Here is a 72,089-nt window from a genome sequence, read left to right on the forward strand (position 1 = left end):
TACCCATGGCATATAAACGGTTTGTACCTCCATTGATGCTTGAAGTAGTGCCCTTTTGATTACCTCTGGACGGCGGTGCGGTGGCAAAATGCTGGACTATATTCCCCCTATTGGACACTCCCTCTGAAAATGGTCCATTTGGCCGCATTTATAACAACCAACCCTTCCCGCTCTGCATTCTCCCAAGTGGAGCCTACCACACTTGCCGCATGGTGGCTTCCCCCTCAAACCTTGACTTACACTGGCCTGGGATTGAGAACCCTGGGGTCCAAAATTCTGGTGGCTCTGACCCTGCCGATCATACCTGTTCTGCGGCATAAGTGCACTAGCGGTAGATGAGGCATAGTTGGAAGGCCTCTTCTAGAAGAAGGACCTGTTGCCCTTGTTTTGCCTCTGTTCACTTTCATAGCCTGCTGATTTTACCTTCTTGCTCAGGTGCTCTTATCTATCTTTTCTTTTCTCCTCCTCTACCTGTTGAGCATACACCATTAATCTGGAAATATCCATATCCGAGATCAACAATGTTGCTTTGCACTCCTTCTTCACATGCCTCCCTAATCCGGAGATGAACTTCCTCATCTTTGACCTTATATCTGGGATCATTTCTGGAGCATACCTGGACAACTGGATGAACTTCAGGCCATACTCCTTAACTGTCATGCCTTCCTGTTTCAAATTTACAAACTCCTCCACCTTTGCTTTCCTCAATTCTCGGGGAAAGAAGTGGTCAAGAAAGGCTCCCTCAAATTCATCCCACCTAGCAGGTTCAACATCCTCACCCCTACCCTGTTCCCATTGGTAATACCAAATGTTCGCCACATACTTGAGTTGATAGGACACCAACTCAACCCCTTTAATTTCAATAGCATACATAACTTTCAGAATTTTCCACATCTCATCAATAAAGTTTTGGGGGTCTTCGTCAACCTTAGAACCCGTGAATGCCGGCGGATTCATCCTCAAAAAGTCTCACATTCTGGCTACAGCAGACGGCTCTTGGGAACTAGAGCTGCGGGTTGGCAAACTCTGGCTACCATTTCGGGCAGCGATCAATTAAGTGAGCATTGCAATTGCCCCCCTAAATTCTGCCTCTAACGTGGGTGAAGGCGGGGTAGCAGGCACTTGAGGCGCCTCCGCATACCTCGCAGGTCAGCCTCTAGCCCTTGCCGGGCGTACCTCAGACTGAGGCATCTCTATATTATCGACATTCCTTTGGATAGCAGTACGTTTAGGAGGCATTATCTGTAATGTACAAACGCAACGAATTATAAAGGAGTTTTATAGAGTTTAACTCTATCGCACGAAGTCAGAGTATGAAATAAGGGAAGCAATTGAATCGTATTGCTTTAGGGACCTCGGCAAACCTGTAATAAATTCCATGTTGATCATTTCCCACTTCCATTCTGGAATTTCTATATTTTGAGCTAAACCACATGGCCTTTGATGCTCAACCTTCACCTGTTGACAATTCGGGCACTTGGACACAAATTCCGCAATATCTCTCTTCATCCCACTCCACCAATAGATTTCCCTCAAGTTATGATACATTTTCGTAGAGCCGGGATGGATAGAGTATTTGGAACTATGCGCTTCAGCCATAATTCTTCCTTGAACACCATCGACATCTGGCACACACAATCGTTTTTGGTATCTCAACACACCATCTCCCCATTTGGTGAAGACCATCACCCCCTGTTTATGGATAAATTCCTTCAATCGAAGGAGGACGGGATCCTGATCTTGTTTCTCCTTTACCTCTGCCATAAGTGAGGATGTAGACCCATCCTGAATTGTAACTCCGCCTTCATTGTTCTCTTCAGGAAGAACTCCCAATCGGGCTAATCTGTATACCTCCTTCGCCAATTATCTCTTTCCTTCCTCCACGTGGGCAGTGCTACCCATAGACAACCTGCTAAGGGCATCAGTAACAACATTAGCTTTACCTAGATGGTAGAGGATGCTCATATCATAGTCTTTGAGTAGCTTAAGCCATCTCCTTTGCCTCAGGTTGAGTTTCTTCTAGCTAAAGACGTACTGCAAGCTCTTGTGATCGGTGAATACATCAATATGCACTCCATACAAGTAGTGGCGCCATATTTTAAGTGCAAACACTACAGCTGCTAGCTCAAGGTCATGATTTGGGTAATTCCTCTCATGAACCTTAAGCTGTCTTGAAGCATAGGCTACAACCTTCCCCCTTTGCATCAACACACAACCCAAACCAATTCTAGATGTATCACAATAGATCACAAAACCCTCTGTACCATCAGTCAAGGTTAGAACAGAAGCAGTGGTTAGCTTGGTCTTCAATTTCTGGAAACTCTCCTCACAAGCATCGGACCATTGGAACTTAGACTTCTTTTGGGTCAGCTTAGTCAATGGTGATTATATGGATGAGAATCCCTCTACAAACCTTCGATAATAGCTGGCCAAACCCAAGAAGCTCCTTATCTCTTTCGGGGATGTGGGTCTGGGCCAATTCTTTACAACTTCAATCTTTTGAGCGTCAACCTGAATACCATCTCCAGATATGATGTGGCCTAAGAAAGCCATTGATGCAAGCCAAAATTCACATTTGGAGAACTTTACATACAATACCTGTTCTCTCATAGTTTGTAAGATGATTCTAAGATGATGGGCGTGCTCCTCTTCGTTCTTGGAGTAGACCAGAATATCATCTATGAATACAATCACAAACATATCAAGATATGGTTTGAATACTTGGTTCATGAGATCCATAAAAGCTACAGGGGCATTAGACAACCCAAAGGACATGACCAAAAATTCAAAGTGGCCGTAACGAGTTTGAAAAGCGGTCTTCGGAATATCACATTCCCTCATCTTCAGCTGATGGTAGCCGTATCTCAAGTCTATCTTTGGGAAGCAAGTGACACCCTGAAGTTGATCTAATAAGTCATCTATTTTGGGGAGAGGGTACTTATTCTTTATAGTGACCTTGTTCAGCTGCCTATAATCAATACACATTCTAAGGGACCCATCTTTCTTTTGAACAAATAAGACTGGAGCTTCCCATGGTGAGACACTCGGCCTAATAAATCCCTTATCTAATAAGTCTTTCAACTGTTCTTTCAACTCCTTCAACTCATCTAGAGCTATCCTATAGGGAGGAATTGAGATAGGCTGGGTATCAGAAAGAACGTCAATCCCAAAGTCGATCTCCCTATCAGGAGGGACTCCAGGCAGATCCTCGAGAAAAACGTTGGGAAACTCATTGATAATCGGAACCGACTCAAGGGATGGAGACTCCACATTGTCGAATTTCACTTGGACAAGGTGATAGATACACCCTTTTGAGATTAGCTTCCTGGCCCTAAGGTAAGAAATAAACTTACCCTTAGGCGTGACAGGGCTCCCTTTCCACTCTATGACTACCTCATTCGGGAATTTGAACTTGACAATCCAAGTCCTACAAGCAATAGAGGCATAACAGACATAAAGCCAGTCCATGCCAAGGATCACATCAAAATCAACCATGTTCAACTCAACTAGGTCGGCCAAGAAATCCCTGTGATAAATTGACACAGTGCAATCTCTATAAACTCTCTCAGCTAAGACAGAATAACCGACAAGAGTAGCTACACTGAAAGGCTCAAGAAGATATTCGGGAATTTTATTGAATTTACTAGCCACGTAAGGAGTCACGAAATATAGTGTGGCATCCAGATCCATCAAGACATAGCAATCAAGAGAAGAGACTCAAATCATACTCGTCACGAGGTTTGGAGAGTTCTCTTGATCTTGGCGACTACCCATGGCATATAAACGGTTTGTACCTCCGCTGAGGCCTGAAGTAGTGCCCCTCTGATTACCTCTAGCCGGCGGTGCGGTGGCAGAATGCTGGACTCTATTTCACCCTGCTGGATACTCCTTTTGAAAATGGTCTATTTGGCCGCATTTATAACAACCAACCCTTTCCGCTCTGCATTCTCCCAAGTGGAGCCTACCACAATTGCCGCATGGTGGCTTCCTCCTCGAACCTTTACTTACACTGGCCTAGGATTGAAAACCCTGGGGTCCAAAATTCTGGTGGCTCTGACCCTGCCGATCATACCTGTTCTGCGGTATAGGTGCACTGGCGGTAGATGAGGCATAGTTGGAAGGCCTCTTTTGGAAGAAGGACCTGTTGCCCTTGTTTTGCCTCTATTCACTTTCATGGCCCGCTGATTTTACCTTCTTGCTCAGGTGCTCTTCTCTGTCTTTTCTTTTCTCCTCCTCTACCTGTTGAGCATACACCATTAGTCTGGAAATATTCATATCCGAGATCAACAATGTTGCTTTGCACTCCTTCTTCATATGCCTCCCTAATCCGGAGACAAACTTCCTCATCTTTGACCTCATATCTAGGATCATTTCTAGAGCATACCTGGACAGCTGGATGAATTTCAGGCCATACTCCTTAACTGTCATGCCTTCCTGTTTCAAATTTATAAACTCCTCCACCTTTGCTTCCCTTAATTCTTGGGGAAAGAAGTGGTCAAGAAAGGCTCCCTCAAATTCATCCCACCTAGAAGGTTCAGCATCCTCACCCCTACCCTGTTCCCATTGGTTATACCAAATGTTCGTCATATCCTTGAGTTGATAGGACACCAACTTAACCCCCTCAATTTCCGTAGCATGCATAACTTTCAGAATTTTCCACATCTCATCAATAAATTTTTGGGGGTCTTCATCAACCTTAGAACCCGTGAATGCCGGCGGATTCATCCCCAAAAAGTCTCGAATTCTGGCTGCAGCATACGGCTCTTGGGAACTAGAGTTGCGGGTTGGCGAACTCTGGCTACTATTTCGGGCAGCCATTAATTTAGTGAGCATTGCAATTGCCTCCCTAAATTCCGCCTCTGACGTGGGTGAAGGCGGGGTAGCAGGAACTTGAGGCGCCTCCGCATACCTCGTAGGTCGGCCTCTAGCCCTTGCCGGGCATACCTTAGACTGAGGCATCTCTACATTACCAACATTCCTTTGGATAGCAGTACGTTTAGGAGGCATTATCTGTAACATACAAATGCATGAATTAGAAAGGAGTTTTATAATTTGGGTAATACATATATAATTTGGGTAAGTTCCCAAATTGCCCCTCCTCAAAAGTTTTGAAAAATAGGCAAAAATGCACCTGGCGCAATAGTGGCGCGTTGCGCCATTACAGTGTCAGGCCGATTATGCCTAAAAACCTACACACCTCATAGTGGAGCGCCGCACCAAGGATCAAACTACTGAGGCACATTCTTGGTGCGGTAGTGGCGCGTCGCGCCCTTACAGCGCCAAGGCCAAAATTTCTGGGTTCTAGAAATTGGCTTGAAAAACCCTGCACACCTTATAGTGGCGCGGCGTGCCAGAGCCCAAACTACTGATCCATGTTTCTGGCGCGATAGTGGCGCATCGCGCTACTACGACGCCAAGCCTAGTTTTCCAGCAATTGCAACCCAAGCCTGAAAATCTCTATTGTGCTAGTTTATCTTAGGATCGCCATATCTTTCGACTCCGAACCCCAAAAATTACATTCTTGGTGGCGTTGGAAAGAAGACTCGATGAACTTTAATTTGATATGTCGTGGGCTACCTAGATTGTCGTCTTTCAAAAGATAGGGTTGTTAGAAGTCAACCCCTTATGCGAACTCCTCCTCAAACTTAGCTACGATTAATCTTTGGATTTAATTTGGTCCTAGGGTCCCTCATGACCCCACATTACCTCTAACGCTGCTAAATTTCTCAACAACTCATCTCACTCATGCGAATGCTCCACAATACTCGAGTTTGGCCCTACCCGAACACAAGAAGGGTCCAAATCTTAGGGAAAAATTTTAAGGGGTGTTACAGTGTGATGCTGAGGTCATTTCTGTAAGAATGTGATATCGAGGTCATTTTCAGCAAGAGTGTGATGTCATTACAAGTGAGAGTATGTTGCTAAGGTCATTTTCGTCGAGAGTTTGATGTCGAGGCTATTTTTGACGAGAATGCACTACTGAGGTCATTGCTGGTGAATGTGACTGATACTCGATTATTCATTGTGTATGAGCATCCTTGCATACTTGTTTGTGGACTATAGACTCTTATATTTGATTCTTATGATACTTGTGCTGACTTAACTATGATTGTGGAACATATTTGAATTGTATATTGTGAAATCTAGGTATGGCTGATTTTCTATGCAGGTTGTAGCTATGGAGGTTTGGTTGGGATAAAATGAGTTTCCGAGTTCTATTAGATTTGCCTAGTTTTTTTAGTTGAATTATTGAATACTGTGTTATTTGATACTCACTTCTTGCTTCTCATTTATGTAGGTTCTGAATTCGGACAGTGATTTTGAGTATTCCTTATCCTCCAAGGCTTTGAGATGACTTTGAGAGGAGCTAATTGACACCCGACGATCTTCCTTGCCTCTTTATATTTATGCTTTATTTAATTTGAGATACAAAGACATTTGAGACTTGTATTTATATTTTATTTCATATTTATTAGTGGCTTGTGCACGTGACAGCTAGATGTTGTGGGTTATACGAGTTTGCTTAAAACTTCTGCATTATTTCCTAAAATTGTTGGGTTTAGGCTGACTTGTCCAGTGGGATAGGCTGAGTGCCATCGAACCCAGTTTTGGATCGTGATAAAATATTATCAAAACCCTAGGTTCATATGTCTCACATGTGTATAAGCCAAGTCTAAGTAGAGTCTAGAGGATCAGTATGAAAATGTCTATATTATTTTCGGAGGCTATGAACATTGTTAGGAAAAATCTTTACTTTTTGATTCTTTATCGTGCCTACTTGATCGGATCTAATTTCTATTTCTTCACTTTTTTCTTTAACTTATAGTGATGACTTGTGCTTGATTTTATGTGCGTGAAGTTGAGATGTCATCGCGTGATTTTGGTTTTAAATATGATTTTGAGGTTAAAGTGATAGGATTATGAAAAGCATGTGTGGTCAAACTTGTAAGGCGAAGCGATTCAAAAAAAAGAAGTAAGGTTGTGGTTCAATAATGTACTTTGAGGATATAGTATAGAAAGAGGGACAATGGTCTGGAGGATCATATGAATGTCTTATATTTTTGGTTAGTGGTTCAACATCGAGAATGGTGCTTGTGTGGCCTACTCGGTGTTTGAAGTGGTTCAATAATTGAGAATGGTATAATTAGGGGAATGACTATGTTGTGACCACTATGAATTTGGAGACTACAGTATGTGAAGTTTGTCATAAAAGAATGAGTTGTGTAGTGTATGATGAGAATGAGGTTGCGCCAATTGAGATCAAAATTTCTACGGTGATTTTATAGAGTGAGTATATATTATGAAAGGTTATTATAAGTCTACTACCGTGGTACCTGGGTTTACTTGGTTATGGTTATGGGTTGTGTTGCTTCTGCTATTGAACTGGCCTACGAAAGGGTGCATATCAGTTTTGGCTGGAGACTGAAATGCTTTGGTAATGTAAGTTACGTAATGGGTAAGAACGTGTAGACTATCTAGGTATGATTGTTCCGGTGGGTATGATGTATTTTAGTGGTGGATCTATCGGGCTTTGATGATATAGTGCTAGTGATACATAGAAATAGAGACGTCGGTTATTGAGCATGATACACAATTACTTAAGGAAACTATCAGAGTTTTTTACCTCCTGGGCTAATGAGGTTGATGTGCAATCACATCTGAGAAACCAACTGGTTGTCACCACATATAATTAAGTTGGGCATTGTTTATAAGGAACATTATAGCGGTGGATCTTGGTATTATATTAGTGTGTTTAAGTATGAAGTGTATTGCAATGATCTACTTGTGGACTGACGACTTCATTATAAACCAAAAATGAGTGGACTAATATTGAAATAATAAGCTTATGGGTAAAGAAAGTTTCAACAAGTATATTTGTGTGAAGGAAAGTGAGTGTACCAGCGGGAAAGTACATATGGAAATTGGTTAATTTAGAAATTAGACTGTATAATGAGTTTGAGCTATCACGTCTACAATTAGTTTAACTTTGAGATAATGGCAAGGTTTGTTGAGCGTGGTAATAAGTGTTTGGGAAGGATTATGATTAGGATGCAACTATGAGGTAATGATTTTCAGTTAAACGGATCCAGTATGGTAATGAAAACTTGCGGGTATCTAAGGTTATGGTTGCTATAACTTTATGAGTAGCATAGCTATATAAAAAGTTGTATGATATTTTGGAAACTGCTTGAGTAGAATTGAAAAGAATTTTAACTTATAACGAGAGATTTAGTGGGATATAGTTTGGCCTTCGAAATGAACGAAAGCAAGAATACTTATTGTGATTGCAAAGTTCAAGGATTTAACTTCAGGGATGTTAGAGTGTTGAGGTTGAAAACACATGAATTCATTCATCTCACTCAGTTTATAATAATAGTATCCATTGTTCATTAGTCGTGTAGAGTATGCTTCAAGAGTGGAGTCCATAGATACTCGATTCTAGTGCTGTGGTAAGTTCTATAGTTGTTTTGAGTTTGATGGCCAGCACGATTTGGGTTCCTAATAAGGGACATAGTAAGATCGATGGATAGGTGTTTGATGATAATCTAAGATATATTTCATAAAATCTTCAATGTATAGGCTAATGTCGATTGATAAAGGGATTAATTTACATGATTTGAATCAAAATTTAGGTTTTGCATTGTAAGTCTACATTCGTGGTAGTTGGTTTTGTCAAGGTATGGATTGGCAAGGTAAGAAATGATTGTGTGTGTCGATTTTTGAGAATTTAGAAGGATCGGTACATGGTATGGGTTATACTTTAGATTGTGAAAGCACTCAACAAAGTCTTTATTTAAGGAGTTTGGTTTAAGGTAAAAGGAAATACGCTGCAGATTCTTGGCCAAGAAATAATAATGATAAATGAGTTTAGGAAAGAAACAAAAGTCTGGTGCATCAAATAGTACAAGCATTTAGGATTAGGTCATGAGTATGAGTTAAGAATTTGAATGTCCTAGCATCAGTGCTCGATGGATACAAGTTAAGAAATGTGAAGAAATAAGATATCACATGTAGATTCTTAGTTCAAAGTTGAAGGTTATATGGATTTTTGCCTTTGAGTTCAGATATGACTATATGATGTGGATTGGTTCAACACAGACTTATAAGGGATGCAACAACGACCTTTCTGAAGGTTTGGTTTTGGTTTTGGTGACAAATAGTAAGGTATCAAAGATTTTGTATTTATTGTGGGGTTAGATTGCTCAAATTATGGTAGGTGACTTATGGATGCACTACAAGATGAGATATAGTTCTACATGGTTATTAAGAATTTTGAGTTAGATTGATCCTATTCTGTTGATGGGACTACATAGACTATTATAATGCATTACATAGACACTAGGGGTAAATAGAGGTTATGTGCTCATTGTATACATAATTATTGGGGTGACAAAGAATTTCTCTAAGTTTTGGCATGAGGTATATGATATCTTGAATGATAGTTGAAACTTGGTAGGTGAAAGATTATGTGGAGTTGATCTTGGGCGTGATTCAATAACTTTATCTGAGTGGAAAAGTACTATGAGATTTGGAATTTGTATTATCAGCATTGGGTGGGATCCGTACCGGTCATGGAATGCTTAAATTGAAGAAAAGAAAGACATCATTTAAATTTTTAGAGACAGTAATGTTGTTCTAAGAAGACCTTAATACTACTGATGGTTTTGAGAGTAAAGTAAATTGCCAGTATGGTTATGATGTTCTATTAGTATTAATAGTGTTGGTTTTAGTGGAGTACTGTGAGAAGTAAGTGGGGGTTGATAAATCGAGTATGTCTATCATTGTAATGGGACCATGCTGGTTGATTGTGGGTAGCAATTAAAGAAATAGAGTCAGACGAATGGTGATATGGGCATTATGGAAGGGCATATTGTGTTATTCGACCTTGGTTCTATACATTCTTATGTGACCAACTACTTTGTTCCAGACATGGTCTGGAGTATGATTCGATGCATATGGTCACGCGTGTTTCCATTTTGTGTTTCCATTTTTGTGGATGAATTCCTATTGGTGGATCGAGTGTACTGATCCTAGGATGACTTCTTGGTAGAGTAGGATGCTTTTGCAGACTTGGTTAGTTCAGATATAGCAAATTTGGTGTTACCTTGGGGTAGTTGAAATGTTCTAGTGGTTTTACAAGTATCACCTTGCTTATAGGAACTTACTGAAGAGCTACGATGGATATTTACAGTTACCGACAATATTGTTATACACCTCATCATAGAGTTTATGTTCCTATCATGTATAATTAAATGTAGGGGCCCTTGGGTCTAGTGCTACCGCACTAAAGGGTTGCTTACAATCCCAGCTATTGATGTACCATTTCTGATAGTGTTGTTAGGGGTTTTGTATGTTTGGGTGTATCGCTCATTAGGAGGTGATTCTATTATTTCCTTCTTTGGGTTAGATAAATCATATTCTCCAGTGATAAGTACCCAATGTCTAAAGATCAAATTCGTATAGCTTAAGCTCATGAAAAGATTTGGTTGTGAGAATGAAATCTTGACAATATATGTGATGGTCTGTGTATTATGAGTGTAATGACTACTTCAGGTTCACTTCTGGTTGTAGTTGATATTGGTTCAGAATTCCCTCGTGGTTATGTGATGAAACATTTTGTTGATGGTTATGCTGTGGTTTAGATGGTTTTGGTTCTATTTTAGTCCATGGGTTAGTCTATAACTTAGAAATTATTCCTGATTTGTAGATTTGCCAAAGTTTGATTCGAAAATTCAGTTCTTGGTAGTGGATTCTGATGTTGTGGTCCTAAGAATGAGTTTCTTTGGAGATGTAATTACTGACATTGAAAATTATACCTCCGACTCTAAATAATGTCGAGTATGTTTTTTTTCTTTTACTTTATGTTCAAGGATGAATATGGTTTTTAGTGGTGGATGATGTAACGACCCTTTTAGCCTTTTTGTGAATTTTATTAATTTTCCTATTTTAACCCTTAGCTTGTCAAAATAATTTATGACTTGTGAGAATGAGTGACATAATTTTCAGATTAATAAAAGTTTATTTATTGTTAATAATAATGAAAAAAGAAGAAGGAAAAATTAAGTTCTTTTTTAAGGAAAAATAATAATAAAGTAAATGGAAAAAAAGTAGGGCAAATGCCCAATTCAAAAAAAAGAAAGAAAAGAAGAGTCAGCAAACGTGAGACAGAAAAAGGTGCATAAATAAGTGTATGCGACTAAGTTTTGTTCCAGAAAAACAACAATCAAGAAAGGAATATAGAGACAAGCAATGATATTTATATTTCAATAATTTGTGCGAATATTACAATCTTTATAAAATTTAATGAAAAAGACGTAATCCTCTGATTCTTCTCCTCAAGATCGTCAACTCAAGAGTTTTGCATTGTTATTGAATCGATGGAGTACTTTTTGGAACTTTACTACAAATGCAGAGCGAAGATTTGATCACAACCGCAGAGGTATGGAAATTTATGGCTCACAACTTAGAGATGAAGACTTCTTTGTATGCAGAAGACCTGCGGACCACTTCTTTAATTGGTTCTTAGCCTGGCAAGGTATAGAACGGACATGACAAAAACGTTGGCTTGTTGTACTATCATTGTCTCATAAGTGATGGTTGTCGGATAAGAAAAACTCCCATAGATCTTGATAGTACTCATATTGGATTGGATTGGATGAGATTGGATTGTATATGATTGGTCTCTCTCTAAATCTTATTTTTGTTTAGACTTGGGACATCCTTGACTGAGCTGTTCACCTTTCTGATTTTTGAGATCTCTGAACTGTTTTGATTCTATCTTGATGTATGTTTCGTTCTGCTATATGACATACTTGTACATTCCATGTAATGATGTCCATTTAGGCCTGCATCATTTTATGATGCAGAGATACGTACTAAAGATCATCAACGGGAGCATCATTGAGGATCTACTCGTATTCAACTAATTGGTGATTCCTCCCTGCTTTCGGACGATACCAAATTTATCTTTCCAGCTTTTGAATTAGTTTTCTTTATTTGATTTGAGGTAGCCATGAACCTGTCATTGGCACCACTTAGACAGTTGATAGTGGCTTCATAGACTAGATTGTTGATGTTGTCGATTAATTTGGTTTTTTGGCTAGTTTCATTCATACTAGTCTTGTTGAATTGATTGATTAGAAAGATTGTTGGCCTTTGGACTTATCGTATGAGTAGTGTTTTAGTGAGTTAAGTTTTCCACTGATAGAATGTGATTGAATGAATTTGTGAACGGGCTAAGGGGTTCACTTGGGGACTAGCAATAGTATGACTCAAAGTTCGAAGGGAAAGACACCTTGTGGCAAGTGTGGTAAGCTCCATTTGGGAGAGTGCAGAAAGGGAAAGAATGGTTGTTATAAATGTGGCCAAGTTGTTCATTTTCAGAGAAAGTATCCGGCATGGGGCTGCAACGCCCAGTATTCTACCACGGCACCACCGGCTAGAGGCAATCAAAGAGGTACCACTTTAGGTACGGGCGGAGGTACAAACTATCTATATGCCATGGGTAGTCGCGAAGAGAAAGAGAACTCCCTAACATTGTGAAGGGTATGATTCGAGTCTTTACTCTTGATTGTTATGTTTTGACGGATACGTGCCACTTTATCCTTTGTATCTCCTTATGTGGCCAGTAGATTTGATAGAATTCCAAAGTATTTTCTTGAGACTTTCAGTGTATCTACTCCTATTGTTGAGTCTATCTTAGTTGAGAGAGTCTATAGAGATTGTAATAAGTCTATATGTCATAAGGATACCATGGTTGACTTAGTTGAGTTGGACATGGTTGATTTTGATGTGATTCTTGGCATGGATTGCTATCTGTTTGTTATGCCTCTGTTGATTGTAGAACTCGAATTGTCAAGTTCAGTTTCCCGAATGAGCCTGTCTTAGAATGGAAGGGTAGTCTTGTTATGCCTAAGGGTAAATTTATCTCCTACATTAGGGCCAAAAAGTTAATCTCTAAAGGGTGTATTTATCACATCGTTAGAGTCAAAGATGATAGTATTGAGTCCCCTACTCTCGAGTCAGTCTCGATTGTAAATGAGTTTCCTGAAGTATTTCTTGAGGATCTGCCCAGAGTCCCTCCTGATAGGGAGATTGACTTTGGAATTGATGTCCTTCCTGATACGCAGCCTATTTCTATTCAGCCATATAGAATGGCTCCTGCTGAGTTGAAAGAATTCAAGAAATAGTTGAAAGATTTTCTAGATAAGGGATTTATTAGGCCGAGTGTCTCACCTTGGGGTGCTTTTGTCCTATTCATGCAAAAGAAAGATGGGTATTTGAGAATGTGCATTGACTATCGTCAACTGAATAAAGTCACCATAAAGAACAAGTATTCTCTTCCCAAGATAGATGATCTATTTGACCAGCTTCAGAGTGCCACTTATTTCTCAAAGATCAACCTCAGATCAGGCTACCACCAGTTGAAAGTGAGAGAATGTGACATCCCAAAGACTGCTTTCCAAACCCGGTATGGTCACTTTGAGTTTCTTGTTATATCCTTTGGTTTGACCAATTCTCCTGCAGTATTTATGGACTTGATGAACAGAGTGTTCAAACAGTATTTGGACATGTTTGTGATTGTAATTATAGATGACATATTAATCTATTCGAGGAGTGAGGAGGAGCATACTAATCATCTCAGGATTGTTCTACAGACTCTCAAAGATAGGGAGCTGTATGCTATGTTTTCAAAGTGTGAATTTTGGCTGACTTCTGTAATATTCCTAGGTCATGTTGTATCCAGCAAGGGTATACGAATTGATTCGCTAAAGATTGAAGCAGTTAAGAACTGGCCAAGGCCCACATCTCCGACTAATATAAGAAATTTATTAGGTTTGGCCGGCTACTTCCATAGATTTATTGAAGGTTTCTCATCCATATCTTCACCATTGACTAAGATAATTCAAAAGAAGACGAAGTTTAAATGGTCAGATGCTTGTGAGAAAAGTTTTCAAGAGTCGAAAATAAGGTTGAGTATTGCTCCATTGCTATCCCTACCCGATGGAATAGATGGTTTTGTTATCTACTGGGATGCATCTAGAGTTGGATTGGGTTGTATGTTGATGCAAAAGGGAAAAGTGATAGCTTATGCTTCTAGACAACTTAAGATTCATGAGAGAAATTACCCATCTCACGACCTTGAGTTGGCAGCCATAGTTCTCGCTCTCAAGATTTGGCATCACTATCTTTATGGCGTGCATGTTGATTTGTTCACTGATCACAAGAGACTTCAATATGTGTTTACTTAGAATGAGCTAAACCTGAGACAGAGGAGATGGATTGAGTTGCTCAAATATTATGATATGAGCATTCTCTACCACCCAGGTAAAACTAATGTTATTGCTCATAATTTTAGCAGGTTATCCATGGGGAGCACTGCCCATGTGGAAGAGAGAAATAAAGAATTGGCTAATGAGATGCATAGGCTTACACGTCTGGGAGTTCAACTTATTGACTCTCGTAAGGGTGGCACTATCATTTGGAATGGGGCCGAATCATTTCTAGTTGTAGAGGTAAAAGAAAAGCAAGATAAACTCTCATTCTTCTCCAACTGAAAGATGATGTTCAAAAGCAGAAGGTTATAGATTTTTCCAAAGGGGGAGATGGAGTGTTGAGATATCAAGGGAGATTATATATTCCAAGCATTGATGGTATTCGAGAGAGGATCATGGCATAGGTCCATGACTCCAGGTACTCCTTCCATCCAGGTTCTACAAAGATGTACCATGACTTGAGAGATGTATTTTGATGGAGTGGAATGAAAAGGAACATAACAGAGTTTGTGTCCAAGTGTCCGAACTACCAACAAGTTAAAGTTGAGCACCAAAGGCCTTGTGGAGTGGCACAAAATATTGAAATTCCAGAATGGAAGTGGGAGATGATAAATATGGCCTTCATAACAGGTTTATCATGGTCCACAGATAACATGAATCTTTTTGGGTGATTATGGATAGGATAACCAAATCAACCCATTTCTTATTGGTTAAGACTACGAACACCGCAAAGGATTATACCAGACTGTATCTTTAAGAGATTGTTAGACTACATGGAGTTCCTTTATCTATCATCTCAGATAAAGGAGGTTAATTCACTACCCAGTTTTGGAAGTCATTCTAGAAAGGTTTGGGTTTAAGAGTGAACTTAGCACTGCTTTCCAACCTCAGACAGATGGCCAGATAGAGCGTACGATTCAGACATTAGCTGATATGTTGAGAGCCTATGTCATCAACTTCAAAGGTAATTGGGATTATCATTTACCTCTTATTGAGTTCGCATTCAATAATATCTTTCATTCGAGTATTCAAGTGGCTCCTTATGAAGCTCTACAGGAAGGAAATGTATATCACCAATTGGTTGGTTCGAAGTTGGTGAAGATGAGTTGGTTGGGCTAGACTTGGTTCACCAAGATATGGAGAAGGTGAAGATCATCTAGGAGAAGTGCAGAACTTCCCAGAATCCCCATAAATCCTACACTGATGTTAGGAGAAGGTATTTAGAGTTCGAAGTGCATGATTGGGTATACTTGAAAGTTTCACCCATGAAGGGTGTGATGAGATTTGGAACGAAAGGAAAGATTAGTCCCCACTACATTGGTCCTTATCAGATTATGAAGAGGATTGGTAATGTAGCCTATGATTTAGAGTTACCACCAGAGTTAGCAGCTATTCACCCAGTGTTTCACATCTCTATGCTTAAGAAGTGTTTGGAAAATCCTTTACTTGTTGTCCCGACTGAGAGCATTGGGGTGAAAGAGAGTTTGAATTATGTAGAGATTCTGATTCCGATTCTTGATTGGCAAGTTCGTAGATTGAGAACCAAAGAGGTAGCATCAATCAAAGTTCTATGGAGAAATCAGTTTGTTGAAAAGTCTACATGGAAAGCTGAGGAGGATATGAAAGCTAGATACCCACATCTATTCGTGCCTCATAATGATGATATTGAGGGTAATGTGTCTTTCTCTAACCTTTGAGTTGATTTTTATTCCGAGTTTGAGTATTTGATAAGTATTCTTGAGTTTAAGTAGTTGATTGTTCAAATGATTGATTGTTGAGTTCTTGATTGCATTCGTGCCATGAGTGAATCCTTAGCTTGGTCTTCATTCGAGGATGAATGATCCCAAGAAGGAGATACTGTAGCACCCCGTGTTATTCTAGACTAGATGGAATGTGAGAACTATGAGGAAAGTTGATAAAAATAATCTGATCAGTAGACCACGAGTTTTCCCTATGACTCATAGAGAGTTCTACAAGTTATAGGGGAAACTCGTAGAGCCTTCCAACACTTAGTAAAATTTTGGGTCTGAGAAGCCTTCCTCCAACTTGACCATACAACTCATAAGGATGTTGACGACTTGTAGAAATGAGTTGTAGAGTCGTTGCCTGATTTCTGGGAAATGCAAGCCTCAGTACTTTAGGTACGATTCAACAGGACAAATCGTAGAAAGGATTACAAGTAATAGAAATGAGTCTTAGAACCCTTTGACACTTAGTCAAAACTCAAATCTTGAAGTTACCTCTCATAGTGATGTTGACGACTCGTCAAAGAGTCTACGAGTCATAAGAAAAGTTCAAAGGCTCAATTCCTCAGAGTTTTAAAAACCTGTAGGACGAGTCAAGTCTACGACTCGTCGAGTGGTTTATGACTCATAGACCTGATTCGTAGACTACAACCTTTTCTAGCCCAGTTCCACGATTAACATTGACGATCCGTAGAAGTTTCTATGAGTCTTAGAAATAACTCATAGACGGCCAATTTTAGGTTTTAACGAAGGGTAAATTGATCTTTTCCCACCCTTTCCAAATCAAAACCCTAATATTTTAGGACTAAATTAAGTCCCTTATCAGTACCCTGAACACCTAGACTCTCATTAACACTTACACTAATTGAGGGCGAGGATTAGAGAAGGGGAGAAAGTCTAGGGTTCAAGTTCTTCAAGTGAGGTCTTCAGATTTTCGATTGTTCTTCGAATCCAGGTATGTAAGGCTGAACGTAAACATGGACTTTTTCCTCCATGTGCTCATGATTGTGATAGATTGATTAAGAATGGATTGAGTCTTCATGATTGTGTTTCTTGAGAAGTTCTTTTCTTAATATTTAGATGTTTTACTGATTGTTGATAAATTCATGCTTTTCTACGAATTTGTTGCTTGAATAAATGATTTGAAGTACTTGTTTTATAAACCCTAATAGTATATTGATGAACATTGAATGTATGAGTTTAAGTATTGAATTTGTGAATCCGTGATTGTGATTGGGATGAAAATATGATGATAGTGTTGATGAACTTGATAGTCCTTTATATTTTATAATTGAATCCAAGTGAATGGTCTCAACTAAATATTTTCGTAAATTATTTTCTAAACTTCTCTTAAATAATTGATTGAGAATGATTGGGAAATTAATTGGCCGAAAGGGTTGATTTGATAGAACTGATGAACTGAATGAGTCCATTTGAGACATTGATTTGGTTGAATTGGATTGATTGTCTTATGATATTTGAGTCTTGGGAGGAGTATCAAGAACCGAATTGGTAGAGAGTAAGTAATAACTCGAACCCAATAAATACGTTGCCATATATAGGAGAGGATTGAACTGTTAAGTCAGATGTTTCCTAAATTATTGTCCTAACATGATAGGACTTGATTGGTTTTGGATCCATGATTGGTTGATTCATTCTTACCTTAGAAAGGTATTGAACGGATGTGTCAAAAACGTCATCTTGTTGTACTATCACTGGCTCATAAATAATGATTGTTGGATAAGAGAAACTCTCATATAAGTCTTGATAGTACTCTGATTAGATTGGATTGGATTGTATATGATTGGTCTCTGTTTAAATCTTATTCTTATTTAGACTTAGGACATCCTTGACTGAGTTGTTCACCTTCCTGATTTGAGATCTCTGAACTGTTTTGATTCTACCTTGATGCATATTTCATTTTGCTATATTACATATTCGTACATTCCATGTACTGCCATCTATTTGGGCTTGCATTATTTTATAATACAGAAACAGGTACTAGAGATTATCAACAGACACATCATTGAGGATCTATTTGTATTCAGCTTATTGGTGATTCCTCCCTGCTTCCGGAGGATACCACAGTTATCTTTCTAACTTTTGAGTTAGTTTTATTTATTTTATTTGAGGTAGTCATGAACCTATCATTGACACCACTTAGACAATTGATAGAGGCTTCATAGACTGGATTGTTGATGTTGTCGATTGGTTTGGTTTTTTGGCTAGTTTCATTCATATTAGTCTTGTTGAATTGATTGATTAGAAAAATTATTGGCATTTGGCTTTATCGTATGAATAGTGTTTTAGTTAAGTCTTCCGCTGATAGAATGTGAATGAATGAATGTGTAAACAGGCCAATGAGTTCGCTTGGGGACTAGCAATAGTCTCTGAGTGTCGGTCAAGCCTAGGATACCCTCCCGGGGCGTCACAAACTTGTAGGAACAAAAGTTCCGAACTTTTGTTATCAATATATACCCATGCTCTTCGGTAGTTGATATTCAATTTGCGGCATCGTCAAGCTCAATCGAATCCATCTCCATCAAGTAATGTCATTTTTTAAAATTTTCGTAATATATCTTTTTTCAACTCAGAACACCTGCAGTAGAAAATTCATATCTTGTTGTATAAATATTGAAATCATGATCCATTTTATTTTTCGGAAATTAGACTCATAGATCTACAAGATATGAAAATCAAAGCCAAATTCCTTATCAGTTGATGAAAATTAATTTTTGAAATTTGCTATCAGATCTGTCTTATTTTTGTTCACAACTCTATGCAGTCTCACCAAAATGTTCGTATCTTAGTGTAGGAGCATCCGAATGATGAGCGACTTGATTCTATAGAAAATAGACTTCAACATCTACAACATATCCAAATATCAAGGTAAAAGTCCTCATGAATTGACCGAAATCAAATTTTGAAGTTGGTCTTCAGATCTGGCAAATTTTTTCCCAAATATGTGGAGTCTCACCAAATTATTCGTATCTTCGTGTAAGAGCATCCGAATGATGCGATAATTGATTATATAGAAACGAAACTTCAATGTCTACAATATATCCAAATATAAAAGCCAAATCCTTATCAAATGATCAAAATTATTTTTTTTAAGTTAGCGATACAATCGACTTTGGTGTGACTTTGGACAACATTCATGAGTTCACTTCTCTACATCTTCGCTGAAGAGCCGCATATTGATTTTTGTATTGATTTAGATTCGGTTCATCATCTATATGGAGAGAAAAAACAAAAGTTTAAGCCAATAGGACCATATTCATCATGACAAGCGCGAGAGCATATGACACACTTTTCACCATACCAATTTGAAGCTTCATGCTTTTGGCACCGTGGGACACATCATCTTTTTTTCTTACAGATTTACGATAGACCGCAAACAGTCTCAATAGAAGACCAAAACAATATGAGGGGTAATCCTTAATTGGTGATAAACCATTTGGTGCATCTAAATTTGTAGTTGTGGCTTTGACGACGAATCACATAGTGTATTTTTTAAAGAAATTGTGGCTTTGGTGGTGACGAACCACACTTGGTTCATCTTTCTTTGCAGTTGCGGATTTGATCACGAACCACACATGATGTACCTTCTTTTTCAGTTTTGGCTTTGAGGACAAACCACACTTGGTGCATTTTTCTTTGTAATTGTGTCTTTGTTGGCGACGAACCACACTTGATGCATCTTCTTTTGGAGTTGAGACTTTAGCAATGAACCACACTTAGTGATCTTCTTCTGTAATTGCGGCTTTGATGACAAATCACACTTAATGCATTTCTTTTGAGCAATTGTGGCTTTGGTGGTGATGAACCACACTTGGTGCATCTTCTTTTGCAGTTGCGGCTTTGATCATGAACCACACATGATGTATCCACTTTTGTAGTTTCACCTTTGAGGACGAACCACACTTGGTGCATTTTTCTTTATAATTGTGGCTTTTTTGGTGACGAAAAACACTTGATGAATCTTCTTTTGGAGTTGCAGTTTAGTAATGAACCACACTTAGTGATCTTTTTATGTAATTGCGGCTTTGATGAGAACCGCACTTACTGCCTCATTCTCTACAATTGTGGCTTTGGTGGCGATGAACCACACTTAGTGCATTTTTTTAGAGTTGCGACTTTAGTGATAAACCATATTTAATGAACTTCTTTTATAGTTGCGGCTTTGGTGAGAACTACACTTAGTGAATCTTTCTTTAAGTTGCAGCTTTGTTGACGAACCACACTTTTGTCTCTTCCTTTGGAGTTTTGGCTTTGGCGAGAAAGATATTTTGGTGTAGTCTGTCCTAATTTCGGAGAGCAACTACTTATCAGATCAACTTCACAAATCAAGCTTCAAAATATGCCCCCAATACTAAAAATAGATGCTCGCTTATGGCTGCATCGATCCATTGAAATATTTGAAGTGACGATGTTTAATGAAGAGGTGATGCAAACTTCATGAAGGCATCTAAGATGAGTTGGCAAGCCACTTCTTGGCGTCTAATTTTTTTTACTTAGACTTTTTGTGTAGGATGATATGTCAAATTTTTTATCCCTTCCTTGTAATTTTGAAGTAATAAAATATATTCGCTTTACATTTCGATGCAAAATGTGTGAGTTTTTTTTTGGAAAAATTACTTAATTGAATGTGTTTTAAAAAATATTTACCATTTTTAAATATACTTTTATTTGATTACCATTTTTAACAATCAATAAAAATATTTTAATTAAATAAGACATTATATACATTTTTTATTTGAGGAAAAGAAAAGGGCGTTATCTCTCTCTCTAAGGGTTATTCTTCAGTTTCTGCGTCTCTCTCTCTTATTCCTTCATCTCTTTTTCTTTCTTCCCTTATTCCTTCATATTTTTGTTTATTTCAGACAGAACTCATAGGTTTTAGGTGCACAATTATAATGAAAGGTTGGAAATCTCCTAGAAGAAGTCCACGAATTCGAATGGTTGATTCAACCGACAGTGGTGAAGTGAATGTCGGTCCAACTTTTAGTTTGAGAATTTCTGCAAATTAATCTCCAAAAGAAGCTGGTGGTGAGGTTAATCAAAATTTCCAAGCATTGCATGTGAAGAAAAAGGGCGGTAGAAGTAAGAAAAAAACTAGTGAATTGAGTTCTAAATCTAAATCGAAAAGAAATCGAGTTGATGTTGCATCGGCATCTAAGAAATTTGTTGACGGTGTTGATAATTTTGAGGATTTACCTCCTCAATTTCAGTCAAAGAAAATGAGACCTACAGTTGATCAGGAGAAAAATCCAAAAATTCAAAATCGATTGTGCAAAAATACGGTTCTACCGGAGAGTTTATATCTGGTATGTCATTCTACCAACACATTATTTAACTGATAGCATTTTCAATCTGTTTATGTGTATTTTCTTAGTTTGTTGTTGTTTTGAACTTGTGTGCTAGATGTTGAAGAAAAATTTGTGTATTTAATACTTTTATTATAGTCTAAATTTATTTGCTCAAGTTTATTATATCAGTGATTGTTGGGAATTTTGCCATGAATTGTTAGATCTTTTGTGTTGCAATTTGTTTATTTTTTTAAATAAATAAATATAAATAAATTAAACTTTGAACTAAAATGTATTACACATACATTAAAGTTTAATTAGAAGAGAATAAGAGATGAATGAAATCTGTAGTTAATTGAATTTTTTTTTGTTATCTGTACACCACAAAAATGAATTAAACTTTGAATGAAAATGTGTATTACACACACTAAAGTTGAATTAGAAGAGAATTAGAGACGAATGAAACCTATAGTTAATGAAAAAAAATCAGTGATTTGTACACCACAAAAATGAATTAAACTTTGAACTAAAATGTGTATTACACACATATTAAAGTTGAATTAGAAGAGAATTAGAGACGGTGATCTTTAATTCTACTATGCAACCTATGCTAGCATCTTCCTACTTATTGGAACAATCAATAATCTAATTCATCATCCTCCTATAAATCTAATGTTTTTAGAACTAGCCACATGTAGACCAGCAAAAACTGTAGGCAAAAATGAATCCAAAGCAGATTTCTTTACCATATGATTCTTCAAGCTTATTCTCCCTCACAACTATTAGTTTTTCAATGAGAATAATTTAATCTAAGCTAAGACTGCTTTCAAGAGTCTTCCATTATTAAAAGAGGAGTGAAAAGGAAATAGTAATATCCCTTTTTTTGCAAAAAGCAAAGCAATCATTAAAGCTTAGTATGTTTGTGATGATGTGTTTTCCTTGAAACTTGAGGAGTACAAATTGGCAGTAGTTCATTTTTAAATTAAATATTTGATTTGCTTTTATTTTACATCGGAGCCATGTCTATTTCTTTTCCTTTTTCCTTGATTGCTGAAGAAATCTTTAGATGTATAACTATTGCATGACTAGCTCCTTTTATATATCTACACTCTATAGTATCTCTATATGGTCACTTTAAATCAAGTGTAGTTTGATAAAATTATGATTTATTATCGAGTGCAGTTTCTCTGTTTTGAAATAACTTCTTACGTTAGATTCATAATCCCTTAATCTTTTGTATTTATCTTATCTTATTGTTGAGCTTAAGACCAAAGGTAGATTTGATATCAATAAATAGATCTTCTAAGATCATTGCTTTGTATTATCAATTATTGTCATGTAAAAGACATTCCAATATAAAAATAGTCATGGGTAGAATTTGCAATCTTCTGTTTTCTCTTGCAGTTTTCATTATGCTTCATCACCATACCTCTTCGCTAGCTAATATTAGCACTGATAAAGCTACTCTTCTTTCCTTGAAATCTCACATATCTTTTAAGTCCTATTTGAGGGTTCATGTTAAGATATAATTATCTATAGTGATAGATTGATATTATTTATATGTAGGATCATAAATTTTGGAGACATTCAGATATTTTGTATTCTTCAAGTAGGTGGTCGTCCTATACTAATCATGACGTGATTGAGAAAATAAAACTTTCTTTATTTGAAAAATAGCTCGAGTTGTTTAGGAATACTTGTTCTGGTTACTTTCTTGACCTTTAGAAAGTGACCACACAACTCCAACTTATTTATTGCCTTATGAACAGGGGGTTAAAACACATACCAGATGATGTGTTTGTTGTTGAATTAAATGAGAAGAGGTTGTTTTTTGGGCTTAGGGAATTTGGGTTAATTACAGGCTTAAATTGTGTTAGTGATAGTTGCTCTGTTAATGTTCCAGATTCTCCTTGTCGGATGTTGAGCAATTATTTTCTTGAATAAATCACTGTTCAAAAGAATCATCTACGCGAGTTGTTTTTATCAAAAAAAATTCATAGATCATGATTCCGCCGTTTCACTAGCTGTTTTGTTCTTTATTAATGATTTTTTGTTCTAATATGAGAACAATGAATACCAAATTAGTAATAGAAATTTCTACCTTGTGGAAAGTGGACAATTCAATTCTTACCCGTGGGGTTTAGATGTCTACAAGAAGTTGCTTGATAATGTGAGGCACAAGCTTAATTCAACCAATCAGTACTATAGATTAGGTGGATTGCCTCTTTCCCTTCAAATTTGGATTTTTGAGTGTTGTTATAGAGTCGATGAGGATTTAGCTCTTCCAATTTCTGATTCTATTCCAAGAATTTTGAGGTGGAAAATAGTTGCTGAAAGTCTTGGGCAAAAGCATATTGAAAATGACATCTCCATGCCTACGAAATATAAGGTATTTATACAAAGTTAATACAATTTATGACACATATATATATTAGTTAAACTCAAGTTAATACATCTATTTGTTTATGTATTTTAATTTTAGTTTGAGAATATAGTGGCAAGTGAAGATGAGGTATCTAAATTGAGGCTTCCTGAACCTCGTGATTACCATTCTGAAATCTTGAAATTGGAGCCAAAAGGATCAAAGCATAGTCTAGATATGTTGACCAAGGAGGTTATAGAGTTGAGAAAAGAATTTGTAAAGGTATAAGCTAACTTGGTTTTAGGCTTTATCTTTTTCAAAACGGTTATTCTAATATTTGTGTTATATTTGATTATATACTAGGCGAATAAAAATCACAAAGCTCTTGAAGAGAAGATAGACTTACAATCTATTCAAATGAAAGAATTTGTGATGAATTTCATCAAACAATTATTGAAGGATATTTCTTTGTTGTTTGTTAAGAGAGACATTGTCACGACCCAAGCCTAGGGCCTAGACGTGACATGACGAATGAGGAACCCGAAAGTACCTCAATCAAGACTCTTAGCATTCTTTTAGCCTTTCATAGGTAATGATAATAAATAAACAAGCAGAAATCATAATAGTAAATCTTCAACTTACATATGTCCAACAATACCTCTAACTATTAGATTTAACGGGGCTAAGACAAGTCCCTAGCTCACCCTCAATCATAATAGAAGAAATGTCATAGTAAAATATCTTAACATATCATAAACTAGAAAGATAAAGGAGTATTGTTCCCGGAACATGGGAACTCACCAAAAGTAGTCTCCAATGGAATATCAACTAGCCACATAGAGGAGAACGAGGAGGAGCACCGATCCCTACATGGTGATATCATGTAGGCAAAAGAGTATGCGTTAGTACTTTGAATGTACTAAGTATGTAAGGATGCATGAACATTGAAGAAACATTAAAACATTTATGTAATATGGAACATAATTTAATGTATGCATAATAAATCATATAGATATCCTTTAAAACATTCATTTTGTGGGAAATTAACCATAACCGACATTTAAGACCATGCGAGCTATTACATGGAATCCAACATAACCCCCTACGTTGGCCGGGGAGACTACTTGCCAGGTAGAACTCTGTCAACTTCGTTCATTTCTTTAACTTTAACTTTAAGGGCTATTTATGGATCCATTAGCCTAAGCCTACAAGGGCTCCTATGTTGGCACATAGTTAATGATACAAGGGGTTGCTACTAGGATTCCCTTACCGAATCTCACCTCAATGCCCCATTCGGTGCTAAGTCAATCCCACGGAATAGTTTAATACTTCAAAATATTCATAGCATATAACTTGAGAATTCAAATATCATATTCGGTAGAATAGCTCATTAAAACATTTGGTAATTCAAATATGCAAGAATTGTCCTTATTGCATAAAGAACCCATTATTCATATCATTTCATCATTCTTTCATTTCATAAAATCCCTTTTGATCATAGATATTGTTTTCATAAACATTCATTTGGAGTCAAGACTTTCAAGTCAAACTTCTTTGAAGATATAGTAAAACTAGGTGGGTTCAAATCATTTAAACTTGCAAACATGTATGTAAATAATATGCATAAATACTTTGAAATCCATTAATTAAAAATCATGCTTTAAACAACCCACCATGAATTTCAAGAACCTTTAAATAGATAAATAGAGGAATTACTTGTAAACCATCAATTCATACATATGAAATTATGTTGCATCAAAATAGAGTAATAATCATTAGTTTAACCATGATTCATACTATTAAGTAAAATTAAGAATTACCATAAGAAAATATTACTTGAAATCAAGAGACTTAATTCAAAGAATTTTTGGACTACATGGGTGGAAGAACCCATTGATAAATACCCACATAACTTAGAGTAGAGCTTAAAGAAAATAAACATAATTTATCATATAATAAAAATAATTTAGACATGAGAGTGGAAGAAATACTCTCATTGAAGCCTTACATACCTGGAAACCGAAGCTTTAGTTGGTACCGGAAGACTTAATGAACACTCTTGAGTCCTAGCTTCTCTCCTTGCCGGAACGTTTTGTGTACTACCCGGAATATATGAATCACCGGAATAGTATTTCTTCACTACTAAGAACTAAAACTATATTTGAGAATGTGTAAAGAAGTGTATAGAGAGAAGATTTGCTTGAGAAAGCTTGATGAATAAAATGAGGAAATAAGATGGGTATTTATAGGTGGGAAAGAGGGACCTAATAATAAATAAAATAATTATATAAAAAAAATCTGAAAATTTAGTGGAATATATTGATGTCATGGATGATGTTAAATGGAGGACAATTTATGTCATGAGTGATGTCAAATGTATCTAGATCTTTCTATGGTAGGTGAAATGAGTTATTTTTGACAGAATACTCTTTTTGGGAGCTATGTTTGAATAAGATAAATTCCTTATTAGGATTTGGTGTCTTCATAAGAATTGTAGATATGGAAGTCTAGTTTCATATCGTTCAAGAATCAACCAATTTGGATACACCTACAGTGATATATGATTTTTCTTCTATAAACACTCATTTCCGTCACACCATCCTACCTTACAAAAAATAATTTATTTGACCTATCTAACCTCTAAATATTAAAATATGGTCTTCATAAAAGTTGTAGGTAATGATCTTGTGGTTACTCAGAAATTTGAATCACTCAATTTGGATATTCCTATGAAACGTTATGCCCAAAATACAGAGGTTATATCATGTTTAGGCAAAAATTGAAACATCATATACAACGTTTTTAGGGGATGTTACAGACATCAACAGTTCTTTTACTCAAAAAGTAAGGAAATCATTTAACAAAAAGGCTGGCGAGACATTTTTGGGTGGATTAGACTTCAATGGAAGTTCTTTTATGTTTTTAATACTTCTATAATATCTTGTTTTGCTTGCTGGCAGGGAGTTAACTAGTAATTTATTTACTGTTTAGAGTTTTTACGTATCTAAGTTGTAGTTTAAGTTTGATTTTTTTATTCACACGTTTTTCTTGTAATATATTTTAATTACACACAACATTTTCTCCTTGTGTTGATGCATCAATACATGTGTCAAGAGGGCATGATACTCAAGCTATAGAATCAACTCAGCATGAAAACTCTCAAGTATTTAAAGCTTCCGTTAAATTTTCTACTGTTGGAAATTCTAAAAGCAAAATTGGTAATGAAGGGTTTAATACAAATATAATACACATTTCATATACTTTCATTCAACTTTGTTTAAATTGTTCATGTTATGTACAAATGAAGATGTTGCAGAAATTACTATCAAACAAGTTTTATTTGAGGTTATTGTTGATATAAATGGTATTAGTTTTATTTTGAAAGTTCAAATAAACTTCTTTGATCTCTAATTACTCTACCTGCTCCTCCCTTAATGCATTACTAAAAGATTTATTTTGTATATAGGAGAAGGGGTTGTTGATGTTAATTTAGTTGAGGCACAACCTAATAGTAGTGCAGCTAACAAAGGTGAACTAGATTGTGGTGCGTCTACTAATGCCAATGCGGCAAAGGGTTGTCAAAAAAATCCTCAAACGCTTGATGACTTCATGTTGTGTGCTGAAGATCTTTCCCAGATCCGTAAGGCAGAAGCATCATATCTAAGAAAGTCACAGTTGAGGAAAACAAAAAGAAAAAGGCAGCCACTATTGAGGAAAACAAAAAGAAAAAGAAAGTCACTATTGATGAAGAAAAAAAGCGACACCAAAGAAGCGTGCAAGAATTTTTTTTCTGGAAAGTCAATTAAATCTCCTTATATACAGCATTTTGAATATGGAGGGACCTTATGTGTAATACATCAAATATTTGAGATAAAACATCCCTTTTCACTTGTAATCGGAGTAGATAATAAATCTGATTTGATAGATTCATTGACTTTGTGGCTTTATACGGGTACAAAAAAGAGGTAATTTATTTATGTTTCTTGTTTTATATGTCAAAAAATTTCTTTAGTTTAAATGAGTTAACTAACTGAAAATTTTATTTTTTTATGCTTTAAAGGGGAAAGAAACCGTACCCAGATGTTGTTAATGTCTTCAAGCCACCATTTGAATTAGATGTTTGCAATGTACAAGAAAAAGAATGGTTTTTCAAATTGGCACATTCTGGTCAAGCATGGAATGATGAGGTTAGTTATGTAAACTCTAGTTGAACACTCTCATTTTTCTGAATCAACTTCTTCTCTCATTTTTCTGGACAAGCTTTAATGAGCTCACTGAATTGACACTTGCTACAGATTTGACGTATTATCTGACACTTGACATCATTTTTAATCTTTTGCAGCATCTTGACGTCATTTTATATTATATTAGAAAGAAGGGGAAGTATGAAACCAACAACAATGTTCGATTTACAACTACTGATTGTCTATTCAAGACAAATATTGCTCAATCTTATTTTCAACTTTATGAAGCTCATGAAAATAAGAAGAAATTTGGGATCAAAGCTTCGGATGCTATTGGTGAGTATATATGTGTTGACACCCAATTTTGACCCTCCACAACGCAAATTAGCTATCGAGTTTCTTTGAATTTCAAACATTTTTGAAATAATTAGCTTTTATAAAAAATAAAGATATTTTCATGTTATTCTTAACTATTTTTATTTTTTATAAATTTTAGTATAATATACATTTTTATGCTTCTAATGAGCCGAGGGTCTTTCGGAAACAGCCGTCCTACATTGGTAGGAGTCAGGTCTGCGTACACTTTACCCTCCCCAGACCCTACGATGTGGGATTGCACTGGGTTGTTGTTGTTGTTGTAGTATAATATACATATTTTTATAAACTATATCTTTGATTACTATTTATGTAGTTATTCGATAATCATCTCAAAATAATTTTATTTTTTAACTAAATACAATGTTAGTTAGGTTAGTTTAATTATAATTTGCATTTTTGAAAATTTTATTTTTTTCTAAAAAAAATCCTCAATCTCCTACATCGAAAATTGCAAGAAAATTTGAAGTTTTTGGAGCCTATATAAAGGCTCATATTCTTATTAAGAAAAAAAAAAGAAGTGAGAGGTTTTTTAGCCACCCCAAAGTTAAAAATTTTCTTAATTTGACTATGATTTTAGACTCTTGTCCCCAGCCTAAAAGTTGTGAAAATTTCTAGCTTTCAATCTATATTTTTCTTAGTCGAAATTTAGGCTAAGAACTGTGTTCTTATAACTTCGAACCCACGAAGGTTTGAGTCTAAATTTTTAATTTTTTCTTTTTTTTTTGTAGATTGGAGTTCCATCAAGTTCTTGGGTGGTGGTGAAATTGTCTTCCGCTCATCGTCTTCAGTTTTGTTGCCCGAAAAAAGATAAGATCTTTTCTCAGCTTTATTTTATTTAATTATTTCATGTTTTATATTTAGTTAGTTCGTAGTCTCATTTTTTTTAGTTAGCATGTATTAAGAATAATTAGATTAATGATAGAATTTTTTTTATAGTTAGCATGTGTTAGAGTTAATTAGCTATCATGTGTTAGGATTATTTCATAAAAGATCTTAGTTTTGTTCATTATTTTTCGAAATAGTTTCCTTTGACAATATAGATTTTCATGTTTTTAATTTCTTCTTTTAACATGATTTAGATAACAAAAATATGTTTAAAGTCATTATTCAATTAGAACTTTCATGGCCTAATTGATTTAATTCTTTCTTTAAAATTTGAGCTAGTATAACGTATATATATTAAATATGTATTCTTTAGTTACTTGAATATATTTCTTCTTTCCTTTCATTTGTCCATATATATGCATGTTGTTAGTCACTTCTAGGATGCTCATCAATTTGATAACTCAAAATATCATGATATATTACTTGGTTTAGCTTAAAATAAGTAAGTACTGATGTAATTTTATTTTGGTGCATGTGATATCAATTCGAGTCCATCTTTGGACTTCATCATTGCATATAGTTGAGTTTTGAGTCTTTCATCATTTTATTTGAATTGTTGGAAAGTTGATAAATGGAAAAAAGGTAATATTTATGATTTATATATTGATATTGGGCTGTATACACAGGAATACAGGTGGAAAACAGTATCGTATACACTGATATACAATATCTATATAGTCTGATATGCAAAAAAATAATGTTGTATACACTGATATATAGTATATATATATAGTCTAATATATAGTGATATACAACAGATACAAAGAACAAACAGGTGATATACTGTGTGTATACACTTCAATATACACTATATGCAGTGTATATATATTCTGATATACAATGTGTATACAGCTGCGATATACAGTGGAATTGTGCTTAAGGCCCAAAATGCAGATGGCCCAACAGCTTAATCCAGACGTACAGAAACTAAGTGTCGGACAATATTTTCATGTGTTATTTATTTTTTATTTATATTAATTCAGGTTGTAATAATTTATTTACTTATATTATTTATGCTTGCTTGGATATTAATTTTAATTTATTTTAACTTAATTAGATTCCCCTAAAGAAAAACCAATTAATGTTAATTACTCTTTAGATGATTTTCTACCTTTACTTAGGCATTTGGTAAACTTTACTTTTTTTTATATACATGTATATTATTTTTAATGTTTAAGTTTGATCATTTTTTCCAAAAAATAATTTTAAAGTCTTCGTTTCCTTTTAAATTAATATTTTTAAAAAGTTAGACAAATAATTTTCAAATCATTGGATAACCGTGCGTTAACGGCCACTTTGAATGCTTAACACCTTCTCAAAGTGGAAATAAGAACCTCGTAATTTTTTCTCTGAATTTTTAAGATTTAAATCTGTTAGGGTCTTTTAAATTAAGTTTTCTTAATTTCTTTAAAAAATTAAGTGGCGACTTCTCTTTTTCTAAAATTGATTTTTTCTCTATAAAGTTGAAATTAATTTTAAATCGTCTTTTTCAGAAATAACAATATGCAGACGCCGTTTGTTGGCAAGCACCCCATGGGACAAAGTTGATTATGTTCTCTTTCCAGTAAACATTAAAGAGGGTTATCATTGGATTTTTGTTGTGTTTGATATTATTGAAAGGTCTTTGAAGGTGTATGATTCCTTTCCGGCCAAAGGAGGGAGAATTTTCTGACTCAAAACGCTGCTGGTATGATTGCATCGGTTTTACCATACTACTTGAGTGTGGTCAAGTTCTATGATAAGCGTCCTGACTTGAAGGAGTCACCTAAATACAATGGAAAAAATGAGTTTGAGCTCATTGAATCTAAGTTCATAACTGAAGGGATTCTTAGACAACAAGAAGATTCATTGTAAGTTTAATTGTTTATCAAGTAAATACTATCTTTTGTATTAGTCTTATTAAACTCAATAGTATTTTTATAATAATTTTATATTTTAACTTTTGTAGGGATTGTGGAGTTTTTGTGGCTGCATTTGCGGAGTTAGTGAACAATGTCCAGGATATTTCAAATCAACAACTAAGTGCAGACAGTCTCCGAAAGAGGTTTGGGGCTCTACTATGGGAATATGCAGTGAAGAAGCAAAAGAGTAACCTTCAAAATAAAGACGAAAGACCACATAAATAAATAAATGTAGTTATATTAGTTAAAATGTCTATGAAAACTATGTTGTCTAAAAACAGTTTATAGCTGATGTATTAGTTAGGTTTTGAAGATTGTTTTGTGCTATCTTTTTTAAGATGATTTTTGTTCATGTAAAATACACTTTTAATATAGTTTTTTGTTCACGTAAAATATATCTTCTTCTTTTTTATAATGCAATACATAGCTACGTTAATGTTAAAGTGTTATCAAACTGAAACCTGCATTATGAATTAAACTTGAATGAAAAAATAAATTAAACTTGAATGAAAAATAAATTACATACATATTAAAGTTGAATTAGAATAGAATTAGACACGAATGAAAAGTGTAGCTAATGAAAAAAATCTTCAGTGATCTATAGAAACACAAAAATGAATTGCATACACACTAAAGTTGAATTAGAAGAGAATTAGACACGAATGAAAAATGTAGCTATTGAAAAAGTCTCCAGTAATCCATAGAACACAAAAATAAATTAGACTTGAACTAAAAATGAATTACATACACACTAAGGTTGAATTAGAAGAGAATTAGACACGAATGAAAATTGTAGCTAATGAAAAAGCCTTCAGTAGTGTTATCAAACTGAAACTTGCATTATGAATTAAACTTGAATGAAAAATGAATTAAATTTGAATGAAAAATGAATTACATACATATTAAAGTTGAATTAGAATAGAATTAGACACGAATGAAAAGTGTAGCTAATGAAAAAGCCTTCAGTGATCTATAGAAACACAAAAAATAATTACATACACACTAAAATTGAATTAGAAGAAAATTAGACACGAATAAAAAATGTAGCTATTGAAAAAGCCTCCAGTAATCCATAGAACACAAAAATGAATTAGACTTGAACTAAAAATGAATTACATACACACTAAAGTTGAATTAGAAGAGAATTAAATACTAATGAAAATTGTAGCTAATGAAAAAGCCTTCAATGATCTATAGACCACAAAAAATGAATTAAACTTGAACTAAAAAATGAATTCTTGTAGCAAACTAATAACCTAAAACAAACAGAGTTTATTCTTTATTTCAAAGGTCATTCTTTATTCTTAATCCAAAGGCCTAACATTCTTGCAAGTCTTCCCGTTGTAACCTTTTTGTCCACAATTGCTGCATGTTATTTTTGATTTTTTGAATCCATCTTCTCTCAATTGCGTGTGTCTTTTATATTTTGGCCTCCTAGGAGGTATCTTTCCAAGTGGTGGAAGTACAACCTCTTCAAGAACGTGTATTGGTATATTGCAGGTGCTTTCATCTAGGAGGGGATTCAGGTGAAACTGGTATGTCAATAATAAATTCCCTCTTATGTAGTAATCAGAGCAATATTTTTCATAACCAGTATGTTTTGTTGTTAAAACAACCAAAGCATGAGGACATGGCAACTCATCTATTTGAAATCTCCCACGTGTACATGTATGTTGTTGAAGACATACTGTAAATTGTGTAATGCCATCAAGTACTGCATACACATATTCTTTTATCTTCCTAACCTATGAAAAATAAGAAGAAATATAAGCAAGAGAGATGTTACATGTGAATCAGAAGAAAAACTATTAGCAAAAAGAAATTTACAGATACCATACTCTCAATTTCTCCGATGCATTTTTGTTACGTTGTAGAATTTTTTTATACTTTTTCCCAAGGTAAAATCCTGAAAATATTGTCTTTGACCTGTTATTGTTATTCCATTTTTAAACAAGTTGTCTCATGAATTCTAGGAGGTGCAAGACTGTAAGAACTTTGGCATGTCTTGTTCTTGAATTGACTGATTCTGCAATGTTTGATGTCATCATCCAAGTCCTATTTACCTGATCATGAACACATGACCATTTGTTGTATCAAATGTTCAGCAAGTAGTCTTTAATCCTCTTGTCTATCTTCTCAACAATTGCCATATGTTGATTAAACTCTACCGTGGTGTATGTTTTTGCCATAGAGTAGAACAACTCCATGACCTTTTGCTGATTTTTCTGAAGTTTTTCATTATGTTTTGCAACAAGTGCCATATATACGTGAAATGAGGTATTTTATCATAGACAATTGAAGTTGCCTTAATAATTCTTGCATGCCTATCCAAAATGATACATATCTCTGATCTTTGACCAAATACCTCTCTGAATTGTTCAAAAAATCACATCCAAGATGCATCATTCTCTGAATCAACAATGTCATAAGCAAGCGGCAGTATACTCCTTGCATCAGGTATAATGTTTAATACATTCTTAATACATTTTTGTTTCATGTGCAATACACTTTTAATACATTGGAAAGACTTTTAATACAAATTAGAATTTCATTTATAGAAGCATTAGTATTGTATTCGAAAATTCTCACCTACTGCATCTAAGGTATTAGCTGTTAGCATTGTCCCTTTGTATGCTCCTTTTAGAAAAGTTCCATCAACAACTACAATTGGTCTACAATACTCCCATCCTTTTATCGATGTAAGCAGAGCTACAAATGCATATAGGAAATGGTCATCCACTTATTTGTGCAATCTTATATAAGAACCAGGGTAAGTTGCCTCTAGTATGTAAAAGTAGCCTGGAAACTTTGCATATGATTGAGCTAGATCACCTCGGACTAATTCAAGAGCTTTTTCTTGAGCTCTCCAAGCTTGCATATATGTGAGTCGCACACCATATTCCTATAACATGTCATTTTGTATATCTCTTAGTGTGTAGTTGGCATCTGGATCAATACATTTGGCAATAATAATACTCCCAACAACTGTCTTTGTTGCTTGTCTTTCCGATAATGAATTATGTAGCAACAAACACGTGTGTTCGCTTTCAAAATCTCTAATAGCGAACATTTGAGATTTATTCATGCTTGAAGAGCGTAAATTCCAACTACAATTTTCTCCAAGGCATTGTATTGAATAGCTGTTGAAAAAAAATTATTAATAGATAATTAATAGTATAAACTAACTTGAATTTGAGTCTTACGATGTTGAGCTTGATCTCAATGTCTTGAATTCAAAGTGTTTAAGAATAGAATGTCTTTTTAGTGCACTGGTAAGGACATATTTAGTTTTGTAAACTTGATCTTTCTCAAAAAAAGATTAATTGGGGTTAATAATGATGTCTGGTTGTATTTCTTCTTGTTCATCAACTTCCTCACATGATCTAAATCCAATTAACTCTAGCACATCACCGATACCACTAAATGCATTAGAAAAGTATGAATTGTGTGTAGTCCTCATGTCTTCTGAAGTGTCTGAACATAATAGTGGAATTAAGGTGGAATCACTCTCCAAGTTGTCTGATTCAGTTGTTGTGACACATAAAGGGTATTTGACATATCTCTATATTCCTTTTTGGTTTCAATATACACTTTTACTCCCATATCGTTATGAATTTGAATTGGAGGAGACCTTTCATCAATCTTATATCTAATTTCAAATTTACTTGTTGATGTATCTATTGAGAATTGAGCAGCAATCACAGAAACAAGGCTAGAAAATGTTGAATCGGTATTTATCAACACACCATCTGCCAAGTAATTAATATACTAGTTGCTAGAATCTCATCGGCCATTGAAGTAAAGTAGCACAGCCAGATTAGCCATGTTTTTCTCCTGTATATTTTTTTGTTGAATTAGAAGAGAATTAGACACGAATGAAATATGTACCTAATAAAATCATCCTTCAGTGATCTGTAGGCCATAAAATAGTTAAACTTGAACAATAAATGGATTACACATACATTAAACTTGAATTAGAAGAGAATTAGATACGAATAAAATCTGTACTAATGAAACCAGCCTTCAGTGATCTGTAGGCTACATAAATGAATTAAACTTGAACAACAAAGGTATTACACACACATTAAACTTGAATTAGAAGATAATTAGACACAAATGAAACATGTATCTAATGAAACCAGCCTTCAGTGATCTGTAGGCCACAAAAATAAATTAAAGTTGAACAACAAAGGAATTACACACACATTAAACTTAAATTAGAAGAGAATTAGAGACGAATGAAACTTGTAGCTAATGAAACCAGCCTTCTCTGTAGGCCACAAAAATGAATTAAATTTGAACAACAAAGATATTACACACACATTAAACTTGAATTAGAAGAGTATTAGACATGAATGAAATATGTAGCTGACAAAACCAACCTTCAGTGATCTGTAGACCACAAAAATGAATTAAACTTGAACAACAAACGTATTACATACACATTAAACTTGAATTAGAAGAGAATTAGACAAGAATGAAATTTGTATCTAATGAAACCAATCTTTAGTGATCTCTAGGCCATAAAAAATGAATTAAACTTGAACAAAAACTGTATTACACACACATTAAACAATATTATTTGTAATTAATTCTGTCATTGACTCCCTCTTGTCTTGATTATCTTCCATGGTGAATGCTCCATTCATCCTTAAGCAAATCTAGAGACACTATAACCATATAAAACTTAAATCGTCAAAGGCAAAATATCAACATAGACAAACTATTGTCAAAACCCAAAATAAACCTTTGTATAGCAAACACATTTCTTCTATTAGGAGTTTTGGATGTGTATGTGGATCTGACAAAAGATTTAGCACAAACAAGTGCAATAACCAAAATTAATTGAAGAAACGACTTACCAAAAGAACAAACATTAGAGAATAAAAGCAACAACACCAAATGAAATCGGAACATTAGAAAATGTGAAGTAGCAACTCACAGAGAAACAAACAGGGAAAGAAAAAGAAGACGTTTGTGAGTATTTGAATAATGTTTCCTTAGTTTAAAAGTTTATCTATACCAAAGTAACAAAGAATGAGCGCTATGCTTGGTGGTCCAAACCATGTTTAACTTTCATATTGAATCACAACTGAATACAAATCGTGTATCGCCAATAATTTAGGTATGCAATCTAATTCAAACCTTCAAATAATTAAACATTCAACCATTCAAACCTTTAAGTAATCACAGATCTCTACTCAGAAATCACAATATTCTTCAACTGATTCAAATCTGTATTCACCTAAATTTTGCCATTCTTCTGCAATAACCACCGAATACACATCACTTAATTCCAAAATTGGAGTATTAATGTTGTAAAAAGTTGTGGTTGAGAACCTATGAAGGTAAGTATTGCCCTAATTTTGGAGAAAATTATGGGCGAGAAGATTGGTGTAGCAAATTTGGAGAGAAACAGGGGAAGAGAAAATAGGGAGTGAGAGTTTTAGAAGAGTAAGGACCGTACTTAATTTAACTCAAATAATTTGCTATATATGGTTAAAATAATTATGTTTCTCTATGTGGTAAATAATTTTTGAATATTGTACATTTAGGTGATTTTCCCATTTTTTTCCAATTTTTCCTGGCCATCTATTTCAAGGTTTTCAACCTAGTGAATTTTTTTTTGGATCATATGAATTTAAACTCATGCAGCTCAAGAGTAACAACTTTAATATTTAACTCATTTTCATGGAGCTTTTGTGACTTGAGACTTGGCTCGATTTGAGGAGCATCGTGACTTGAAGACACACCTTGAATTTGATGAGCTTCATGACATGCATTTTAGGCTCGTGCATTGAGGAACATTTTGACTTGAAAGAGATGAACATTTTTATAAAGACAATATTTTAAATTATTTAGAATTGTGAATTTAATTGAATTTCTTATTTGATATAGGTAAGAAATCATAATATGTAACACTTCTAAATTAATTAGAATTTTGCCTTATATAAAAATAATTACAACTCTATTTAAGTAAATATTTTGGATCAATCTTTTTAAGATACATATAAGTTTCTTCTATTTCTACATTTTCTTTTTATTTTGGCTTTGATTAGTTTTGATTCAAGTAATCTTCTAGCATTCATTACCATCATTCTTTAGGTCTTTCTTTATTTCTTTTAGTTAATAGTTTAAAAATTATATATGAACTATACAAATCAACAATTGATATAGGTAAGAAATGATAATATGTAACACTTCTAAATCAATTAGCTTTTTATTATTTTTATATATTGATATAGCATACACAAAATGTTGTGCACGTTGTTCTTCAAAGAAAAGTAGCATTCAGAACATTCAAATCCTAAATTCATCTCTGTCAGTGTATACCAGACGATGAGTAGTTTAATGTCAAATATTTACGAGGCATGATACACACAATTTGAATTCCCCTAACATTCCTTGCTTTGCAAGTATAGAGAAGCTGCTTCTTTTCTTCTTTAGGTGAGAAAAGAACATGTATATGTGTGTCACATTTTAGAGTCTAGTGATCAATCTTAAAGTTCTCCTAGTTATGGTACTTTCGTACCTCATTTAATTTCTTGCATGTACATATGTACTTGATGAAACAGTTATTTGTGTCAATATAATTAATAGAAGAGTTCATTTTGTCCTAATTACATTAATGGTTTGTTTGGAAAGCCAACTGGTAATTGAAATTATCGTAATTACTAGCATTATAATTTCTAGCTTAATAATTACACAATCTAATAATTATCATGACATATTTGTTTGTCACAATGTAATTACAGTGTAATTACAAGTGTATTGCAGTATTTTAAAAGGTGGGGGTGCGAGGCGAGTCATTTTATGCAGCACGAGACGAGGTGTAAGCTCTGAGACACTGAGCGTAAGTCTCATGGATCTACGAAGCTTACATCTCATTTATATTCAATTTTATAATTTTATTACTAAAAAATAAATAAGAAAAAGTAAAACATTCAATGATTTTACAAATAAATTTTAATAAATAATCAATAGTATAGTAAAAGTATTATAATTATTTTTTATAAAGGTATTTATGTCCTCCGTTCGCCGGATCCAAGTCTTCAGCTCCGATCTGAAGCAGACAGCAGCTGTTGTAATCAATTTTTTTTTTACAATGGCTCTTTCTTTTCTTCTTCTCCGGCGGCTTTTGCTTTGTTCTATTTTATCTTTGATATTTGTAGGAATAGGAGTATTTGTTTCCTCTGAAGTTTATAGCTTGCTGGGTTTTGGGTTGTTTTGAATGCACCTCATCTGTTCGATAAATTGTCTAAGAGGGAAAGGATCTTGTTGGTAAGCCGATGTGAACTGTAATCCCGACGTGAATAGTACTTCTGAAGTGAATAGTGTTTTTCGGAGGCAATCAGGTTCATTTCAACTGGAGTTGGTACCTCCGATTTCCAATTTCCATATCTTCCCATATCTATTCTTTGTTCTTACACTTGCAATTACATTTTGCTGACTTTAGACCTTAGAATAATTTAGTAGTTCTTATATGTTTTCGTGGCTTTGGGTAGTGATGGTAGACTAGGGTCATGTTCTCGCTCAGGGATGGGGACAGGGACGAGGGTAAGGAGGGGTAAATGGGTGAAAGGAGCGTCTAGACTGAGAGTAGGTTCTTGGAACATTGGGACGTTAACGGGAAAATCCATAGAGCTAATTAAGATTCTTAAGAAGAGGAAGATTAATATAGCCTGTGTTCAAGAGACCAAATGGGTAGGTTCTAAAGCTAAGGAGGTAGACGGGTATGAGCTTTGATTCTATGGTAGATCAAAGTATAGAAATGGGGTAGGCATTTTAGTAGATAGCGATTTAAAGTATCAGGTGGTGGAGGTTAGGAGAGTCACTGATAGGATGATGTCGATTAAGGTGGTCATTGAAGGGATCATGTTGAACATTATTAGTGCTTATGCGCCACAAGAAGGCTTAAATGAGGAGGTTAAGAGGCGCTTTTGGGAGGATTTAGATGAATTAGTGGGAGGCATACCACCTACTGAGAAGTTTTTCATAAGAGGGGATTTCAATGGGCACATCCGGTCTATTTCGGGAGGGTATGATGATATTCATGGAGGATTTGGCTTCGGGGACAAAAATGGAGGTAGAGTCTCACTTTTGGATTTTGCAAGAGCTTTTGGGTTGGTGATAGCCAATTCGAGTTTTCCAAAGAAGGAGGACCATTTGGTAACCTTCCGTAGTTCGGTGGCTAAGACCCAGATAGATTTTCTACTCCTTAGGAAGGATGACAAAGGTCTGTGCAAAGACTGTAAGGTCATTCCAATCGACAACCTAACAACCCAACATAAGCTCTTGGTGATGGATTTAGGGATCAAGATGATGAGGAAGAAGAGGGTCGGTGTCACGCCCCGGGAGGGTACCCTAGACGTGATCAGCACTCGAAAACCATTTTTGACCTTCAAGTGAACCACCTGATTCAATCACACTATCATTCAATCACATTCACTCAAAGGAGGGTTCAATCATAAGGCCAAACATTTTCAACTCACTAAAACAAGTATAATAGGACTCCCCAAGGTAACAGTCTAACCTCCCCACACTCTAGTCTATGAAGCCTTTATCAAAGTCTAGGAGGTGCCAATGACAAGCCCATGGCTACCAACAATCAAAATAAGGAGACAAAACAAAACTATACAGGGAGCTCAAGATCCTCCGGAAACTAGGAGGACTCACCAAGTAGCTGGAAGTGTGTGGATAATCAACGGTGCACTGGTTGATGATCTCTGGTACCTATCTCTGCATCATGAAATGATCTAGGCCAAATGGCGTCAGTACGTGGAATGTACGAGTATGTAAAATGGCCGGATGAGACAAACATCAAGAAAACATCAATATCCACTCAGGATCTCAACTCATATATATACATAACAAGTCACTCAAGTGTCCTAAGTCTAACAAGAAATGGTTTAGACGGGACCAATCACAAGCCACTCGACTCAACTGACTCGGAGTACTATCAAGACCTAAATGGGAGTTTCTCTTATCCGACAACCATCACCTATGAGCCAGTGATAGTACAACAATCAGACGTTGTTTCCACGTCCGTCCATACCTTGCCAGGGCATGAATACCTCCCTAATCATGGATACCATCGATTAGTCAAGTCCTATCATTTCAGGACAATAAAATAGGAAACATCCGACTTTAATGGTTCGATCCCACGAGAAGCATCCGATTTTAACGGTTCCATCCCTACCTACATTGGCGGCGTAGTTTCTGGGGTTCGAGTATGGATTATACTCTTACCCGCTTCGGTGCTCGATACTCCTCCCATGACTCCATGCTCATAAGACTCCCTCCGGTCATCTCAAACAAGCCCTCACGGCTAGTTTCATGTGGGACATTGCCAACTCATCAACTCTGTTCTCATTTCAACTCAATTAAGTCATAATGGCAAGCCCCATTCAGGACCTCTTCCACTCGTCAATTCTATCCTCCAATCAACTCAATCAAGACTCATTTAGATAAGCATTTATAACCTCTTCTTAGGACTCAGCACAACTCTAAGGCTTTAACCCAACAATTTAAGTAGAATAGCATATTCAAGAAAATTGACTTATGCAACATAATCACATGGTTAAAGAGATCAACAAAACATAATAACAAGTCATCTCCATAAACTCATACTAACATAAAGGTTTTAGGAACTTCTTAGCTCAACAACATCAACACCAATAAAGTCAAATTAATAGGAGACAAAACTCATTCAAACATAAACCATACCAAGAAACTCCATTCTCATGGACCTCTAACCTCAAAGCAAGAGTAGGGCACATGGGTGGACTCAACCCATGTTTGGGATACCCTTACATACCTTAGTGAAGACTTGGAGAAAACCTTGATGTTGGGTCTTCAATAGAAACTCGAATCTTGAGGCTCTTGGGACAAATCTTTGTTAGAAATGGAGAAGAAGAACAAGAGAGAGAAAGAGAGACTCCTAGGGCTTTTAGAGAGATAGAAGGGGGCTGAAAATATATTCCCAAATTGGTCAAGGATGATACATATATAATTTGGGACAATTACCAAATTGCTCCTTCTTAAAAGTTCTGAAAAATAGGTTAAAACACTCCTGGCGCGATAGTGGCACGTCGCACCATTGCAGTGTCAGGCCGATTATGCCTAAAAACCTGCACAACTTTTAGTGGTGCGCCGCGCCAAGGACAAAACTAGTGAGGCACATTCTTGGCGCGATAGTGGCGTGTCGCGCCCTTACAGTGCCAAGGCCATATTTTCTGGGTTCTGGAAATTTGGCTTGGAAAATCCTACACATCTCGTAGTAGCGCACCGCGCCAGGGACCAAAATACTGAGGCATGTTCCTGGCGCGATAGTGGCGCATCGCGCCACTGTGGCGCCAAGCCCAGTTTTCCAGTAATTGCAACCCAGGCCTGAAATCCCTGTCGTGCTAGTTCGCCTTAGGACCGTCATATCTTTCGACTTCGAACCCCAAAAATTACATTCTTGGTGGCGTTGGAAAAAAGACTCGATGACCTTTAATTTAATAGGTTGTGGGCCACCCAGATTGTCGTCTTTCAAAAGATAGGGTCGTTAGAAGTCGACCTCTTTAAACGAACTCATCCTAAAACTTAGCCACGACGAACCTTTTGGACTTAGCTTGGTCCTAGGGGTCCTTCATGACCCCACATCACCTCTAACGCTGCTCAATTTCTCAAAGACTCATCTTAACTCATGCAAATGCTCTACCATACTCGAGTTTGACCCTACCCGAATACAAGAAGGGTCTGAATCTTAGGGAAAACTTTTGAGGGGTGTTACAGTTGGGAATGACCGACCTAGAATCAGATGGGGGAGTTTGACCACAGCTAGTGTCATGGAGATGGGAGAGAAATTGAAGGATATGGGGGCTTGGGATAGTAGTGAGATGTGGCCAGTATGTGGGTTAGGACGGCTAGTTGTATTAGGGCTGTAGCAAGGGAAGTGTTGGGAGTCTCGACAGATAGTCATTGTCGGCATCGAGGGGACTGGTGGTGGAAAAGAGAAGTACAAGGGAAGGTGGAAGCAAAGAAGATGGCATATACGAAGTTGATAAAAAGCAAGGATGAGGTGGAAAAGTGGACGAATGGGGAACTTTATAAGATAGCGAGGAAGGAGGTAAACTCGGCAGTTTCGATGGCAAAAATGGTAGCTTTCGAATGCCTTTACGCTAAACAAGAAGAGAAAGGTGGGGATAGGAAATTATTCAGGCTAGCTAGGGCGCGGGAGAGAAGAGCACGCAATGTGGATCAAGTGAAGTATATTAAGGACGAGCATGGAAAAGTTGTAATATCCCCTAAAAACGTTGTATACGATGTTTCAATTTTTGCCTAAACATGATACAGTATCTGTATTTTGGTCATAACTTTTCATAGAAATATCCAAATGGAGTGATTCAAATTTCTGAGTAACCACAGGATCATTACCTACAACTTTTATGAAGACCATATTTTAAGATTCGGAGGTTAAGTAGGTCAAATAAATTAATCTTTGTAGGGTAGGATGCTGTTACGGAAATGAGTGTTTATAGAAGAAAAATCATATCTCACTGTAGGTTTATCCAAATTGGTTGATTCTTGAACGATATGAAACTAGACTTCCATATCTATAATTCTTATGAAGACACCAAATCCTAATAAGGAATTTATCTTATTCAAACACAGCTCCCAAAAAGAGTATTCTGTCAAAGATAACTCATTTCACCTACCATAGAAAGATCTAGATACATTTGACATCACTCATGACATAAATTGTCCTCCATTTAACATCATCCATGACATCAATATATTCCACTAAATTTTCAGATTTTTATTTATAATTATTTTATTTATTGTTAGGTCACCTTTCCCACCTATAAATACCCACCTTATTTCCTCATTTTATTCATCAAGCTTTCTCAAGCAAATCTTCTCTCTATACACATTCTCAAATATAGTTTTAGTTCTTAGTAGTGAAGAAATACTATTCCGGTGATTCATATATTCCGGGTAGTACACAAAACGTTCCGACAAGAAGAGAAGCTAGGACTCAAGAGTGTTCATTAAGTCTTCCGGTACCAACTAAAGCTTCGGTTTCCAGGTATGTAAGGTTTCAATGAGAGTATTCCTTCCACTCTCATGTCTAAATTATTTTGATTATATGATAAATTATGTTTATTTTCTTTAAGCTTTACTCTAAGTTATGTGGGTGTTTATCCATGGGTTCTTCCACCCATGTAGTCCAAAAACTCTTTCAATTAAATATCTTGATTTCAAGTAATATTTTCTTATGCTAATTCTTAATTTTACTTAATAGTATGAATCATGGTTAAACTAATGATTATTGCTCTATTTTGATGCAACATAATTTCATATGTATGAATTGATGGTTTACAAGTAATTCTTTTATTTATCTATTTAAAAGTTCTTGAAATTCATGGTGGGTTGTTTAAAAGCATGATTTTTAATTAATGGATTTCAAAGTATTTAAGTATATTTATTTACATACATATTTGCAAGTTGAAGTGATTTGAACCCACCTAATTTTACTATGTTTTTAATAAAGTTTGACTTGAAAGCTTTGACTCCAAATAAATATTTATGAAAGCAATATCTTTGATCAAAAGGGAGTCTTATGAAATGAAAGAATGATGAAATGATATGAATGATGGATTCTTTATGCAATAAGGACAATTCTTGCATAATTGAATTACCAAATATTTTAATGAGCTATTCTACCGAATATGATGTTTGAATTCTCAAGTTATATGCTATGAATATTTTAAAGTATTAAACTATTCCGTGGGATTGACTTAGCACCGAATGAGGCATTGAGGTGGGATTCGGTAAGGGAATCCTAGTAGCAACCCCTTGTCTCATTAACTATGTGCCAACATAGGAGCCCTTGTAGGCTTAGGCTAATGGATCCATAAATAGCCCTTAAAGTTAAAGTTAAAGAAGTGAATGAAGTTGACGGAGTTCTACCTGGCAAGTAGTCTCCCCGGCCAACGTAGGGGGTTATGTTGGATTCCATGTAATAGCTCGCATGGTCTTAAATGTCGGTTATGGTTATTTTCCCACAAAATGAATGTTTTAAAGGATATCCATATGATTTATTATGCATGTATTACATTATGTTCCATATTACATAAATGTTATAATATTTTCTCAATGTTCATGCATCCTTACATACTTAGTACATTCAAAGTACTAACGCATACTCTTTTGCCTACATGATATCACCATGTAGGGATCGGTGCTCCTCCTCGTTCTCCTCCACGTGGCTAGTTGATATTCCATTGAAGACTACTTTTGGTGAGTTCCTATGTTCCGGGAACAATACTCCTTTGTCTTTCTAGCTTATGATATGTTAAGATATTTTATTATGGCATTTCTTCTATTATGATTGAGGGTGAGCTAGGAACTTGTCTTAGCCCCATTAAATCTAATAGTTAGAGGTATTGTTAGACATATGTAAGTTGAAGATTTATTATTATGATTTCCGCTTGTCTATTTATCATCATTACCTATGAAAGGCTAAAAGAATGCTAAGAGGCTTGTTTGAGGTACTTTCGGGTTCCTCATTTGCCATGTCACGTCTAGGCCCTAGGCTTGGGTCGTGACAAACTTGGTATCAGAGCCCGAGGTTTTGAATGATCCTTGGAGTCCAACATACCGCGTTGAATAGGGTCTTGTTCATGGTTGTGAAGCGCGCCACAATTATGAATAAGAGACTATGAGGCATTTAGGAAAATTTTCACTTCTTTCAAATTCATGTCGTGCCTTAGAGTGTCCTAAGCTTTCCTTTAACTAACGACCCATTTTGTGTTCTCTAGATAATGACTCGTGGAAGACCACCTCAAAGAGCAAGGGTTGACGATGAGGACCAAACTCCTCCGATTCCTAATGCCCAACATCATGAGGATGGGGTAACCCATGCCGAGTTTCGCAGTGTTATTACTTTGTTAGCTCAAGTCGTAGCTAACCAAGGGAATCTAGGTGTTCCTCCTCCCCAAATGCAAAATCCAGCCTCTAGGATTTGGGATTTCCAAAGGATGAATCCGCCCGAGTTCAATGGTTCTAAACTAGATGATGACCCTATGGAGTTCATTAATGAGGTGTACCGGATTGTGACTATCATGAGTGTGCCACCAAATGAGAAGACCGAGATAGTGGCGTATCAACTCAAAGGTGTGGCTCGAGTATGGTACGAACAATGGATTGTTGAGAGGGATGAAGAAATAGGGTCGATAGGATGGGAAGAGTTCAAAGGTGCCTTCCTAGACCGCTTCTTCCCATTGGAGCTAAGGGAGGCCAAAATCCAAGAGTTCATCAACCTCCGTCAAGGAAGTATGAGTGTGAGGGAGTATGCTCTCAAATTCACTAAGTTGTCAAAGTATGCTCCCTTCATGGTCTCTGACCCAAAAGCTAGAATGAGCAAGTTTATTTCCGGTGTCTCAAGCTTGGTATCCAAGGAGTGAAAAACGGCCATGTTGATCAAGGAGATGGATATCTCTCGGTTAATGACATACGCAGAACAAATTGAAGAAGAGAAGCTTAGAGAGAGATCAAGGGGGTTCAAAAAGGCTAGAGTGGATGGTGGAGGGTTTAACCCTCAAAGGTCCGATTATGGTAACAATGGCAAAGGCCAAGGTGGGCAACGATTTATGGGGCAAGGTTCCACCAATACTCCTCCTCCAAGGTTCAACAAGGACAAGAGTGGTAAACCAATGATTCCAAGAGAGAATGTTGCTACTCAAACTTTCCCTGCTTGCAAGAAGTGTGGAAGGACTCACAAAGGGGAATGCTTAGCTGGATCCAATGCATGCTTTAAGTGTGGAAAGCTGGGCCACCATGCTAAGGATTGTAGAGATGGTGGTGGTAGGACTCAAGGCCAAATTGCTCATGGTCAACAAGTCCAAGGAGGTGTCCAACGCACCAACCGCTTTTACGCCTTGCATGGGAGACAAGAGGTTGAGGATGCACCCAATGTCATTACCGGTATGTTAAAGGTCTTTTCTTTTGATGTGTATGCACTATTAGATCCGGGTGCAAATTTATCTTTTGTTACTCCATTCCTTGCTAATAGATTTGATGTTTTACCTGAAATGTTATTAGAGCCTTATTTGGTGTCTACCCCTGTTGGTGAGTCAGTTATTGCTAGAAAGGTCTATAGGGGTTGCCTTGTGTCTATCTTGCATAAAGTTATTCCTTGTGATCTCATTGAGCTTGATATGGTAGATTTCGATGTCATTCTTGGGATGGATTGGTTACATGCATCTTATGCTTCCATAGATTGTAGGAATCGTCGAGTCAAGTTCCAATTTCCAAATGAGCCTGTTATTGAATGGCAGGGTCGTGATTCGGTGGTTAAGGGTCAGTTTATTTCTTATCTTAAGGCTCGCAAAATGATTTCTAAGGGATGTATTTACCATATTGTGAGGGTTAGGGATGTCAACTCCAAAAGTCCTTCTCTTGAGTCAGTTCCTATAGTCAATGAATTCCCCGATGTCTTTCCTGATGACCTTCCCGGTATCCCTCCCGAAAGAGAAGTTGATTTTGGTATTGATATCCTCCCCGATACCCAACCTATCTCTATTCCTCCTTACCGCATGGCCCCAACAGAATTGAAAGAGCTGAAGGAACAATTAAAGGACTTGTTAGAGAAGGGGTTCATAAGACCAAGTATTTCGCCATGGGGTGCTCCCGTTCTATTTGTAAGAAAGAAGGATGGGTCACTTCGAATGTGCATAGACTATCGGCAATTAAATAAGATGACCATTAAGAACAAGTACCCACTCCCTAGAATAGATGACTTGTTTGATCAATTACAAGGGGCAAGTTACTTCTCCAAGATCGACCTTCGGTCCGGCTACCACCAACTACGGGTAAGGGAGTGTGACATTCCCAAAATAGCCTTCCGAACAAGGTATGGTCACTATGAGTTTGTGGTGATGAGTTTTGGGTTGACGAATGCATCGGCGGTGTTTATGGACTTGATGAATAGGGTGTTCAAACCTTACCTTGATACCTTTGTAGTAGTCTTCATTGATGATATTTTAATTTACTCTCGGGGTGAGGAAGAACATAAAAATCACTTGAGAGTTGTGCTTCAAACATTGAGGGATAAACAATTATTTGCAAAATTTAGTAAGTGTGAATTTTGGTTAAAGGAGGTAGCATTTCTTGGTCGCGTAGTGTCCGGTGATGGAATCAAGGTTGATCCTAAGAAAATAGAGGCAGTCAAAAATTGGCCTAGACCATTATCTCCTTCAGACATTAGGAGCTTCTTAGGTCTAGCCGGGTACTATAGACGGTTCGTCAAAGGCTTTTCTTCCATCTCATTTCCTATGACAAAATTGACCCAAAAGAAATCCAAATTCATATGGACAGATGAGTGTGAGAAGAGTTTCCAGACCTTAAAAGATCGACTTACCTCTGCTCCTATTTTGACTCTCCCAGAAGGATTAGAAGGGTTTGTAGTTTATTGTGATGCTTCAAAGATTGGTTTAGGTTGTGTCTTAATGCAAAAAGGCAAGGTAATAGCCTATGCTTCTAGGCAATTAAAGGTGCATGAGCGCAACTACCCTACCCATGACCTTGAATTGGTGGCTGTTGTTTTTGCTCTGAAGATTTGGAGGCATTACCTCTATGGGGTGCATGTGGATGTCTATACTGATCATAAGAGTCTTCAATATGTGTTTACCCAAAAGGACCTTAATCTAAGGCAAAGGAGGTGGCTAGAACTCCTTAAGGACTATGACATGAGTGTGCACTATCATCCGGGTAAAGCCAATGTGGTTGCTGATGCACTTAGTAGAATATCTATGGGGAGTGTGGCCCATGTGGATGAAAGGAAGAGGGAGTTGGTGAAAGATGTTCACCGATTGGCTAGATTAGGGGTGAAGTTGGGTAGTACTAATGATGGGGGTATGGTTGTTCAAAATAGTTCTGAATCCTCTTTCGTGGTGGATGTTAAATCAAAGCAAGATCTTGACCCAAAGTTTATCGAGTTAAAGAAGTTGGTAAAGGAAAAGAAGATAGAAGTCTTTTCCCAAGGGGGAGATGGGGTTCTATACTACCAAGGTCGGATATGTGTTCCAGATGTTGATGGCCTAAGGAGTTTGATCTTGATGGAGGCTCATAATTCTAGATACTCCATTCATCCCGGTTCAACAAAAATGTACCGAGACTTAAAGGAGTTGTATTGGTGGGGTGGCATGAAGAAGGACATAGCAAGGTTTGTGTCCGAATGTACAAATTGTCAACAAGTGAAGGCCGAACATCAAAGACCGGGTGGCCTAGCCCAAGACATTGAAATCCCAACTTGGAAATGGGAAAATGTGAATATGGATTTTGTAGTGGGTTTGCCTCATACCCGGAAATGTCATGACTCGATTTGGGTAATTATTGATAGAATGACTAAGTCAGCTCACTTCTTACCGGTTAAAACTTCCTATAGTGCCGAAGACTATGCCAAGTTGTATATTCGGGAGTTGGTGAGGTTGCATGGTGTGCCATTATCCATTATTTCGGATCGTGGTACCCAATTCACTTCTCACTTCTGGAGATCATTTCAAAAAGGCCTCGGTACTAAGGTAAAGTTGAGCACAGCATTCCATCCTCAAACGGATGAGCAAGCTAAAAGGACGATTCAAACACTAGAGGATATGTTAAGGGCTTGTGTGTTGGAGTTTAAAGGGAATTGGGATGATTATCTACCTCTCATCGAGTTTGCCTATAATAATAGTTACCACTCAAGTATTGAGATGGCACCGTTTGAGGCTTTGTATGGGAGACGATGTAGATCACCAGTAGGTTGGTACGAAGTAGGTGAGATGACCTTGTTGGGCCCCGATTTGGTACTTGATGCTTTAGAAAAGGTGAAGATCATTAGAGAAAGGTTGAAGACGGCTCAAAGTCGTCAAAAGTCCTATTATGACACTAGAAGAAGGGATCTTGAGTTTAATGTGGATGATTGGGTGTCTCTGAAGGTTTCACCCATGAAAGGTGTGGTTCGATTTGGTAAGAAAGAGAAATTGAGCCCTAGATATGTAGGGCCTTATAGAATCGTGAGACGTGTTGGTAAGGTTGCATATGAGTTGAAATTACCATTGGAAATGGCCATGGTTCATCCGGTGTTTCACGTGTCTATGTTGAAAAAACATGTGGGTGATTCTAGTTTTATTGTACCTATGGCAATAGTGAATATTGAAGAAAACTTGACCTATGAAGAAGTTCCTGTAGAAATTTTGGACCGACAAGTTAAGAGATTGAGGAACAAAGAAATTGCATCTGTTAAAGTCCTTTGGAGGAATCAACAAATAGAAAGTGCAACATGGGAAGCAGAAGCGGATATGATTAAGAGATACCCTCATCTTTTCCCCTCTACCCAAACCTAAGGTTTTAAGTTGTCCTTGCTCAATTACTTGAAATCCTTACATCTCAACTTTTCTTGTCATATGCTTGCAAAATTATGAAATATTTTTTAAACAAATATTTTAAATTATACTGTTGCATTAATGATAGGTTGTTTGTTAATACTCTACTCTACTCAAGCTAAGTCTTTTCTCATTCGAGGACGAATGTTCCCAAGGGGGAGATAATGTAATATCCCCTAAAAACGTTGTATACGATGTTTCAATTTTTGCCTAAACATGATACAGTATCTGTATTTTGGTCATAACCTTTCATCGAAATATCCAAATTGAGTGATTCAAATTTCTGAGTAACCACAGTATCATTACCTACAACTTTTATGAAGACCATATTTTAAGATTCGGAGGTTAAGTAGGTCAAATAAATTAATCTTTGTAGGGTAGGATGCTGTTACGGAAATGAGTGTTTATAGAAGAAAAATCATATCTCACTGTAGGTTTATCCAAATTGGTTGATTCTTGAACGATATGAAACTAGACTTCCATATCTACAATTCTTATGAAGACACCAAATCCTAATAAGGAATTTATCTTATTCAAACACAGCTCCCAAAAAGAGTATTCTGTCAAAGATAACTCATTTCACCTACCATAGAAAGATCTAGATACATTTGACATCACTCATGACATAAATTGTCCTCCATTTAACATCATCCATGACATCAATATATTCCACTAAATTTTCAGATTTTTATTTATAATTATTTTATTTATTGTTAGGTCACCTTTCCCACCTATAAATACCCACCTTATTTCCTCATTTTATTCATCAAGCTTTCTCAAGCAAATCTTCTCTCTATACACATTCTCAAATATAGTTTTAGTTCTTAGTAGTGAAGAAATACTATTCCGGTGATTCATATATTCCGGGTAGTACACAAAACGTTCCGGCAAGAAGAGAAGCTAGGACTCAAGAGTGTTCATTAAGTCTTCCGGTACCAACTAAAGCTTCGGTTTCCAGGTATGTAAGGTTTCAATGAGAGTATTCCTTCCACTCTCATGTCTAAATTATTTTGATTATATGATAAATTATGTTTATTTTCTTTAAGCTTTACTCTAAGTTATGTGGGTGTTTATCCATGGGTTCTTCCACCCATGTAGTCCAAAAACTCTTTCAATTAAATATCTTGATTTCAAGTAATATTTTCTTATGCTAATTCTTAATTTTACTTAATAGTATGAATCATGGTTAAACTAATGATTATTGCTCTATTTTGATGCAACATAATTTCATATGTATGAATTGATGGTTTACAAGTAATTCTTTTATTTATCTATTTAAAGGTTCTTGAAATTCATGGTGGGGTGTTTAAAAGCATGATTTTTAATTAATGGATTTCAAAGTATTTAAGTATATTTATTTACATACATATTTGCAAGTTGAAGTGATTTGAACCCACCTAATTTTACTATGTTTTTAATAAAGTTTGACTTGAAAGCTTTGACTCCAAATAAATGTTTATGAAAGCAATATCTTTGATCAAAAGGGAGTCTTATGAAATGAAAGAATGATGAAATGATATGAATGATGGATTCTTTATGCAATAAGGACAATTCTTGCATAATTGAATTACCAAATGTTTTAATGAGCTATTCTACCGAATATGATGTTTGAATTCTCAAGTTATATGCTATGAATATTTTAAAGTATTAAACTATTCCGTGGGATTGACTTAGCACCGAATGAGGCATTGAGGTGGGATTCGGTAAGGGAATCCTAGTAGCAACCCCTTGTCTCATTAACTATGTGCCAACATAGGAGCCCTTGTAGGCTTAGGCTAATGGATCCATAAATAGCCCTTAAAGTTAAAGTTAAAGAAGTGAATGAAGTTGACAGAGTTCTACCTGGCAAGTAGTCTCCCCGGCCAACGTAGGGGGTTATGTTGGATTCCATGTAATAGCTCGCATGGTCTTAAATGTCGGTTATGGTTATTTTCCCACAAAATGAATGTTTCAAAGGATATCCATATGATTTATTATGCATGTATTACATTATGTTCCATATTACATAAATGTTATAATATTTTCTCAATGTTCATGCATCCTTACATACTTAGTACATTCATAGTACTAACGCATACTCTTTTGCCTACATGATATCACCATGTAGGGATCGGTGCTCCTCCTCGTTCTCCTCCACGTGGCTAGTTGATATTCCATTGAAGACTACTTTTGGTGAGTTCCCATGTTCCGGGAACAATACTCCTTTGTCTTTCTAGCTTATGATATGTTAAGATATTTTATTATGGCATTTCTTCTATTATGATTGAGGGTGAGCTAGGAACTTGTCTTAGCCCCATTAAATCTAATAGTTAGAGGTATTGTTGGACATATGTAAGTTGAAGATTTATTATTATGATTTCCGCTTGTCTATTTATCATCATTACCTATGAAAGGCTAAAAGAATGCTAAGAGGCTTGTTTGAGGTACTTTCGGGTTCCTCATTCGCCATGTCACGTCTAGGCCCTAGGGTTGGGTCGTGACAAAAGTATTGGTAGATGAGACCCTCATTAAATAGAGATGGTATTCCTACTTCCATAAACTCTTGAATGAAGAAGGGGACAGAGAGATTGTGTTGGGAGATTTGGAACATACAGGGAGGCGTCCTGATTTTGGGTGTTGCAGGAGTATTACGGTTGATGAGGTTAAGGGTGTTGTTCATAGGATGTGCTGGGGAGGAGCGATCGGGCATGACGAGGTTCCTGTGGAATTTTGGAAGAGCGCGAGCTCGGTAGATTTGGAGTGGCTGACTAGGCTATTTAATATCATCCTTAAGATGGCAACGATGCCCGAAAAATGGAGGTCGAGCATAATGTTCCCCCTATACAAGGACAAGGGAGATATTCAGAGCTGCGACAATTATAGAGGTATCAAGCTTCTAAGCCATACTATGAAAGTGTGGGAAAGAGTGGTGGAGATAAGGGTGAGGAAAGGAATGTCTATTTCAGAGAAACAATTCGTATTTATGCCAGGACGCTCAACTACAGAAGCCATCCATCTTATGAGAAGACTGGTGGAGTAGTATAGGGAGAGGAAGAGGGACTTGCATATGGTATTCATTGACCTAGAAAAGGCCTACGATAAAGTTCCACGAAAGACACTGTAGAGATGTCTAGAGGCTAAAGATGTACCAGTGGCGTACATTAGGGTGATCTAGGACATGTATGAGGGTGCCAAAACCAGGGTAAGGACAGTAGGAGGGGACTCAGAGAATCTCAGTTATGATGGGGTTGCATCAAATATCAGCTCTTAGTCCATTTTTATTTGCCTTGATGATAGATGGATTGACGCGACAAATTCAAGGTGAGGTGCCATGGTGTATGCTTTTTGCGGATGACATAGTCCTGATTGATGAGACTCGTAGTGGAGTTAATGCTAAGCTGAAGGATTAGAGACATACCTTGGAGTCTAAAGGGTTTAAGCTGAGTAGGACCAAGACAGAGTACTTATAGTGCAAGTTTAGTGAGACACCTCAGGAGGTTGGCACGGAAGTTACGCTTGGAGACCAGGCCATCCAAAAGAAAAGTAGTTTCAAGTACCTTGGGTCTATCATGCAAGACAGTAGGGAGATTGACGAGGATGTCACACACCGTATTGGGGCAGGGTGGATGAAATAGAGGCTCGCTTCCGGTCTTCTATATGACAAGAGGGTGCCACCACAACTTAAGGGCAAGTTCTACAAAATTGTGGTTAGATCGGCTATGTTATATGGGGCGGAGTGTTGGCCAGGTAAGGTCTCCCACGTTCAAAAGATAAAAGTTTCTGAGATGAGAATGTTGAGATGGATGTGTGGGAATACCAGAAGCGACAGAATTAGGAACGAGGCTATTTGGGACAAGGTAGGAGTGGCATCGGTGGAAGACATGATGTGGGAAATGCGACTGAGATGGTTGGGGCATGTGAAGAGGAGAGACCCAGATGCCCCAGTGCGGAGGTGTGAGAGGTTGGCCGTGGATGGTTTCAGAAGAGGTAGGGGTAGGCCAAAGAAATATTGGGGAGAGGTGATTAGACAAGACATGGTGCAGCTGCAGCTGACCGAGGACATGACCTTAGATAGGAGGGTGTGGAGGACCCACATTAGGGTAGAAGACTAATACATAGTCATGGTATTCTATCATATTAGAAGACGCTTTAGCACACTATAATTTCTTGTTCTTTGATGTCTGCTATTATCTATTACTTTCCGTACTTTGATTACTCTATTTTATTTGTAGCGCCCCTGTTATTTTGCCTTATTATATCGCTTTGAACTTATTAACCTCTTAACTTCTTAGCCTTATCTAACGTCTTTTTATGCTTTATTGAGCCGAGGGTCTCCCAGAAACAGCCGTCCTCCCTTGGTAGGAGTAAGGTCTGCGTACAATTTACCCTCCCGAGACTCCACTTTGTGGGATTTCACTAGGTTGTTGTTGTTGTTGTTGTTGTTGTTGTTGTTGTTGTTGTTGTATTAATAACCAATAATATAGAAAAACATAGTATAATTACTACTCTAATTTGAGAAAGGTAACAACTAACAATACAAAAAATGATAATAGCCAAAATAATCTTTAAAATGAAATCATAATTCATCTTCACATTTACTAATATTTGTATTGATTATTGTTTATATATTTTTAAAAAAGAAGACGAATGATAAAAGTGTAAGAGTAATGACAAAAAATGAATAAAGTTGTCTAAAGAACATAGTGTTATGAAAGATCTATCCTATCAATTTCAGACATGATTATCCAAAATATTTATAGCAATGTCATTTTTTATGGGAGTTCATTTATAAACTTTAGAAAAAATCACTGCAACCTGAAAGACATGATAGCATAAAATATAAATATCATTATACCAATATTAAAAATATATAATTTAAAGAAAAAACTGATCTAAACAAAATTAACGCCCTGTGTGTACGTCATTACGCCCAGGACTTACGTTTTTACGCTCGGGATTTATGATCCCAAATTCTAGGACTTACGTTCTATGAATCTACACCTTTAATTTGCGTCCTAGAACTCCAAAGAACATATACATGGAGCTATGCCCCGCCCCGAGACTCACCTCGAAAACGTTTTTGAAAATACGGGTGTACTGTTTGGTTGCACAAGTATAATCATAAGATTATATTCAATTTTAAAAAATAAAAATTAATTATCGAAAATTAAAAATTTACATTAGACAAATTAGGGCCTTTTATAAATGATATTAAATTTAATATTTAAGATAATATTATTTTTTGAAAATATATTAATAAATAAACAAATGTTCTAAATTAATGTTAAAAAAATTATTAATTTATATTTTTCAAATTAGTATATTTTATTTAAATTAATCATAAAAATTAAAAGGACAAAATTTCTATGAACATGATGAAATGTATATTTGACAAAAAGATTAATATCATATGTATAATGTCAAAAAAGTATTAAAATATTTGACAAAAACATAATATGTCGAGTCTAGCTAAAAAAATAGCTTGCAATGTGAAATATCGAGGAGTATTAAATTAAATTAATCATAAAAACTGAAAGTACAAAATTTTTATGAACATCATTAAATGCATGTTTCACAAAAAGATTAATATTATAAATATAATGTCATAAAATTATTAAAACATTTGACAAAAAAGATAATCTATCAAGTCTAGCTAAAAAAAACTAACTTGCAATGTGAAATAGCGAGTCAATACTCCTAAAACAAATGAAATTGAAGATAACATAAATTCTAAATTCAATACAAAAATTTAACATAATACTGTTATGTCAAATTTCATAATAATGTACATAAATATGATTTAAAAGAAAAGAAAAATGTGAGTCTATAACATTATTTAATAATGAATTCTACTTTAACTTAAATATTAAAATACTAACAAAATCATGCTAATGATAAAAATAATCATAAAAAATAGATAATACGAAAAATTGCATGGAATCGCAAGAAGTAAAGGTCGAGAATGACAAGAAAATTAAATATAAATAATATAAAGTAAAAATTATATTTTTAGAAAACATTAGAGTAATAATAAAAAAAGAATTTAAAATAGTAAAAATAAAAAAAAGTAATTAGCTTGTAATCACACCATGTAATTACTAGCAATTCAAGCCTCCCTTATGAATTAAATAGTGGAATTACCCCTGACCATTATACCTAATTATTTGCTGACTAAGTAATTACATAGCCAATCAAACAATGTAATTACGCTCAATTACATCAAATCCAATTACCATGTGATTTTCCAACGGGCCCTAAAGATTAGATAAAGTTATGAGAATTAGCATTATGGGGATAAAGGAATGTAGCTTTTGTTGATTATCAGGTTAACGTTAATAATGAAGAGCTAATTAAATCTTCCACGTGATTCACGGAGCTATAGTTGGGAAGAACCTTCATTTTCTCAATAAGGAAAGAGGAATGCGATGAGAATAGATTGAAAAAAAAAACAGTTCTCACTTGTATAAGTTATCTTAGGATATATTATTTTACTAATAAATCTCACTCGCCTCCCTCGCCTCTCTTTCATCTCGCTTGCCACTCTCACGTGTATTCAGTATCTTAGTATCTTAGATATAGGTGAATTACACCATATATATATATATATATATCTAAGAGATATCAAAAACACACCTGAACTATTTCTCTTTTTTGAGTTTCATAACTAAACTATTGGAGTGTGAGTTTCATACCTAAACTATCACTTATTAGTTTGAGAAACACATCTCTCTCTCTTTTATTCTATTCTCATCATGATGTGTGTACTACACTCTCTCTTTCATTTAAAAATTTTTATCACATTGTACTCCACATGGACAAAATATTCCATCTTAACAAACATTAAAATAAAATTAGTTAAAATTAAGACAAAAATATTACTATCTCCCGCCAAAAAAAATTATAAAAAATATATAAATATTTTTCTCACCTCAGTCCACCACTTTTGTAACGACCTATTTTCGTCGTTAGGGATAGACTAATGGAGAAGGATTTCAGGCCAGAAAATTTTGGATAGTAACTTTAGAAAATTTGAGCCTAGGCCAGACTTGAACGAATTCTGAGTCAGGTGAAGTCTAGAGTTATTATGTGAACGATGGAGGTCAAATTTATAATTTCATTGGACAGACTGGTAGCCAAGACGATACGGAGCTTTTACGACTTTGCGGAATCGCATTCGGGCGAGTAAAAACTCTTGGAATCGAATTTGGCGTGAAAGGTATAAATTTAAGGCGTCTTTGGAAGGGGTGCGTTGAGAAATGAGGGCTTGGAGCACAAACTCCGAGCTCACTATTTTGGCATATCCCGTCAGAGCAGGATTATTCTCGCTAGAGCGGGACAATCGTGACTTAAATCGTGAAAAAGACCAGAAACGGTCTTTTCTGTAACAATCAGTTTCTAAAACCCCAAGAGGTGACCTAGGGCGATTTCCATTGATTTTCCACGGATTTCCACGCTTAAGGTAAGATTTTTACTCCGTAGATTCATACTTTGATTCTTAGAAACTAGAAGTATGGGTGATAATCATTGGGGAGAGTTTGAACTGAAAATCTATGGTGGGAAATAGCCCTAGGTTAAGGTTAGGATGATGAGTTTGGCCTAGAGAATGAAATTGTGTTATATTTCTTGATAGTTAGGCAATTGTATTAATTCTTGATATGTATTTAATGTTTCTAGACCAAGAATGAGAAGAACGAATCCGAAAAGGGAAAGCTCTTGCATTGAAAGGTTGTGAAAGCTTGAATTTGAGGTAGGTGATGATCTAGTTTTCCGTATGTGTTTCATATACTTGTTAAATTGCTTCATGATATGCATGTGTGTATATGAATAGAGAAACATGCTAGATTATGTGTGAAATGATTACTTGCTGGTCTGTTATTGTGATGAACCTGTTCTTGGTGGTATAAATGTAAGGGGGGCAACTGAGATATAACACAACTAATTAAATTAAAAATATGTTCCTTTTAGCATCTTAAATTTTTAGATGAGATAGTCATACACTCCAATAGCTTAGAATTGAGAAGTTTTTATATGTATATCATTTCTAGTGCTTTCAGGATTATTATTTATGTGTGAACGAAGTATATTGATCAAGTAGAGTAACTAGTCATGGATGTTCGATCTTCCCACTTCCTTTCAACTTGAAATTTGGACCATGTAGCACAGTACCTGCCCCAAACTGTTATAGTTGCGCTAGATAAATGCTTGGTTCATTATTTCTTCCTCCTTTTCATTTTTTATGAAAATGTTTATCCAGCCACGGGGTTTTAAAATGCCATGATAATACCTTAGCTACAAGACAGTGATATTAAGGATAGAATTAAAAATTATATTTTTAAAAGGAAACAAAGTCACATCAAGGGTGAAAATCAATAAAATTGAATGTTGATGACAAAGAGCATCAACTAGAGTTGAATAAAAATGTTCCAACAACAAAATGTTTGAAAGGAAAGTGGTTTAACAATTGAAGAGAATAAATTTTTTTCTTGTGCCATATTTGTTAGCACCTTTTTAAACAAGTACAATAATATTTTTGGCAGCTCTTCTCATCATGAAACCTTTTCATGCGTACGTCATCGATCCGATGTTTGTCAACATCAGCATTGGCCAGGCGAGCGACACATTAGCTAGCGCTGCCTACTAGTAGCCGAAACTTTTGATTCTCTACTAAGATTGTAGAACTCTGATACCAATTCGATATAAGTAAAATATTTTTCTTCATTTCATCTAAATTTCAAGTTTTAGAAATCTTTTTTTTAATTCTTGAACTTTGTGCTAAAACAAATACCATCATATAAATTGAGACGGATGGAGTATTGAAGTTTGGCTGAAGTCTGTAACTGCTTACATTCATTTAATGAAATTACTTGTGGCTACAATAGAAGATGTGAAGGAACTGCCACGAAACAAAATTATCATCAACAGCTTAGGGAGTGACGATGATGTGTTGCAAGTGTACAAATCTTTAAATACTTATGAGGCAGATGATAGCTCTTCTTACCTGAGAGTCAAGAGAGGTTTAGAAGATTATTATAACAGTCCAATCCAGATGTGGATAACTAGTGGTCAGGCCCTGCGCATAGTGGGAGCTTTGGTACGTCGGGCTGCCCTTTTTAGACTATAATTGCTTTGGTATTTCTCTTTTGTCACAACCCGATTCCGGGTGTGATGACACTTGTCCTTTCCCACTGGATAAGTCAGCCTAAAACCCAATATTTTGATAAATAAAGCGGAAACAGTCTAAATAAGTAATTAATAAACAAAAGAGGAAGTCTTTCAACTTAAATACCCCTAAAGATTGGTTTTCACATGTACAAGCCACTAGAATAACGAAACTAAAATAAAAGTACAAGTCTCAATATGTCTTCAACTCTCAAGCAGAGTAAAGCATAAAAATACAGAAGCTCGACAGTTCGCTGGATATCAATGGTTACCTCTCTCAAACTTCTAGAAGCCTTGAATGATCAGAAAGAGACGCTGATCAAATTCCAGACTCAGAACCTACACAAGTGTAGAAGCAAGGGTGAGTACCAAACAACGTGGTACCCAGCAAGCTAACCAGAAAAACTAAGTAAATCTAATAGAATAAACGAACTCCTTTTTTCAACCCAATCGAACCTTCAGATTGCAAGCTGCACAGAAATCAGCCTAACTTAACGGTTCATACTATACAGTTCAATAAGGTTCAGATCACAACTCAATATCACAAGATATATCGTACAACTACTCACAAGTCACAAATAGGCATAAAATTGTCAACACAGATATGCAGAATATGTAAAGCACACTCAATGATTATGCATGTGTGCAATTGCCGGCAAAGACCTCGGCATGGTAAACTCTGACCAAAAATGACCTCGGTCTCATAATCTCTGACCGGAAATGACCTTGATCTCATAATCTCTGACCGCAAATGACCTCGGTCCCACAACCTTATCAAAAATGACCTCGACAATGTAATCCCGCCCGAAAATGACCTCGTCAATATAATCCCATCGAAAATGACCTCGGCCTATCAATCTCTCACTGGAAATGACCTTGGCCATATCACAACTCTGACGGGAAATGACCTCGGTCTCATAATCATATACCTTTCATCACAGTGTTTCGGAGCCAATGCAAACAACATGCTCACACAAGTAATGAGGAATAATCAATTCAGACAAATTGCAATCACAATTAGACTATCAAGTATTTCATCCAATACACATAGATATCTAGATTACAACATATAATATTTAATACTCAACAATATCACACATCATCTTTTATTAACCTCGTCGATTCATTTTGGATTAGTTCATATCAAAATTAAACCCATAAAGTCATCTCCATTACGTCCCAACACATATACAACAGGATATTCGGGAATTTTAAGAGATTCATAGAGTTTTAAGAGTCTACTTGCCTTAGCCAATACGCGATCGGTCACTCCAATTGAGTTTTTCCCTTTCGAATGCACTCCAATTCACCACAATCTATACAAATTTAAGTTCCTAATCAAAATACGAAATCAACGATATCCATATCATGTTCTTGAAAACCCCAATTTCTCGAATTCAAAACCTCAATTTCAATGCTAAAAATCTTAAATAATCAATGGATAATCAAGATTGGAGGTTAGAATCACTTACCCCAAAGTTTGCCCATGAAATCTCCTCTGAAAATCGCCTCCCCAAGCTCCAAAATCACCAAATATGGTGAAAATAGGCAAAACTCCAATTTTACACTGTTCAGGGCAAATTTACTCTCCGTGAATACAAATCACTAACTCCGCGAATGCGGAGACTAACCAGACATCCCTCCGCGAACATGGCATAAGCTTTGCGAACGCAGAGAAGGGAAAACTGTCCTTCCGCGAATGCGGCCAAGCCTCCGCTTACGCGGAGAAGGAACTTTGTCCCTTCCACGAACGCGGGCAAGTCTCCGCGAGCGCGGAGAAGGACTCTCAGCCACCAGATAACAACAATGTTCCTTAAGTCTCCAAGTCTCCGAATGACCCTCAGGATTCGTTCGGAATCCCGTATAGACAAACCATATATGCAATCCTACTAAAATAGATGTTCCGGACTCAATGGAACCATCAAAATTCGATTTCGAGGCTTCCTTGACTCGAAAATTAAAAAGTCACAACTAAACTAATATTATGACTCAAATGACCAAAACGCCCTCGGAGCTTCTGAAAGATACACTGGAACTCTCCCTAGGCCTAAAATCACCCTCCAAATCCAACGGAGTTGTCGGAATTCAATTCCGAGCATTCGATCCTCAAATGTTGACCAAAGTCAACCCTATGGTAAAAAACTCAACTATTTCCAACTCAACATTTCAAATCCACAATATGACCCCAAATCTGGTTCCGTTAACTCTCCTAGACCAATTTCAATGTTTCGAAAATAATAGAATCGACAGAATTCTGTTCCGAGACTCGAAACTCCGAATGACCTCAAATATCACTTTTGAATAATTCTAAACCTCTAAAACTCAAAGTTTACCAAAAATTTCAACTTTTCAAGAAAACTACGAAACCGACATCAGATATCAATCAAATATGACTTGAGGAAACTACCGAGAGAGATAAAATGATCTTTTTACGAAAAGTTTTCAAAAATAACCTTCAGGGTCATTACATCGTTTCCTCCTCTGCTTAAATATTGTCCAAACCTACTATGCAGTACATCCTCCACATAATGGTGATGATGCTAATCAATCTTCACCACCAGGATTTTGATTTTACTTTTATTAATTACCGACCTTTTCTCTATTATTAATTTGTCTTTGTTCATTGAATTAATCATACCTCCCTTTCATATACTCATCTATGTATTGTGTGTGTGTTAAATTGTACGGATGCTTGTAAACAATACATTATTTATAGTACTACGTGACATTTGTTTCATTTTAGTTTTGATTATACAGAGTTTAAGAATAATAAGGAAGACTGAATATTACTTTCTCAATTCAATTTATGTGACATCTTTCGAATTTCAATATTCAAAAAATTCTATTTTTAATCGAATTTTTTCATATACTATCTTTTAAATATTTTTAATTGTCAATTATTATGACGACTTATGGTACTTTTTACATAATTTTCAAATATATAAATTTTATTTCAAAAAATATAAAAATTCTATGTCCTAATTCATGATCAAAATTCAGTTATTTAACGCTCGAAATTCAAATTATGCCACATAAATTAAAACAAAAGAAAGTATAATTTTAAATTAAAGATGAATGTAACTATTATAGTCTTACAAAAGGTACAAAGACATATAAATTGAAAGAGTAATAAATACTAATTTGTTCTGAGTTCGCTCTCTATATAAAGGAGAAACATGGGGCTGCTGATGTGGCATGCTTCTAAAGTCAGGATTCATATTTATCTTTTATATCATTTTTTTGACATTTTCCTCTATTTACCACTTATTTTATAATTAAAGGAATAATAATACTCTACCACATTTATTGAATTTCGTTAAATTATGTAATGACCATTAAATATTTTACCATAAATATGGTTGAATATTAATGTTATTCTTATTCTTTTCTAAAACCTTCAATTCCTTCTTTTACGTTGATTTTTTTCCTCCCCTTATTCTCCCCCATTAATGTCATTCATATCTTTTCTTTAAATTGCTCCCTTTCTTTCCCATTTTACTTATTTTATCCAATCCAAGTAAGTTAAAATCTTAATTTTTTTTTACTTATTTGATTATATTCATTGTATATTTTTATTGAGTTTTAGGTATCTCATATCATCAAGACTCATGAATTTTTTATCTGACAAAGTGAAATTAGGATGAAATTTCAAGTTTGGATTGGCAAAAATGATTTCATTTCTGAGTAAGTTGGTTTTTCATCTGTCTCAAAAAGATTGGTTTTAACTGAGGCACTACAATAATTCAACAGATCCAAGGTAATTGTACAGCTTCAGATCCTGATTGATATTTTTTTTTGTTGTTGGTTTAACTTTGCACATATTGTTTCTTTTGCAGGGCACATAAAAAGTGAAGCCCATAATCGATCATGATAAGACACTTTATCACTGAAACACTATTTCTTTATTAATTTCTTTAGAAAACTTTCATCAACAAGCCAGGTCTGTAGATTTGTGATTAAATAATTTTTTTGTTTTTATTAGTGTTGTATTACTGTAAATATTTCAATGGGAGCCTTAGAAGATGTAATGTGGTTTATGAAAATTCATATAGATTTCTTTTATGAGGATTGTATTGCTACAAAAATATATAATTTTAGGGATAAAAGATGTGATGTATCATTTTTTTATCCAAAAAATATAATTATCTTCTCTCTCCCCCTTTTTTGTTAGTCTTTTTCCTATTTTCCATATTTATATCATATTTAAAAGTATTTATTGATCCCAGGTTATTATATATTGCAAGAAATATAATTATAATATTTTTTGGACATTTCTCAATTTTTTTATTTATGTGCTATATTAAAAACATTAAAAGTATCATTCATTTTAATCTTTTAATTATATTAAATATGCAATGATAAGAAGATAAAAAAAATTATTTTTAAATTTTTATTTTAATGTAAAAGTTAATGGTCTTTATTTTCATTATTTCAGCAATGACTTTTTATTATCATAGCTCCTTAACAATTAATAGTCATATTCATGATATTATTTGGTATTCAATATTGTAGTCCTATAAGTAGATATACTGTAAGACTTTGTAGAAATTATCACATTAGTCTTTTAATTTTTTTATGTTTTCGGTACATACTTATTTTATTCATGTTTTAGTTTGACTTGAATTATAAAATAAAGGATATTGACAAGAGCTCGAAAAATTATGCATTGATTTTGTATTTTGTCTTCTAGTTTTAATGACTAAGGTTGTAGAATGATGTTGCAAGGATATTAAATAGTGATCGGCTTGTGGGTATAGATGTTGACAAAAGCTCAAAAAATTATGCATTGATTTCTTATGTTTTTCTTTCTGATTTTTATTGATTAATGTTATAGAACGATGCTGCATTATTTATTTAATTTTTGTATGTTGTCTCTAAATTTTCTCTTTATTTATAATTTTATATGAATTTTTTTTATTGTCGTAAGTTTATAATTTATTTTGGTTAAAAATAGTAACTGATGACTTTGTTGGGAGTCATCTAACTACTAACCAAATATTTTCCTCTATCGATCAATTATATATACCTCTTCTATCTATTTTATATTTAATAAAATTATCGACATCTTATCGTCTTTTATAACCGCACGAAGTGCGGACAAATTTACTAGTTTAATATATTTCTTGGTTTAATGTTAGCATCAAAACATTTGATTCAAAATTTATTACTTAAATACCTTAACATAGATTCTGGAATTCTAAAATAATGTTCCATTGATCTATTTTACATTATACTTTTTTCCTAGTATATTGTAGAAAACAATGATACATTCTTATATTTAGATATAATTTAACTTTATACTTTCTATTTTAATCTTTAATGATATATTTATATGTAATGACCCTCCATGTCATTTTCTTTATTTTTTGATCTTTTCAGCGTTTAGAGATTTTCTGTAGCGACCCCAATTCATTTATGACTTGCTAGCATTGGCAGTTCGGTCGCCTGGTCGTTCGTTTGGATTTTATACCCGTGTTCGTGTTTTGGAGCTTTCGGAGTTTCAACGTTTGAATTCGGTCAAAACTCTAGGAAAACAACTTCAAATTGGAATTTTGACTGTTCCATTAGTTCCAAAATAATCATTTTAGGCTAGTGGCATGGTCAGCTCGAATCCCGAGGCTTTCGATGCGAGTATGTGCCATTAGGTGTTTCAACTTTGAAGTTTTGGCTAAAGTTTGACTTTGGTCAACATTCTTGGTAAACGTCCTTGGATTAAAATTTCGTTAATGCGGTTAGTTCTGGAATGCCGAGTTTGGTCTAAAATGACCTTTTTGTCATGTCTCATGAGGGTACTCTAGGCGTGAACAGCACTCAGAGACTATTGCTAGACCCCTAGAAAACCACTTGGCCTATTCACACAATCATTCAATCAACTCTAAATCAGCGGAATACTTAACTCATCAAGATCATCAAATAACTAATTATAGAATATGGCCAAAGGCCAACAATCTGCCTAATTCAACCAACAAACTAGCTAAAAGATAATCTCAAATCAACAAGTCAACAATCTAGTCTATGAAGCCTCTATCAACTGTCTGAGTGGTGCCAATGACAGGTTCATGGCTATCTCAAATCAAATAAAAGTAAAAGTCAACACTCTAAAACTAGATGATAAATGTCATAACCCCAACCCACAGTGATTGGCACCCACTCTAACTCTCCGGTGGGAGAACCATTCTAACAGCCTAACAATAAAAATCAAAATATGTACACAAGCTTAGATATGAGGAAGCAGGATATAAACTAGAATCATGACTGAGTCCCCATAAACTCACCAAAAAGATCAAATATCCAGAAATGCGGAAACACCCTAGAAAACTGAAAGTGTTCCATACCAAAACTCTAACAATGTCTGAAAAGGAAAGGGAAACACTCCCACAAGAAAACATAATAATAAAACAGTGTCTAAAGTCTTAGTCTTGGAAAAGGGGACTAGAAGATGGAAGAATCCATCGCAGCTTGAAACAAACAACTCACTCTTGAACTCGAAAAAGCTTAATCTTCTAAATGAGGTCTCTCCGCAGTCGGCTGAATATGCCTTGTACTCAATAAATAGATAAAGAAAGAGTAGTATCAGTACACAAAAATAATGGTGTACTGATAAGATCATGCGGTTAGCTAGTAAGCAGATCATAGACAAGTAAATTCAATACAATAGGCATTTACATATATAGAATAAGTCAACAATATATCAATATCACAACTCAATGTCTTCCACATGCTATAATTTCACACAAGAGTCCTCTCAAGGGACCTACAACAATCAACTTTATGTCGAAATGTGACATCCGATCCAAGTATGTGTCAGAACGTAACACCCGATCTAAATTATGTGTCAGAACGTGACACCCAATCCAAATATATCAAAATCATAAAACATTGAATGTTTACAATATTTATACCACCCAAAACAAGTTCATCACAATAACAGGCCAGCAAGTGATAATTTCACATATAATCTAGCATGTTTCCCTATTCATATACACACATGCATATCATGAAGAAATTTAACAAGTATATGAAACACATACGGGAAACTAGATCATCACCTACCTTAAATTCAAGCTTTCACAACCTTTCAATGCAAGAGCTTTCCTTTTCCAGGTTTGTTCTTCTCATTCTTGGTCTAAAAAATATTAAATACATACCAAGGATCAATAAAATGGCCTAACTTTCAGTAAATATAACACAATTTTACTCCCTAGGCCAAATCCATGATCCTAACCTTATCCTAAGGCTATTTTCCACCATAGATTTTTAGTTCAAACCTCCCACAATGATTATCTCCCATACTTCTAGTTTCTAAGAATCAAAGTATAAATCTAGGGAGTAAAAACCTTACCTTAAGCGTGAAAATACTTGGAAAATCAATGGAAATCTCCCTAGGTCGCCTCTTGGGGTTTTTGAAACTGATTGTCGCAGAAAAGACCATTTCTGGTCTTTTTCATGATTTAGGTCGTGATTGTCCCATTCTAGCAGGATAGATCCCACTCTGACGAGATATGCAAAAATATTGAGCTCGGAGTTTGTGCTCCAAGACCCCATTTCTCAACGCACCCCTTTCAAAGACGCCTTAAAATTATACCCTTTACGCCAAATTCCATTCTGAGAGTTTTACTCACTCAAACGCTATTCTGCGAAGCCGTAAATACTCCATATTGTCTTGGATACCAGCCTATCCAATCAAATTATAAATTTGACCTTCCATCATTCATGTGTTCACTCTAGACTTCACCTGACTCAGAATTCATCCAAGTTGGCCTAGGATCAAATTTTCCAAAGTTACTACCTGAAGTTTTCTGGCCCAAAATCCTTCTCCATTGTCCTATTCTTAAGGATGGGAAGAGGTTGTTATAATAGATACCAATTTACCCATCATTCATCCCCGAGGGACTAATTAGGGAAAATAAAGTAAAGATAGAGTAGTACCTGTTTCATCCAAAAGTTGAGGATACTTGTCTCGCATGTCTTTCTCAGTCTCCCAAGTAGCTTCCTCTACCAAACGAGGTTTCCATTTCACTTTAACCATATTGATCTCCTTAGTCCTCAATTTCCAGACGTCGTGATGAAGAATTGCAATTGGCTCTTCCTCATATCGAAGTTCCTAGTCTAATAATACCGAGTCCTATTTAATAATATAGTCTCTATCCCCATGATACATTTTCAACATAGACATGTGAAATACAGGATATACCCAGATAAGCTAGATGGTAAAGATAATCTATACGCCACTGGTCCTATACAGTCAAGAATTTCAAAAGGGCCAATATAGCGAGGACTGAGTTTGCCCTTATTGCCAAATCTCATCACCCCTTTAATAGGTGACACTTTTAGAAGCACTTGCTCACCAGCATCGAATGTCATATCCCTCACTTTTCGGTCAGCATACTATTTCTGATGACTTTGAGACGCTAGAAACTTAGCTTGGATACTACTTACCTAATCATGAGTGTCCCTCACTGAGTCAACCCCAATGACTCCACTTCCCCATCTTCAAACCACCCTTTGGGAGACCTACATCCCCTCTCATACAGGGCTTTGAATTGTGCTATATCAATACTTGAGTGATAGCTATTGTTGTAGGAGAACTCACCAAGGGCACAAACTTGTCCCAATGTCCCCCAAAGTCTATCACACATGCCCTCAACATAACTTCCAGCACTTAGATAGTCCTTTTAGACTGCCGGTCTGTCTGTGGATGAAAAATTGTACTGAAAGTGAGTTGAGTACTCAAATCTTCATGCAAATTACCCTAAAATTTTGAAGTGAACTGTGTACCATGGTCCAAAATGATAGAAAGGGGCACCCCGTGCAGCCTTACTATCTCCTTCACATAAATCCTGGCCAGCTATTGTGCATTGTAGTCCACTCTAACCGGAATGAAGTGTGTTGACTTTGTTAACCTATCAACCGCTACCCAAATAAAATCATTCTTTCCTAAATTCTTGGAAAGTCCCACCACAAAATCCATGGCCATTCTCTCCCACTTCCATTCAAGATTGGGCATCCTTTGAAGCAAACCTGCAGGTCTTTGGTTCTCATATTTCACCTGTTGGTAGTTCTGACATTTTTCTATATATTTAGCTATATCTTTCTTCATACCATACCACCAATATAACCACTTCAAGTCTTGATACATCTCAGTCACTCCCGGGTGAATAGAGTATCATGAACCATAAGATTCAAATAGGATCTTCTGAATTATCTCATTTACCCGAGGAGCACAAATCCTTTCCTTGAAGTGAAGCACCCTACTTGCATCAAGTTTTGAGTCTTGAGCCTTTCCAATCAACACTTTTCCTCTGATTTCATTTAAGTTTACATCCTCAAAGTGCTTGGTCTTAATCTCTTATATAAAACTGGGCCTTAGATCAACTCCGACCATTATCCCACCTTTCTCTGAGATGCCCGGCCTCATGAACTTGGCCTCCAAGGCCTGTATCTCTCTAACCAAAGTCCTCTTAAGAGCTCCCAAACAAGCTAAACTACCCATGCTCACCGATTTCTTGCTTAATGCGTCTGCTACCATATTAGCCTTACTTGAATAGTACTGGATAGTGACATCATAGTCTTTAAGTAACTTCATTCACCTCCACTGTCTCAAATTCAAGTCCTTCTGGGTGAACATATATTGTAAGTTACGGTGATCTGTAAACACCTTACACTTGACATTTCAAAAATAATATCTCTAAATTTTTAGGGCAAACACTACTGCTGTCAACTCCAAGTCATGAATTAGGTAGTTCCTCTTATGTACCTTCAATTATCACGAAGCATATGCTACAACATTTTTATCCTACATCAACACAACACCCAAACCAGAAAGTGAAGCATCTCAATAAATAATGAAGTTTTTACCATCGACCGACAGAGTTAGAATTGGTGTTGTGGTCAGAAGTGTCTTGAGCTTTTGGAAGCTCTCTTCTCACTTGTTAGTCCACTCGAATGAAACTTCCTTTTTAGTCAACTTGGTCAAATGAGTAGCAACGGAAGAAAAGTTTTTCACAAACCGCCCAATTCTTAACTGCCTTAATTTTTTGTGGGTCCACCATTACCCCTTCTTTTGAAACAACATGGCCTTAAAAGGCAACTGAAGGCACCCAAAATTCACACTTAGACAAATTTTGCATACAACCTTTGTCTTCCCAAAACACTGAACACAATTCGAAGATGATTTGCATATTCCTATTCACTCTTTGAATATATCAATATATCATCTATAAATACTATCACGAACGAATCTAAGAATGGTTTGAACACCGCATTCATCAAACTCATAAAGGTTGCAGGTGCATTGGTCAACCCAAAGGACATTACTAAAAATTCATAGTGCCCATACCTGGTCCTAAAAACTATTTTAGATATATCTTCCGGCCTAATTTTTAGCTAATGATACCTAAACCTGAGAACAATCTTTGTGAAGACTGAAACATCTTACAACTAGTCAAAAAGGTAATTAATACAAGACAAATGGTATTTATTTCTAATAGTGACCTTATTCACTTATCGGTAGTCAATGCGCATTCTCATACTATCATCTTTTTTCTTGAAAAACAACTTTGGAGCACCCCAAAGGGAAGCACTAGGAAAAATGAACCTCTTGTCAAGAAGCTCCTGAATCTGAGCCTTAAGCTCTCTCAATTCTTTTGGAGCCATACGGTTGGGAAGGATGAAAATTGGACAGAAATCTATATCTCGGTCAGGAGGCATACCAGGAAAATCTGATGGAAAAACTTCCAAAAATTCACACACCATTGGGATAGACACAATATTAGGAGACTTTACATCCACATCTGGGATATGGGCCAAATATGCCAAACAACCCTGCCCTACCTTTTTTCTAGCCTGGAGAAAGGATATGACCTTAGCTGGATTAGGCTTGTACACCCCTTTCCACTCTAACCTTTCCATCTCTGGGATCTCTAGAGCCATAATTTTTGCATTGCAATTAATTATAGAAAAATAGGAGGACAACCAAGTCATGCCTAAGATCACATCAAAATCTTTTATATCTAAAATCACTAGGTCAACCCAAGTCTTGTATTCCATAAACACAACAGAACAAGCACGATGCATATGGGTGGTTATGACTAACTCTCCAACAGGGATAGAAACATGAAAAGGGGTATCCAATATATCACACAGTACATCAAAACCCAGTGCATATTTCACAGACACATAAGAATAAGTAGAACTAGGATCAAACAAAATAGTAGCCACCCGATCATAGACAAAAATAGTACTTGTGATAACTGTGTCAGACGCCTCTACCTTTGTCTTACCCAAAAATGCATAAAATTGAGACCGATCATCCTGACGGGCTACCTTCCTTCCTGGCCGGACTGCTCCTTGACCTGCACTACCATTACCTCGACCCCCACGGCCTCTCGAATTGCCTCTTCGCCTAACCTGTGGACATCCTCTACCATTGCTCTCTCCAATTATTGGGACTACTGCTCTAGCCTGATGGGGTGTTGAGACTGTCTCGCGGGGGTGAGGGAACTCCCTCCGTATATAGTTCGACTCTCTATAATTAAAACAACCATGATCAAAGGATTAGCAACTACCTGGGAATGATGCTCCATGACCCTCATGGGCCGGATGCTGCTGTGGAGTACTTAAAAAGCTTCCAGTAGAAGCGGACAGTGCTGAACAAATTGGCTGGGCTACAATCACCGTCCTGCCTAACCCTCTAGAATATGATCCCTGCAAATTACCTATACTCTTGGGCTTCTTAGCCAAAGCTTTGGCTTGCCCATCTTTCCTCACACCTTCAACCTTCTTAACAAAGTATGTGACTTCGTTGAAACTCTTGCCAGACAAAGTCATATAGTCGAAAAGTACCTACACATCAGGGTTTAACTTCTTCACAAATAACCTGATCCTTTCCTCCTTAGTAATGACAAGCTGAGTGTGTACCTGGATAGTAAATGAAACTTTGCATCATAAGTAGCCATTGATAACCCTACTTACTCAAGGGCCATAAAATCATCCTTCTTTCTGTCCTTCAAAGTACGGGGCAATATTTTTCTTGAAACAGAGCATGGAATTGAACCCAAGTGAGTGAGGGCAACAAAGATAAACGACACTCCATATATGAGAATTCTATTAGCACCATTAGCTCCAAAATGTTGAATTTGGTCTAGTAGGACCTTTAGTTGTGGCCTCAAGGTCATATTTTTTATTTTGGGTGTTTATGCAAAAAGTTAAGTTTTTGGCCAAATTGGATTCTGAAGGGGTATTTCTGTCATAACAATCTTTTTTCAAAAATTCAATGATTTTATTGAGTCTAGAATATTGAATTTAGTGAAGTAGCATATCTGATTTATTTTTATTGAGTTCTAAATGAATCCAGATGGTCCATTCGGACACTTTGAAAATAAATAGAAAAAATTGATATCTAGTGTGGGCTTTTAGCGACCAGATATTGGGATTTTAGACCAGATATACCTTTTAGCAACCAGAATTTTAGATATTTTAATTCCAAAAATTAGCATTCAATCCTCATTTTTAAAACATAATTTCTCTCTCATTTTAGCTCTGGTTTGGGTGATTCAAAGGCTGGATTATTTAAAATTGAAGTGGCTACATATTGGAGTGCTTTGGGACTATCAGGGGACCTCTGTTTGAGGTATTGTTTTTGAGTTTTAACTGCTTCCCTCTCTCCTTTTAAAGCTTTAATGACTAATTAATTACATGGGCTAATTTCTTCATTTTCGAGAATTGAATTGTATCCCATTTTATGACACAAGTTCAGTAAGCTCAAATAAACCTTTTCACAGAATCGATTTGGGGATTCCCATTACAAATTCTACAATTCCATTTTAGACCCAATTTTGGGTCCATCTCCTATTAATGCGATTTTGATGTCAAAACGTATGTATTGATGTGTTGATCAATATTTTTTTAGTGTGGAAGCAATTGAAGGTGATTCAGAGGTGAAAAGCTTCAAATTGGTGGATTCAGAGTGTACGTGATCGACTTCGAGGAAGGCTATGGTCTTCCACTTTAACTGAGCTTTATTAGATATTGTATAGTATAAATTACATGTGATTTAGGTTGGTACTTGATGAGTATAGATTTTGCCTCCTTCCATTCCATTTTCTTGATTCCTGATTGAGCCTTAGAGTGCAGTAGTCTCGTAAAATCCTTAGTTTTTGCTATGGACCTTGTTTGCGGTATTGACTTAGCATTATTATCCTTTTTAGGATTGATATTGATGGCCTTAGACTAGGGTTGAGCCTTATATACTTTATCATATGCTTTGTTGCCCTTATAGCTAGGCGTAGCTTCCAGTTGGGCTTATCTTGGATGGTCTGCCTTGTGCTTGTGCCTGAGACTTTCGTGGCTCGTCGTAGCAATAGGTTTGGCTTAGTTATGCTTTGTTGTAGGCTGGAATGATATGTTCAGAGTAGGGAGTCGACCCTTGAGCTATTTGTCTTCCCTTAATAATTCTGGAGCTCTTCTTGATGCCTTTACTTGTCGATTAGCAGTAGGA

At 35.9% G+C, this 72,089-nt stretch overlaps 1 pseudogene; it reads left to right on the forward strand.

Moving 5' to 3' along the window:
- Positions 1–21,261: 21,261 nt before the first annotated feature.
- LOC129894698 (uncharacterized) lies at positions 21,262–31,265 on the forward strand (annotated as a pseudogene).
- The last annotated feature ends 40,824 nt before the right edge of the window (positions 31,266–72,089 follow it).

This window comes from Solanum dulcamara, chromosome 7 (genome assembly GCF_947179165.1).
Source record: "Solanum dulcamara chromosome 7, daSolDulc1.2, whole genome shotgun sequence".
Taxonomy (NCBI): domain Eukaryota; kingdom Viridiplantae; phylum Streptophyta; class Magnoliopsida; order Solanales; family Solanaceae; genus Solanum; species Solanum dulcamara.